We start from the raw sequence: 69885 nt of genomic DNA on the forward strand, positions 1-69885 counted from the left end.
AGGGCAATCTACCTGGAGACCCTGGATGCCCCGAGCATCGGCGAGGCTGGAGCGGTGATGGCGATTGATTCGGAGCCGTCTTGGATGGACCCGCTCGTCGCCTACCTCGCCGAAGGGATCCTCCCTGAAGACGAAGATCAAGCTCGGCGACTTGTCAGGAAGTCCGCCCACTACGTACTCTATGAAGGGAGGCTATATCGGACCTCGTTTACCGCCCCCCTCTTAAGGTGCCTCCGCCCCTCGGAGGCGGCCTACGTCCTCGGCGAAGTCCATGAGGGCGTCTGCGGATCGCACTCGGGGGCTAGGTCCTTGGCGCACAAGATCATGAGGCAAGGCTATTATTGGCCTACCTTGTTGGAGGACTCAAAGGATCACGTACGGAAATGCGACGCCTGCCAGCGCCACGCCAACGTCCAGAGAGCCCCTTCTGTCCCCTTGGCACCAATCACCGCACCCTGGCCCTTCGCACAGTGGGGAATGGATATCCTCGGACCATTCTCCATCGCTTCCGCCCAGCGAAAATTCTTGATTGTTGCAATCGACTACTTCACCAAGTGGGTGGAGGCAGAGCCGCTGGCCACTATCACGGAGGCGCAAGTCCGGAAGTTCGTGAGGAAAAATATCATTGTCCGATTTGGGGTACCCCGGGTCCTCATCTCGGATAATGGTCGACAGTTCGACAACAAGCATTTCCGTGACTTCTGCGAGGAATTCGGGATCGAGCATCGGTTCACATCTGTGTCGCATCCCCAAACCAACGGTGAGGCCGAGGTGACAAACCGGACAATCCTCCAAGGAATTAAGGCGCGAATCGGTCGGACGGGGCAAGCTTGGGTCGAAGAACTCGAGAACGTCCTTTGGGCGTATCCTACCACGCATCGGACCCCTACCGGGGAGACGCCTTTCAGCCTAACCTATGGCACGGAAGCGGTTGTCCCCGTGGAGCTCGGACTCCCCTCGCCCCGAGTGGCTACGCACCGACCCGAGGCCAATTCGGAGCAACTCCGAGGAAACTTGGACCTCTTGGAAGAAGCGAGGGAAATGGCGCAGGTTCGGATGGCGATGTATCAGCGGAGGGTGGCCCGATATTATAACTCCAAGGTCCGACCAAAACTTTTCAGAATCGGAGATCTGGTGCTAAGGCGAGCCAAAGCATCTCAACCCGCGGAAGGTGGGAAGCTGGCGCCAAATTGGGAAGGCCCGTATAGGGTTCGCTGGGTAAACCGACCTGGCTCCTACCAGTTGGAGGCCCTAGATGGTCGAGAAATTCCAAGGAGCTGGAATTCCGCTAACCTACGGGTGTATTACCAGTAGAAAGACAAAGCCAGAAAGACAGTTCAAAAAATGTATAGTCCTTTTCATCTCAATAATTCCTGGTTACAATGGCGTGTTCGTGTGATTACAAAGAATTCCCAGAGGGGAATTGGAGAGTAAAGAAAGTAAGGAAGAGGTGGGGACTCCGTTAAGCTGAGGATCTGGGATCCCGAGCCCTCCATCCGAAGCAGCTGCAATCCCACCGGGCGTGGGTGCTTCCCCCCGGAGGCGCCATCGACGCCTCACGTAAAAGACGAAGAGCCGGCGCGGACGAAGAAGAAGTTCGCACTGCTTCTAGAGGAACGCCACCTCCAAGGGATATTCCGGTCCTCCCCAGGAGAAGGGGAGGAAAGGAATACAAGGGAGAAGAGCGCGAGGAGGCGCGATCCCGGATGAAGCGTCTAGCGCAGAGCTCAATCGGGAGGTGGGACTGAAAAGAGGGGGGATGTGATCCCGGATGAAACGCCTAGAGCGGAGTTCCGCCGGGGAGAATCTCCTTGTTGATCCCAGATGAAACGGCTAGTTGGCAGAAGTCGCGAGGGGCGCGCCTCCCATTCCTCCGGCAGGGGTTTCCCAGCCACGCACCGGAGAGGAGGTCCACGATCCATGGCAACCTGAACAGCTCCGGCTTGGCAGGCTCCACCGCACCTGCACTTATATTTATAGCCAAACTGTGGCCCCCCGGTCGTTCCGATGCGGGTGGCTCCAATAAATGCGGGCGCATCGAATCCGGAGCCGTTCCGGCTCTCGAGGCATATCCTCCCACGACCTCCTAAGCGTCGTTCTCCTTAATTGCATTCTTCATGCAGGACACTCCGGGCGGCGTGTATCCCACGGCCCACGTATCTCCGCACGCGCCCAGGCCGCATCCGCCTCGAAGAACGCGCGTATCGCGGCTGCTTAACTGGCACTCCTCGCAAGCAGCAACTGGCCGATCCGATTTCCCAGGTAACGCCTCAATTAGCATTTAATAGCCTTCTGGTGTTCCCCAGGCGACGCTTCGAGAGGAGGAGAAATACGATCGCAGCTGGCCACGGAGAAATCCCGTCGAGCGGCAAGTGATAGGCGCGCGACCAACGAGCGGAATTCCCCGAGGCTCGGCCCTCGGATGCCAGGCTAACCCGATGATCATCCCGGGAGCAGACTAGCCTGAAGCCCCGACCGGTCGCCTCGGCTTGCGCCAGCCTTGGCCGACCAACGAGCGGAATTCCCCGAGGCTCGGCCCTCGGATGCCAGGCTAACCCGATGATCATTCCGGGAGCAGACTAGCCTGAAGCCCCGACCGGTCGCCTCGGCTTGCGCCAGCCTTGGCCGACCAACGAGCGGAATTCTCCGAGGCTCGGCCCTCGGATGCCAGGCTAACCCGATGATCATCCCGGGAGCAGACTAGCCTGAAGCCCCGACCGGTCGCCTCGGCTTGCGCCAGCCTTGGCCGACCAACGAGCGGAATTCCCCGAGGCTCGGTCCTCGGATGCCAGGCTAACCCGATGATCATCCCGGGAGCAGACTAGCCTGAAGCCCCGACCGGTCGCCTCGGCTTGCGCCAGCCTTGACCGACCAACGAGCGGAATTCCCCGAGGCTCGGCCCTTGGATGCCAGGCTAACCCGATGATCATCCCGGGAGCAGACTAGCCTGAAGCCCCGACCGGTCGCCTCGGCTTGCGCCAGCCTTGGCCGACCAACGAGCGGAATTCCCCGAGGCTCGGTCCTCGGATGCCAGGCTAACCCGATGATCATCCCGGGAGCAGACTAGCCTGAAGCCCCGACCGGTCGCCTCGGCTTGCGCCAGCCTTGACCGACCAACGAGCGGAATTCCCCGAGGCTCAGTCCTCGGATGCCAGGCTAACCCGATGATCATCCCGGGAGCAGACTAGCCTGAAGCCCCGACCGGTCGCCTCGGCTTGCGCCAGCCTTGGCCGACCAATGAGCGGAATTTCCTGAGGCCTAACCCTCGGATGCCTGGCCTAGCGCCGGAAGAATTTCCTGAGGCCTAACCCTCGGATGCCTGGCCTAGCGCCGGAAGAATTTCCTGAGGCCTAACCCTCGGATGCCTGGCCTAGCGCCGGAAGAATTTCCTGAGGCCTAACCCTCGGATGCCTGGCCTAGCGCTGGAAGAATTTCCTGAGGCCTAACCCTCGGATGCCTGGCCTAGCGCCGGAAGAATTTTCTGAGGCCTAACCCTCAGATGCCTGGCCTAGCGCCGGAAGAATTTCCTGAGGCCTAACCCTCGGATGCCTGGCCTAGTGCCGGAGGAACTTCAAGAGTCAGGAGTCGGCGAGACGCTACCAAGAGTTAAAAAGAGGAAGGACGAAAGTGAAATAGGGAAACACTTTGTTTGCATTAACTTTCGTTGCATCAGGGCCGAGACCCATACAACATGGCAAAACGCCAACATACAAAGAAAAGAACAAAGAAAAAGTACAGAGGGTCAGCTTGGAGGAACCCCTGGATCGGGAACGGCGAGCACGTCCGCGAAGGGTAGGGAGACGGTTGGAGAACCGGCAGGCAATGGCATCGGAGGGGAGTCGAGGAGGGAGACCCCACTCAGGTCAATTCCGGGGTATTTAGTGGACACCCTTGCCAGGCCTTCATCGAAGCCTAAGGCAAAGGAGTCGGACCCCGCATCCGACATGTCACGGATGAACTCAGCGGACTGACGATAGGCCTGTACCGCCTGACGCCCGATCTCTGCGCTCTTCTCGGCCAGCGCCGCCTCCGCTCACTCCGTAATCTGAGCTTTCGCTTCCATGACCTTCGCCACAATCCGGTCGTCCGCCTCGGAGGAGACCCTCAGCAGATCGGCCCGAGCCTCCGTGTGCTTCGCCTCGGCAGCGACGCGAGCAGCCTCAGCCTCCTCCAGGCGCGAATGAAGCTCCTGGTTGCTCGCACGAGTCCCCTCCAAGGCCGACTCCAATTCGGCCATCTTGGCTTCAAGAGATCGGGTTCGGTTGCGGGCGTTGTCGACCGACTGCTGGGCCTTCTCCCACCTTTCCCGGAAGTCAGCAGCCTTCCGGGACTGCTTTTCGGCTCGCTCCTCCGCCTTCCTGATCTCGCTTTCGAGACCAGAGGCAATCTTGAGTTGCTCCTGAGCCTCCAACAGTTGCCTCTCGAGGGCGGCGAAGCCGAGTGCCCGCTCTTCGGCCACCTGGAGCCTCGTCTCGAGGTCCCTGGTCGTTCTCCCAGCCGCAGCCTGGCCTCCCTCCTCTACAGCTTTCAGTCGGCTCTCGGCCTTCGCCAGGAGCCTCGCCTGTTCCTCGTGGCTCTCCTCCAGACGGATCATGTACTGGGCGAGCTAAGAGACAGGAAAAATGAGAGCGTCAGACGGGGATCAATAGAGCCTATAAATGACGAAAGCGACCAAAAGAACACTCACCGACATGAGACAGACGCAGCTGGCAGCTCCAACTTCAGGGATCCTCATCTGCCGGACCTGCCTACGGTCACCCTCCAGCAGCACCGTCTCGATGAGGTTTCGGGCGCCGGCGAAAGTGAAGGCCGACCCCGACTTCGCCCCGGAGCCGGACGGTGGTTCTGCGGCCTTACCCTTACCCATTGCTTGAGGGAGAGTCATGCCGACCGTGCTCGGGGCGGGGGCCGCGCCAGAAATCGACAGGGTCCCGCTCGGCCGGGGCCTCGGCGCGCCCCTCCTTCTCGTATCATCCGAGGCCGACCGAGTCGAAGGCCGGGCTGGGGACCGACCGCGTCCGACCTGGCCGTCTCGGGCGTGCCCGGATGACACCTCCGGAAAAGCGGTAGTCTCATCACCGGAGGGCTGATACGGCGTCAACTGTCGGTCCGAGCCCACGGCGTCCCCCTGATCGGTGGGCCCGGACCCGTCTGTCGGCGTCGGAGTCGCCTGCTGGCGGGGCTTCTTCGCCGGTGGGACCCCGCTCGGAGGAGTCCGTTTCTTCCTCCGGACCGCTTCCAGTAGGGACGCCCTACTAACAGTCATTGCCCTATCCGACTGCATGACGTCGTCGATTTCTGCAAAAAGAACGAGATGGTTAGAAACTGAGAAACTGATGGAAAGAAGAAACGAAAGAGGAGAAAAGAGCTAAAAAAGAAGGAGTGATGGCGGGCTCACGGTCGGCGGGGACCGAGCTCAGACCGACGTTCACCAAGGCATCCTCGAAAATAAGGCGAGCCACCGGGGGGAGCCGGCCCTCGGCAACCAACCCCCTCAAAACGGCGACGCCATCGGACTCCTCCCTTGACAACCTCGATAGGCCGATCGGGGACTTCATCGGCGTCTCCCAGGTTGTCCCGATTCCCCAAGAGGGATCTACGTCGATGAAAAAGAAACGCTCCTTCCAGCCATGAATGGAGGAAGGAGCCTCCTTGACGAGGCCGCACCCTCGCCGCGCCGCAAAGCACCACCACCCTCTGTCCCGGGGGTGGCCGTTCAGGCCGTAGCATTCCCAAAAGACATTCAGGGTGGCGGGAACCTCGTGCATGCGGCAGAGAACCTGGAAGGCCGTCAGGGTACGCCATGAGTTCGGCACCAGTTGCGTCGGCGCCACTCTTAAACCTCGAAGCACCTGCACGACTAAGTCCGAGGGGGGAAAGCGGAACCCAGCCCGAAGGATGTCCTCATTGATGGCGACCTTTCCTGGAGGAGGATGGGACATCCTCTCCTCAGGCCCCGGGAGCGTAACGTTGCAGGCTTCGGGAAGGTGGTACCGGGCCACGAACCTATCTAGGTCTTCGGGGACCAGCTCCGACTGAATGCGGTCCGCTCTTACTTCGTCCATCCCTAATGGCCAGGAAATCTACGGTCAGGACGGGGTCAAGAGGGGAGAAGGGACCGGAACGACAGGGGTACACTAATACGAAAGGAGAAAGTACGGAGAGCCCTAAATTGAAGAATGGGGCAACTCACCGGAAGGGAAGGAAGAACGGCTCCGAGAGCGTCAAAAGAGGAGCAAACGAACAGTCCGACAGCAACGGCAGCAGCACAAGGGAGAAACTCGAGGATGCCTGTGGAGAGAAAGGCGGACGGGGAGGGCCTCCGGTTAAATAGGCGGAAAGGCGGGTGACGCCTCGGTGACGCCAGAGGACGCCTGGCTGTCGAAGGATCGTTCGCGCCCCAAAGGCGAATCGACGCCATTAAGGAAGGATGTCCGCCGAAATCCGCAGACTGCCAGATCAGCGACAATCGCCATACGCCATAAAGAAGGTGGGGAGCTCGGAGCGCGCGCGCCTTTCCGAGGGATGGCGGCAATCTCGAAGCGTCACTCCCTTCACCCGTTCCCCTCCTGGTTCCAGGCTCGGAAGTGGGGGGCTACTGTTACGGGGGAACTTAGCCACCATGCCCCACGTGACCGGCACGCGCGCCCAGGAAGACTACGGCTGCCCCTTGATCCAGCAATCCGACCTCGGGTCGGATATCTTCGGCTCCGCAGCCCGACCCCGAGTCGGCTGCCCCTTGATCCAGCAATCCGACCTCGTGTCGGATATCTTCGGCTCCGCAGCCCGACCCCGAGTCGGCTGCCCCTTGATCCAGCAATCCGACCTCGGGTCGGATATCTTCGGCTCCGCAGCCCGACCCCGAGTCGGCTGCCCCTTGATCCAGCAATCCGACCTCGGGTCGGCAATCTCTTGACAACAACAGACTGTTCCCCTGAGGCACGCCGCGGCCCCCTGCTCCACTACTCCCTGCAACGGCCGAATCCGGCGCTGCCCCACGATCCCCTGTAACAGCCGTACAAAGCGGAGCTCCACTACGCCCTGCCATGGCCGTACCCAGCGCTGCCCCACGACGTCCTGTAACGGCCACGTCAGTGGCAACCCCATCGTGCCACACGATGACCAATCCCCAGAAAAACCCCCCAGCCTGATATATATGGGGCTGGAGGGGAAGGGGGAGGGTAAGAAAGATTTTCCAGAGTATCATCTTACCTGCTACCTCTCCTTCTCCTTCTCCTTCGATCTCTCCTGACTTGATCGTCGGAGGGCCCCCACTACCCTGGTGGTGGTGCGAGGCTTGCTTGCAGGTTTCACGGCGGAGGGCGGAGCGCAACCAAAGCAACTCAAAGGGAACCCCGTTCACACCGCTGTGCCAATCATTCTCGGTTTGGACCCCCAGCAACAGTTCCCTATATATAGGGCCAAATAAACACAATTAACATAAAACTTCCTTTCACAAAAATAACTCCTAATAAGCCCACAAATAATACAAATAAGCCCTAAAATGCAAACACGCCTAGAAATAAAAATAAAATAAATATGCAAATAAACGGGTCTGACTCAATCCGGGGGCTCAGGATCATCTGGATGAAGGGCTCTGATGTCCCCATCAACTCCTTCCGGGTGAGAAAAACTCGACCCCGTCGAGTACAGGTCTAGCCGGCTGTCGTACTGCTCCAGAAGATCGGGGTCAAGGTGCTGCAACTGTGCTCTGGAAATCTACGTCACATCAGATTTTGGTCGATCTTTCCACCGAACAAGGTAACGTTGGTAACCACCGTTCCTAGTTGAAATAACCTGCTCATCCAATATATGTTCTATTTGTTCTCTGCGTGCATGAAATTTGAGAGGTGGTGGCTCAACAGTAGGTAATAGGTCAGGGTGTCCAACATGGGCAGGTATATCAATAAAGGGGTCAGAAGGCATGAATATTATCTTTTTGTATTGGACTAAATCTTTAATATTAAATGTCGCACTAATCCCATAGTCATCAGGAAGATCCACAATATATGCATTCGAACTGATTTTTTTTAAGATTTTGAACGGTTCTGCACTACAAGTTTGCAATTTCTTAAACGTATCTGAAGAAAATCGTTCCAGCCTAATTTTTATCATGACGTAATCTTTTTCACTTAACTCTTTATAACATCTGTATAAATCAGCAAAGAATTTATATTTTAAGTTATTAAAGTGACTACAATTGCTGATTTCTTGGTGCAATGGATGTGGATGTGATGCAATTGATTGTGCAGACTCAAAGACTCTATACTGATGAGACATGAAAAACAGGTCTATGGGTTGCCTAGGTTTGTAATCATGCACCAATTCGAATGGACTCATACCTTTGGACTTGTTAACCGAACTATTACATACAAACTCAACTGTCGGTAACATTAAATTCCAGGTCCTAGCATATGCACTCGGGTTGAGCCTATGTTGTTGAAGGTTGGGCAAAGATGCCCTGAAAACTATATCAATCGCGTGTTGGATATCACGCATCGGAAGAAGGCCATCTAGAAGATCATCAAGGACTACATCATTAAACTTCTCTAGAAGGAAAACTACTACCGGGGAATGTTCAAGGTTGGACTCCACATGGATATCTTTAGCTACAAGTGCCAATTCAGGTGACTGGCTCGCAATATCTGTTACTACCTCTTCCACAGTAGTGATGTGAAGTGGCTTGGTTGTACTTAGATTAATAGTCTCCCTTTGGGAATCATTTTGGACAAAATCTAATTCTATAGGTTCGTCTTCAAAGTCTTCTTCATAGTTTTCTATATTTGGTTCAAAGACTTCTTCGATATATTCGACCTCTTGGCTTCTAACTTCTAGTTCAGTAACCAGGTAGGTTCTAATGGAACATTGGGATGCTATGTGGTCGAATTGTTGACACCTTGAGCATTGGGTTTGGTGCCCAAGAAAATGGGGAAGGATTACTGGTAATGCAACCAAACCGATTTTAGGTTGGGCTGCAATAGGGGTTGGCGGTGTAGGGGGCCTAGAATTTTGCATGAGCTCATGGATCTCTTGTGTGAATTCCTTGTATCCAGCCCGCATGGCAATGATCTGTTCTAGGAGAGACCTCAAAATATCGGAATTCATGGTAGCTACAGAGGTTTTAGGTTGATTAAGATAGTGCTCCATATCACTACAAGTTGGCTTGCAATGATGACACTGGGTGATGATGTGAAATGCAGTGTCACTAATGAACCCTTATAAGTATGATGCAGGACCAGATTTGATGCAGGACAACCTACTAATGCAATCTATTATAATTTCAGGGATCAGCAAGTCTTCACAAGAATAACTTAAAGTTTAAATGTTGCTGATTTTTACTTCGGTTATTCAGAATTAAGGATTAAGATTATTCAATTTAAGAAATTAGCTGCAATCAAGTAGTTCAGTTGTTTTGATCCTAAAGTAATTTGAGCAAATAATGTTGAGAAACGTCCTGTTGCTAGGGTGTGCTAATTTAATATCAAGATTTAATGGGTAATAGGACGGGTTCGGAAGTGAAAGGTTTAATGTTCTAAATTTTGACAGCAATATAAGTTTTCAAAATATGGCTATCATGCAAGAGAACTAAAACATAATTAAATGAACAAGCCCAAGAAAGTGGAAATCTATCACCTGTCGTGAAGTAGTCGACCAGAATCGTGTGCTCGTGGACAGGGGCGACGACCGGTGTGCAGCGAGTCGGCTCGTCAGATGGCATGAAGCTGATCGAATCACAGCAATTCAGTGGACCTGATATCAGCACAACTTGGGGGTCTGATCAAAGAAATTCGGTGGGTCTGATGATGGGCCTTTGAAGCAGTGGGCAGCCTGAAGGGCGCTGGGCCACAAGTGGACTGCTGCAGATGGGCCTGTTGGGCCGATGCCCTGGGGAGCCCAAAAATGGAAGGGAGATGGAGAGGAGAGGTGGCGGATGGTGGAAAGGGGGAAAGGGGATCGGCGGCCACAACTGGAAGAAGGGGAAGCTCGGAATGGTGGCGGGCAGTGGAGGAGTTGAGGGGAGGGGAGTTGGGATCCGGTGCCAAGAAGGGGACACAGAAGGGAAGAAGATGAGGGAAGAAAGGAGTGGAGATGAAAGTGGGTTTCGAATCCCTCTGGATTTGGAGAGGGAGAGGGGCGAGATGGAGGCACCGATAGTGAAGAGCGGTCGGCGAAGGGAGGCGAGCGGCGGTGCTTAGGCGGGGCGAGGACGGCGGGCGTGCCTCGGGTGAGATGCGGCCGGAGGAAGGTCGTGGGCGTCGACGAAGGCGAAGCGGCGTGGAGGCGGTACGATGCGGCGGCGAGGCGGAGGCGGCGGAGGCGGCGTTGCAGAGACGGTGGTGCGTTGAGGTGGGGCGGTGTTGTGCGCGAGCGAAGGCGGAAACAGCAAGGCGGCGAGGGCGGTGCAGCACGAGAGGTAGAGTGGCGACGGATCTCGACGGCGGCAGGGGCGGCGAGGCCGGAGGAGCGATGGCTGCAGCGACAAGGGTGGAGCGGCGCGTCACGGGCGGTGGCGGCGGCGGGCGAACAGAGGAAGAAGATGAACAGAGGTAAGGTTTTTTTTTTGGCACGTGCGGTCACGTGCGTACCCCTTTTTTTTCTTTTTTTTTTTAACTCGGATCCATTGGGATCCGGGTTATCGGGTTTGACCCGACCCTATACCCGTTACGGGTTTGTCACGTGAAATTACGTGTGTTTTTTTTTTTTGGACCCGGGTTACCGGGTTATGGGTAACGGGTTTAGAACTTACCCATTACCTTAACTCTTCTTCAACTTCCCGATGGTTTCGCGAGAGGGCTCCGATCTTCACGGCGATGGCGGTGGCCGATCACGGGATCCGGCTGGTGGCGCTTCTTGTGGCGCGATGCAGCGGTGGTGGAGCGTGGAAGTGGTCGCTACAGGCTTGGCGGCCGGTGGAACGGGGTGGAGGTCGCAGCCGCGGCGGCGGAGCTTGCGGCGACAGAAGGCGGCTGACCACGGCAGCCACGGGTGGCATCGATAGGCACGGGAACCCCGGGCGGCGACGTTTTCGTGGGGATATGGCTCCTCCGACGGCGGGTTCGGGCCTTCACTGATAGCGGCGGCGGCGAGAACGTCCGACGGTGGCTCGACGCTACTGGCGGTGACTGGTGGCGGCGGTGGGCGCAGGTGTGACGACGGGTGGGGTGGACCTGGCGAATCCCCTGTTCCTTGTGTGAGAACCGAGAGAGGGAAGCAAGGATTTCTTTCTCTTTTTTTGTCTCGAATGAGAACCGAGAGGGAGGGAGGGACCTTCTCTCTTTCTCTTTTGTGTGTGTGTGTGTGTTCTTCTGGTGAGCACCGAGGGGAAGAGACAGAGATGATGTCTTGGGTGGGATTTTGGTGGAGTGAATGAATAGGGCCAGTGGACCGTAGGAGGTTGAGGGAGAAAATGCTCGATCGTGGCTTTGGCAATGGGGGCAAAGCCAGGGCTCTGATACCAAGTTGATACAGCACAAGTGTGGGGAAAGAGGAGAAGAAGGAAGAACAAGAGAGGGAGAAGGAAGAAGAAGTTCTAGGGACGCAAGAAGAAGAGAAGGGGAGGAGGAGGAAGAAGAAGAATAAGATGTGGGAAAAAGAAAGTTCTTAATCATTCATTAAAATCCTAATCATGAAAATAGTCCCCTATATATAGGGCCAAATAAACACAATTAACATAAAACTCCCTTACACAAAAATAACTTCTAATAAGCCCACAAATAACACAAATAAGCCCTAAAATGCAAACAAGCCCAGAAATAAAAATAAAATAAATATGCAAATAAACAGGTCTGACTCAATCCGGAGGCTCAGGATCATCTGGATGAAGGGTTCTGATGTCCCCATCAGCTCCCAACCAGGAACTATGTTTCCTTTGTTTACTAATTCACAAATGATTCAAATTATGTCGCTTAAAAATTTATTAGTTGACGTTATAACAGAATCAGTCAATATACATTTATTAGATTATATAGTGCAATATAAACTGACTAGTATGATCAAAGCTACATGTTGATCCTTAATTTCAGTAGGCACGCTATTACTTTGAAAGGCAGATCCAAAATAGCCTTAGCGATCCTGCAAGGGAAAGATAACTAGAAAGAATAATTTGCAAATTAGAACAAAATAGGCTGCAGATTCAGTTAAACATGTACCTACTAGAACAAGTTGGCAGAGAACAATTTATTTAATGTAGAAGTTTGAATGTGCAAATTTTACAAGAAAAATGGGAGCTCGACTTTAGGCTGAACCGCTTTATATCTACAACGAGAAGACATAATCGTTGAAAGGACATTCTTTCCTACTATATGCATATATAGATACATAGATTTATGTGCCTATAAAAGTACCGACCTACCTCTCTCTCTCTCTCTCTCTCTCTCTCTCTCTCTATATATATATATATATATATGTATAGGGGATTGATAACTTACTTTCTGTTATGGTAGGTTATCAATCTACCTATTTTTCGGTAAACAAAAAATACTTTTATTTTTTATAACTTTTAAGAGTATTTTATGTATTTTTTACAATTCCATATTAACTCATCCTCTCAACCCTCAATTAATAATCTCTTCCTCTCTCTCTTCGGTATATATATATATATATATATATATATATATATATATATATATATATATATGTTATGGGGGAATTGAGCCGCCATGCCCCACGTGATCGGCACGCGTATCCAGGAAAGCTACAGCTGCCCTATGATCCAGCACTCCGACCCCGAGTCGGACCTCCTCGGCTCCGCAGCCCGACCCCGGGTCGGCTGCCCTATGATCCAGCACTCCGACCCCGAGTCGGACCTCCTCGGCTCCGCAGCCCGACCCCGGGTCGGCTGCCCTATGATCCAGCATTCCGACCCCGAATCGGAGATCTTTTGATAACGACAGGCTATTCTCCAGAGGCACGCCGCGGCCTCCTGCTCCACTACTCCCTGCAACGGCTGTACCCGATGCTGCCCACGATCTCCTGTATCGACCGTACAAAGCGGAGCTCCACTACGCCCTGCCATGACCGTACCCGGCGCTGCTCCACGACGCCCCGTAACGGCCATGTCAGTGGCCATTCTATCGTGCCCCACGACGACAAACCCCCTGAGAGACCTCCCAGCCAGGCATATATGCGGCTGGGGGGAGAAGGGGGGGGGTAAGCAATACCTCCCAGAGCACTCTCTCCCACTTGTGATTATCATCTCTCCTCCCCCAATCTCCTCTGACTTGACCGTCGGAGGGCCATCACCACCCTGGTGGTGGTGCAAGGCTTGTTTGCAGGTTCCTTGGCGGAAGGTGGAGCGCAACCAGCACCAACCAAGACAACTCAGGCGGAACCCCGTTCACAACGTCGTGTCAATCGTTCTCGGTTTGGACCACCAGCAACAGTTGGCGCTAGAAGGAGGGCCGAATCTCAGAACGATCGTAATGGCACGGCGAGGTGGTCGCGGAGCTTCCAATGCTTCCGGTCGTGGAGCCTCTCGCGCCTCTGGCCGGGAGGCTGCTGCGTCCCCAACACACTCTCAGCAGCATTCCACCGCTTCTCCTCCCATTCAGACGGTCGAACCTGCTCAGTTCGACCAGCTAGCCCAGCAGGTTCGCACCCTCGCGGAGGCAGTGCAGAATCTGCAGGGTGTGATCTCTCGGGTGCCGCAGCGGGCTCAGGAGCCGCTGCTCCCCGAGCACTCGCCTCTTCCTCACAACCCGCGCTCCTTCCTCTCCCATGGAGAGGAGCGCCGGCGCGGGGAGGATTCTCGAGTGCGGTCCATTCTGCCAGGACCTTCTCATCGGAGCTGCGCGGGGTACGAGAGGCGGACCCGGGCGCGTTCTCAGACACCCCAGTCCTCGAGGGGCCCGCACTCCAGTCGGTCCCCCTCGCGCCGCTCCTTGTCTCCCCCCCACCGGTCGCGCTCCCTGGACCGGCGGGTGGACGATCTCCACAGACAGCTCCAGGTCCTGAAGGGCCACTCCAAAGATCCCTTCGCCGACTTGGAAATCTCCTCCCAGCCGGCGCTTGCCTCAAGGATCCTGCGAACCCTAAACCCGCCGGGGTTCAAAATGCCGGCGATCGAACCCTACGACGGGGCGGCGGACCCACGGGACCACGTGGAGAGTTTCAGGACTCTTATGCTCCTCCATGGAGCATCGGATCCTCTCCTCTGCAAGGCCTTCCCGGCGACCCTCCGCGGCCCGGCAAGGGCGTGGTTCGCCGGCCTGGAGGCTAATTCCATCCAGTCCTTCCACCAGTTCACCCGTCTCTTCATCAGCCATTTCGCCGTCAGTAGCCGGCGAAGACTGGTCTCCGACTCCCTCTTCGATGTCCGGCAGAACGAGGGAGAGAGCCTGCGGGATTATCTCACCCGCTTCAACAAGGCAACACTGGAGGTCCGGAATTTGAGCCAGGAGATGGCTCTCTCAGCCCTGAAGCGAGGCTTCCGGAAGGGCAGACTCACCTTCTCCCTGGACAAACGTCTGCCGCGGAGCTTCCCGGAGCTGTTGTCTCGGGCAAACCAGTATGCAGACGCCGAGGAGGCAGCCTCCCACCGGAACAAGGAGGCCGCCGAAGCCCCTCTAAAGCCCGGGAAGAAAAGGCGAAAAGAGGCACCCCAGAGGAGGAGCCCGACGCCTCAACGCCGGCGCAGAAGCCCGTCACCAGCAAGGAACCACGGCGCCACACGCCCTCGTTCTCCGCACCGACGCTTCAACCGGTACACCCCACTCCTGGCCCCCCGGGCCCAGATCCTCATGGAGGTCAAGGGGCGGGAGGACCTCCCGGTTCCGAGGCAGATGAAGAAGATCCCTGGGAGGAAGCCTTCTCGGGCGTACTGTGAGTACCACCGAGACCACGGCCACGATACCGAAGACTGCTTCCAGCTTCGGGACGAGATCGAGGCTCTCATTCGCCGAGGACGTCTCGGTCGATATGTAAACGACCGACGTCCCCCCGCAGACCCGCGTCCAGCCGACCCGGCCCCTCAGGAGCCTCGGGAGCAGAATCGACCCGTTGCGGGAGTGATCCACACCATCACTGGGGGCTGCTCTCGGCCCGTGAGGAACGCAGGGGGCTCGGCGGAAGTATCAGGAGTGGCCGTCGCGAAGAGGCAGCGGGTCGGAAATGTAATCACTTTTTGTGATGAAGATGTAAAGGGGGTTCAGACTCCCCACGATGACGCCATGGTGATCTCTCTCACTATGGCGGACTATGATGTAAGGCGTGTTCTTGTGGATAGTGGAAGCTCAGCTGATATTTTGTATTACGAGGCCTTCCAAAAGATGGGCTTTTCCCGACAATTGTTGCACAAAACATCCACCCCCCTCATAGGATTCACTGGAGACGCTATCTCGGCCGAAGGTGTCATCGAGCTGCCTGTGACTGCGGGCATTGCACCCGCAGAAGCCACGGTGCGGCTCGGGTTCTTGGTCGTCCGTGTCCCCTCGGCCTACAACGCTATCCTCGGACGACCCGGACTGAACGCCCTTCGCGCGGTGGTTTCTACCTACCATTTGCTCATGCGGTTCCCCACAGCGGCCGGGATTGGAGAGGTCCGAGGTGACCAGCCGACCGCACGGCAGTGTTTCCTAGCAACTCTCAAAGGGAAGAAGCCCATGGAGGCCCTAAGCGTCGAGTCACTTGACGCCAGAGACGAAGTGGCCTTGCGGCACGGGGAGCCGGCCGAGGGCGTAATCGAAGTTCCCCTCGAAGAAGGCCGCCCGGACCGCACGGTCCGGGTCGGTGCCAATCTCGACTTGGAAGCTCGGCTCCGGTTAGTGGAATTCCTCCGAGCCAATGCAGATGTGTTTGCCTGGTCGGCGGCCGATGTACCTGGGATCGACCCGGAGGTCGTTTCTCACGCCCTCAACGTCGACCCGACCCACCGACCGGTAAAGCAAAAGAAGAGACACTGTGCCCCGGATCGGATCCGGGTGGTCGACCAGGAGGTAGACAAACTCTTGGAGGCAGGTTTCATAAGAGAGGTGAGCTACCCCGAGTGGCTGGCAAACGTCGTACTTGTCCGGAAGGCGAGTGGGAAGTGGAGGATGTGCGTCGACTACACCGACCTGAACAAGGCGTGCCCCAAGGATAGCTTTCCGCTTCCACGGATAGACCAACTGGTCGACGCGACTTCCGGATATCAGCTACTGTCTTTTATGGACGCCTTCTCCGGCTACAACCAAATAATGATGGCTCCACAGGACGAGGAGAAAACTGCCTTCATAACAGACCGGGGGCTGTACTGTTACAAGGTAATGCCCTTCGGTCTGAAGAACGCTGGCGCCACTTACCAGCGCCTCGTCAATAAAATCTTCAAGGAGCAGATCGGCCGGAATATGGAGGTGTACATGGACGATATGCTGGTAAAAAGCCGCCATGCAGACCAGCACATTGCAGATCTGGAGGAGACTTTCACCACCTTGCGAAAGTTTCGCATGAAGCTAAACCCAGCGAAGTGCGCTTTTGGTGCTTCGGCCGGGAGGTTCCTCGGTTTCATTGTCAACCAGCGCGGGATCGAGGCCAACCCGGACAAGATCAAAGCCATCCAAGATATGTCCCCTCCGACCAAAGTGAAGGAGGTTCAGGAGCTCGCTGGAAGGGTCGCCGCGCTCGGACGATTTGTGGCAAAGTCGGCCGAACGCTGCCAACCATTCTTCAAGGTGTTGAAGCGCCCAAAAGACTTCCTCTGGACGGCCGAATGCCATGCGGCGTTCGACCAGCTCAAGGAGTACATGGCGTCTCCTCCCCTGCTGTCCAAGCCGCAAGAGGGGGAGATGCTCTACCTTTACCTGGCGGTCTCCCCAACCGCAGTCAACGCAGTACTGGTTCGGGAAGAGGCAAGACTTCAGAAGCCTGTATACTACATCAGCCGAGTCCTCCGGGATGCCGAGACGCGGTACACGAAGGCTGAGAAAATCGCCTTCGCGCTGCTGACTGCGACCAGGAGGCTTCGCCCCTATTTCCAGGCTCATTCTGTCACCCTTTTGACCGATCAACCACTGCGGCAGATTCTCAGCAATCCAGAGAATGCGGGACGGCTGGTGAAGTGGGCAGTAGAACTTGGTGAGTTCGACATCCGCTACCAGCCCCGACCAGCCATCAAGGCCCAGGTACTCGCGGACTTTCTCGCTGAGTGCACTGTGCAGGAGGCGGAACCTAAGCCGCCGGAGACACCCAGCCTCGATCTCCCGATCTGGACGCTCCACATTGACGGGTCGTCGAACCCTGAAGGTGGAGGGGCTGGGCTGGTCCTCACCAATCCCGATGGAGTGATAGCCGAGTATGCCTTGAGGTTCGGATTTCCAGTGACCAACAATGAGGCGGAGTACGAGGCCCTAGTCGCGGGACTCAAACTCGCCAAGGAGCTCGGCATCCGGCGTCTGAAAGTCTTCACCGACTCCCAGCTGGTGGTCGGGCAGGTTCGAGGGGAGTTCGAGGCGCGGAGCCCGACCATGCAGAGCTACGTCCGGAAGGTGCAAACACTCATTCCCGGCCTCGGCAGTGTTGACATTCAGCAGGTCCCGAGGAGCGAAAATGCCAGGGCCGACAGGTTGTCCCGCCTAGTGGACGCAGACGCGCACAACTTGTCGAGGGCAATCTACCTGGAGACCCTGGATGCCCCGAGCATTGACGGGGCTGGAGCGGTGATGGCAATTGATCCGGAGCCGTCTTGGATGGACCCGCTCGTCGCCTACCTCGCCGAAGGAATCCTCCCTGAAGACGAAGATCAGGCCCGGCGGCTTGTAAAGAAGTCCGCCCACTACGTACTTTATGAAGGGAGGCTGTATCGGACCTCGTTTACCGCCCCCCTCTTAAGGTGCCTCTGCCCCGCGGAAGCGGCCTACGCCCTCGGCGAAGTCCACGAAGGCATCTGCGGATCGCACTTGGGGGCTAGGTCCTTGGCGCATAAGATCATGAGGCAAGGCTACTATTGGCCGACCTTGATGGAGGACTCGAAGGACCACGTGCGGAAATGCGACGCCTGCCAGCGCCACGCCAACGTCCAGAGAGTCCCCTCTGTCCCCTTGGCGCCAATCACCGCGCCCTGGCCCTTCGCACAATGGGGAATGGATATCCTCGGACCATTCCCCGTCGCTTCGGCCCAGCGGAAATTTTTGATTGTCGCCATCGACTACTTCACCAAGTGGGTGGAGGCAGAGCCACTGGCCACCATCACGGAGGCACAAGTCCGGAAGTTCGTGAAGAAGAACATCATTGTCCGATTTGGAGTACCTCGGGTCCTCATCTCGGATAACGGTCGACAGTTTGATAACAAGCACTTCCGGGACTTCTGCGAGGAATTTGGGATCGAGCATCGGTTCACATCCGTGTCGCATCCCCAAACCAACGGCGAGGCCGAGGTCACAAATCGGACAATCCTCCAAGGTATCAAAGCGCGGATCGGCCGGACGGGGCAAGCTTGGGTCGAGGAACTCGAGAATGTCCTTTGGGCGTATCGGACCACACAACGGACTCCTACTGGAGAGACGCCTTTCAGCCTAACCTATGGCACGGAAGCCGTTGCCCCCGTGGAGCTCGGACTCCCCTCGCCTCGGGTGGCCGCGCACCGACCCGAGGCCAATTCAGAGCAACTCCGAGGGAACTTGGATCTCTTGGAAGAGGCAAGAGAAATGGCTCAGGTACGGATGGCAATGTATCAGCAGAGGGTGGCCCGATATTACAACTCCAAAGTCCGACCGAAGCTTTTCAGAATTGGAGATCTGGTGCTGAGGCGAGCTAAGGCATCTCAACCTACGGAAGGTGGGAAGCTAGCGCCAAATTGGGAAGGCCCGTATAAAGTTCGTTGGGTAAACCGACCTGGCTCCTACCAGTTGGAAGCCCTAGATGGCCGAGAAATTCCAAGGGGCTGGAATTCCGCTAACCTGCGGATGTATTACCAGTAGAACAACAAGGCCAGAAAGACAATTTAAAAAGGTGCAATACTTTTCATTTCAATAATTTCTGGTTACAGTGGCGTGCTCGTGTGATTACAAGGAATTCCCAGAGGGAAATTAGGGAGTAAAGAAAGTAAAGAAGAGGTGGGGACCCAAACCCTCAACCCAGGGCGGCTGCAGTCCCACCAGAAGTGGGTGCTTCTAACCGGAGGCGCCATCCAGCACCTCACCAAAAAGAGGAGGAGCCGCCGCAGAAGAAGCTCTCGCTGCCCCCAGGGGAACGCCGCCTCCAAAGGATATTCCCATCTTCCCCAGTGGTAGGAAAGAGAAGGGATTCGAGGGGGAAGAGTATATGGAGGCGCGGTCCCGGATTGAGCGTCCGGCGCAGAGCTCAACCGGGAGGCTGAACTTCAAGGAGGGGAGATGTGATCCCGGATGAAACGCCTAGAGCGGAGTTCCGCCGGGGAGACCCTCCTTGTTGATCCCAGATGAAACGGCTAGTTGGCTGAAGTTGTAAGGGGAGCGCCTCCCCTTTCCTTCGACAGGAGTCTCTCAGTCATATGCCAAGGAGGAGGTCCGCGATCCATGGCAACCTGCAGCTCCGGCTTAGCAAATTCCATCGTACCTGCACCTGTATTTATAGCCAAGCTGCGGCCCCCTGGTAGTTCCGATACGGGTGGCTCCAATAAATGCAGGCGCACTGAATCCGGAGCCGTTCCGGCTCCCGAGGCGTATCTCCCCGCGATTTTCTAAGCGTCATTCTCCTTAAATCGCATTCTTTGTGCAGGACGATCCGGGTGACGTATACCCCTAGGTCCACGTGTCTCCGCTCGCGCCCAGGCCGCATCCTCCTCGAAGAACCCGCGTATCGCGGCCGCTCAACTAACACTCCTCACCAGCAGCAACTGGCGATCCGATTTCCCAGGTAACGCATTAATTAGCGTTTAATACCCTTCTCGTGTTCCCCCCAGGCAACGCTTGGAGGAGAGGAGAAACACGGTCGCGGCTGGGCACAGAGAAACCCCGATGGGCGGCGAGCGACAAGTGGCCGACCAACGAGTGGAATGTCCCGAGGCTCGGCCCTCGGATGCCTGGCTAACCCGATGATCATCCCGGGAGCAGACTAGCCGGAAGCCCCGACCGGTCGCCTCGGCTTGCGCCAGCCTAGGCCGACCAACGAGCGGAATCTCCCGAGGCTTGACAACCCTCAGATGCCTGGCTAACCCGATGATCATCCCGGGAGCAGACTAGCCGGAAGCCCCGACCGGTCGCCTCGGCTTGCGCCAGCCTTGGCCGACCAACGAGCGGAATTTCCCTGAGGCTTGACAACCCTCAGATGCCTGGCTAACCCGATGATCATCCCGGGAGCAGACTAGCCGGAAGCCCCGACCGGTCGCCTCGGCTTGTGCCAGCCTTGGCCGACCAACGAGCGGAATTTCCCTGAGGCTTGACAACCCTCAGATGCCTGGCTAACCCGATGATCATCCCGGGAGCAGACTAGCCGGAAGCCCCGACCGGTCGCCTCGGCTTGCGCCAGCCTTGGCCGACCAACGAGCGGAATTTCCCTGAGGCTTGACAACCCTCAGATGCCTGGCTAACCCGATGATCATCCCGGGAGCAGACTAGCCGGAAGCCCCGACCGGTCGCCTCGGCTTGCGCCAGCCTTGGCCGACCAACGAGCGGAATTTCCCTGAGGCTTGACAACCCTCAGATGCCTGGCTAACCCGATGATCATCCCGGGAGCAGACTAGCCGGAAGCCCCGACCGGTCGCCTCGGCTTGCGCCAGCCTTGGCCGACCAACGAGCGGAATTTCCCTGAGGCTTGACAACCCTCAGATGCCTGGCTAACCCGATGATCATCCCGGGAGCAGACTAGCCGGAAGCCCCGACCGGTCGCCTCGGCTTGCGCCAGCCTTGGCCGACCAACGAGTGGAATCTCCCGAGGCTCGGGCCTCGGATGCCTGGCTAACCCGATGATCATCCCGAGAGCAGACTAGCCGGAAGCCCCGACCGGTCGCTTCGGCTTGCGCCAGCCTTGGTCGACCAGCGAGCGGAAGAATTTCCTGAGGCCTAACCCTCGGATGCCTGGCCTAGCGCCGGAAGAATTCCCTGAGGACTAACCCTCGGATGCCTGGCCTAGCGCCGGAAGAGTTGCCTGAGGCCTAACCCTCGGATGCCTGGCCTAGCGCCGGAAGAATTCCCTGAGGACTAACCCTCGGATGCCTGGCCTAGCGCCGGAAGAGTTGCCTGAGGCCTAACCCTCGGATGCCTGGCTCAGCGCCGGAAGAGTTTCCTGAGGCCTAACCCTCGGATGCCTGGCCTAGCGCCGGAAGAATTCCCTGAGGACTAACCCTCGGATGCCTGGCCTAGCGCCGGAAGAGTTGCCTGAGGCCTAACCCTCGGATGCCTGGCTCAGCGCCGGAAGAGTTTCCTGAGGCCTAACCCTCGGATGCCTGGCTTAGCGCCGGAAGAATTTCCTGAGGCCTAACCCTCGGATGCCTGGCTTAGCGCCGGAAGAGTTTCCTGAGGCCTAACCCTCGGATGCCTGGCCTAGCGCCGGAAGAGTTTCCTGAGGCCTAACCCTCGGATGCCTGGCTCAGCGCCGGAAGAGTTTCCTGAGGCCTAACCCTCGGATGCCTGGCTCAGCGCCGGAAGAGTTTCCTGAGGCCTAACCCTCGGATGCCTGGCTTAGCGCCGGAAGAATTTCCTGAGGCCTAACCCTCGGATGCCTGGCTTAGCGCCGGAAGAATTTCCTGAGGCCTAACCCTCGGATGCCTGGCTTAGCGCCGGAAGAATTTCCTGAGGCCTAACCCTCGGATGCCTGGCTTAGCGCCGGAAGAGTTTCCTGAGGTTTAACCCTCGGATGCCTGGCCTAGTGCCGGAAGAACTTCGGGAATCAAAAGTCAGCAAGAAGCAACCAAGAGCTAAAAAAAAAAAAAAAGAGGACGAGGGCGAGATGAAGAAATATTCAACGTGCATTAATTTTCAGGGCCGAGGCCCATACAATTGGGCAAAACGCCGACATACAAAAATAAAAAAGACAATGGAAGGTACAAGAGGTCAGCTTGGAGGAACTCCCGAGTCGGGAACGCCGGGCTCGTCCGCGGGAGGTAGGGAAGCAGCAGGAGAACCAGCAGGCGATGGCGCCGGAGAGGAGTCCAGGAGGGAGATCTCGCTCAGGTCAACTTCGGGATACTTAGCCGACACCCTTGCCAGGCCCTCCTCGAAGCCCAAGGTGAAGGCTTCGGCCCCCGCGTCCGACGCGTCATGGACAAACTCGTCAGACTGGCGATAGGTCCGCACTGCCTCCGACATATCATGGGCGAACTCGGCGGACTGGCGATAAGCCTCTACCGCCTGACGCCCGATTTCCGCCCTCTTCTCGGCCAGCTCCGCCTCAGCTCGCTCCATAATCTGAGCCTTGGCCTCCAAGACCTTCGCCACAATCCGGCCTTCGGCCTCAGAGGAGACCCTCAGCAGATCAGCCTGAGCCTCTTTATGCTTCGCCTCGGTAGCAACCCGAGCGGCCTCGGCTTCCTTCAGGCGCGAACGGAGCTCTTGGACGTCCGTGCATGACTTCTCCAGGGCCGACTCCAGTTCGCCTAGTTTGGCTTCAAAAGAGCGGATTCGGTCGCAGGCGTTGTCGGCAGACCGCTGGGCCTTCTCCCACCGCTCTCGATAGTCCGCGATCTTCCAGGACTGCTTTTCAGCCCGTTCCTCCGCCTTCTTGACCCTGCTTTCGAGGCCCGAGGCGGCTTTGAGTTGCTCCCGAGCCTCTGACAGTTGCTCCTCCAGGGCGGCGAAGCCGAGTGCCCGCTCTTCGGCCTCCCGGAGCCTCGCCTCGAGGTCCCCGGTCGTCCTGCCTGCCGCAGCCCGGCCTCCCTCTTCCATTGCTTTCAGCCGGTCCTCGGCCTTCGCCAAAAGCCCCGCCTGTTCCTTGTAGCACTCCTCCAGACGGATCATGTACTGGGCGAGCTAAGAAATAGGAAAAATAAGGGAGTCAGGCGGAGAACAACAGAGCCAATAAATGGTGAAAGACGGCCAGAAGAACACTCACCGACATGAGACAGACGCAGCTGGCGGCCCCGACGTCAGAGACATCCAACTCCCGGACCCGCCGACGGTCCTTCTCCAGCAACACTGTTTCGATGAGATTTCGGGCGCCATCGGTAGTGAAGGCAGACCCCGATTTCTCCCCGGAGCCGGATGGTGGTTCTGCAGCCTTACCCTTATCCATCGCCTGGGGAAGAGTCCGGCTGATCACACTCGCGGCGGGGGTCGCCCCAGGAATTGATAGGGTCCCGCTCGGCCGGGGCCTCGGCGCGTCCCTCCTCGAGTCATCAGGAGCCGACCGAGTCGAAGGCCGGGTTGGGGACCGATCACGTCCGACCCGTCCGTCTTGAGCAGGCTCAGGTGGCACCTCCGGAGTAGCGGCAACCTTACCACCGGAGGGCTGATACAGCGTCAGCTGCCGGTCGGTGCCCACGACATCTCCCTGACCGGTGGGCCCGGACTCGTCGGTCGGCATCGGAGGTATCTCCTTACGGGACTTCTTCGCCGGTGGGGCCCCGCTCGGAAGAGCTCGTTTCCTCCTCCGGACTGCTTCCAGCAGGGACGCCCTACCAACAGCCTTCGACTTCACCGACCGCATGACGTCGTCGACCTCTGCAAGAAGGACGGGATGGTCAGGGACTGAGAAACCGAAAGGAAGAAGGAACGAAAGAGAAGAAAAGAGCTAAAGAAACGATGGCGGACTCACGGTCGGTGGGGACCGAGCTCAAACCGACGTTCACCAAGGTATCCTCAGAAATGAGGCGGCCCACCGGGGGAAGCTGGCCCTCGGCGACCAACCCCTTCAAGGCGGCGACGCCCTCGGATTCCTCCCTCGACAACTTCGACAGGCCAATTGGGGACTTCACCGGCGTCCCCCAGATTGCCCTGATTTCCCAGGAGGGGTCTGCATCAACGAAAAAGAAGCGCTCCTTCCAGTGGTGAATGGAGGTAGGACCCTCCTTGACAAGGCCGCACCCTCGCCGCGCTGCGAAGCACCACCACCCTTTGTCCTGGGGGTGGCCGCTCAGGCCGTAGAGCTCCCAGAAAACATTCAAGGTGGCGGGAATCGCATGCAAGCGACAGAGAACCTGGAAGACCGTCAGAGCACGCCACGAGTTCGGCACCAGTTGCGTCGGTGCCATTCCTAAACCCCGGAGCACCTGTAAGACTAGGTCTGAAGGGGGAAAGCGGAACCCGGCTTGGAGGATGCCCTCATTGATGGCGATCTTCCCTCGGGGAGGATGAGACATCCTCTCCTCAGGCCCTGGGAGCGTGACATTGCAGGCCTCGGGAAGGTGGTACCGAGCCACAAATCCGTCTAAGTCCTCGGCGACCAGTTTTGACTTGATGCTATCTGCTCCCACTTCGCCCATCCCTAATGGCCAATCTACGGTCAGGACGGGGTCAAGAAGGAGGGAAAGGCCGGAACGACTGGGGTGCACTAGTACAAAAAGAAAAAGTATGAAGAGCTCAAAGTAGAAGAGTGGGAAACTCACTTGAAGAGGAGGAAGAACGGCTCCGAGAGCGTCAAAGGAAAAGCAAGCGAACGTTTCGGCGGCAACAATGGTAGCGCAAAGGAGAAACTCGAAAATGTCCGTAAAGAAGAAGACGGACGGGGGAGGGCCCCCGATTAAATAGGCGAAAGGGCAAGTGACACCTCGATGACGCCAGAAGACGCCTGGCCGCCGAAGGGTCGCTCGCACCCCAAAGGCGAATCGACACCATTAAGGAAGGATGTCCGCCGAAATCCTCAGGTTGCCAGGTCAGCAGCAACCGCCATACGCCATAAAGAAGGCGGGAAGCTTGAAGCGCGCGCGCCTCTCCGAAGGATGGCGGCAATCTCGAAACATCACTCCCTTCACCTGTTCCCCTTCTGGTTCCAGGCTCGGAAGTGGGGGGCTACTGTTATGGGGGAATTGAGCCGCCATGCCCCACGTGATCGGCACGCGTATCCAGGAAAGCTACAGCTGCCCTATGATCCAGCACTCCGACCCCGAGTCGGACCTCCTCGGCTCCGCAGCCCGACCCCGGGTCGGCTGCCCTATGATCCAGCACTCCGACCCCGAGTCGGACCTCCTCGGCTCCGCAGCCCGACCCCGGGTCGGCTGCCCTATGATCCAGCATTCCGACCCCGAATCGGAGATCTTTTGATAACGACAGGCTATTCTCCAGAGGCACGCCGCGGCCTCCTGCTCCACTACTCCCTGCAACGGCTGTACCCGATGCTGCCCACGATCTCCTGTATCGACCGTACAAAGCGGAGCTCCACTACGCCCTGCCATGACCGTACCCGGCGCTGCTCCACGATGCCCCGTAACGGCCATGTCAGTGGCCATTCTATCGTGCCCCACGACGACAAACCCCCTGAGAGACCTCCCAGCCAGGCATATATGCGGCTGGGGGGAGAAGGGGGGGGGTAAGCAATACCTCCCAGAGCACTCTCTCCCACTTGTGATTATCATCTCTCCTCCCCCAATCTCCTCTGACTTGACCGTCGGAGGGCCATCACCACCCTGGTGGTGGTGCAAGGCTTGTTTGCAGGTTCCTTGGCGGAAGGTGGAGCGCAACCAGCACCAACCAAGACAACTCAGGCGGAACCCCGTTCACAACGTCGTGTCAATCGTTCTCGGTTTGGACCACCAGCAACAATATATATATGCATATACGTACGTATATATACATACATATATCTATCTATATATATATACACATACATGCATACATGTATGTATGTATGCATGTATAAGAGAGAGAGTATTAATTGGGGAGTTGATAGAGTGAGTTAATTGTGGGATTGTAAAAGGACATAAAATACTCTTAAGAGTTGTAAGAAATAAAAGTATTTTTTGTCCAATAAAAAATGGATAGATTGATAACCTACCATAACAGAGAGTAGGTTATCAATCCTCTATATATATATACATATATACATGCATATATATATATATATATGCATGTATGTATGTGTGTATGTATATGTATGTATGTATGTGTGTATGTATATGTATGTATGCATGTATGTGTGTATATATATATGTATGTATGTATGTATGTATATATATGTATGTATGTGTTGCTGGTGGTCCAAACCGAGAACGATTGACACGACGGTGTGAACGGGGTTCCGCCTGAGTTGTCTTGGTTGGTGCTGGTTGCGCTCCACCTTCCGCCAAGGAACCTGCAAACAAGCCTTGCACCACCACCAGGGTGGTGATGGCCCTCCGACGGTCAAGTCAGAGGAGATTGGAGGAGGAGAGATGATAATCACAAGTGGGAGAGAGTGCTCTGGGAGGTATTGCTTACCCCCCCCCCTTCTCCCCCCAGCCGCATATATGCCTGGCTGGGAGGTCTCTCAGGGGGGTTTGTCGTCGTGGGGCACGATAGAATGGCCACTGACATGGCCGTTACGGGGCGTCGTGGAGCAGCGCCGGGTACGGTCATGGCAGGGCGTAGTGGAGCTCCGCTTTGTACGGTCGATACAGGAGATCGTGGGCAGCATCGGGTACAGCCGTTGCAGGGAGTAGTGGAGCAGGAGGCCGCGGCGTGCCTCTGGAGAATAGCCTGTCGTTATCAAAAGATCTCCGATTCGGGGTCGGAATGCTGGATCATAGGGCAGCCGACCCGGGGTCGGGCTGCGAAGCCGAGGAGGTCCGACTCGGGGTCGGAGTGCTGGATCATAGGGCAGCCGACCCGGGGTCGGGCTGCGGAGCCGAGGAGGTCCGACTCGGGGTCGGAGTGCTGGATCATAGGGCAGCCGACCCGGGGTCGGGCTGCGGAGCCGAGGAGGTCCGACTCGGGGTCGGAGTGCTGGATCATAGGGCAGCTGTAGCTTTCCTGGATACGCGTGCCGATCACGTGGGGCATGGCGGCTCAATTCCCCCATAACAGTAGCCCCCCACTTCCGAGCCTGGAACCAGAAGGGGAACAGGTGAAGGGAGTGATGTTTCGAGATTGCCGCCATCCTTCGGAGAGGCGCGCGCGCTTCAAGCTTCCCGCCTTCTTTATGGCGTATGGCGGTTGCTGCTGACCTGGCAACCTGAGGATTTCGGCGGACATCCTTCCTTAATAGTGTCGATTCGCCTTTGGGGTGCGAGCGACCCTTCGGCGGCCAGGCGTCTTCTGGCGTCATCGAGGTGTCACTTGCCCTTTCGCCTATTTAATCGGGGGCCCTCCCCCGTCCGTCTTCTTCTTTACGGACATTTTCGAGTTTCTCCTTTGCGCTACCATTGTTGCCGCCGAAACGTTCGCTTGCTTTTCCTTTGACGCTCTCGGAGCCGTTCTTCCTCCTCTTCAAGTGAGTTTCCCACTCTTCTACTTTGAGCTCTTCATACTTTTTCTTTTTGTACTAGTGCACCCCAGTCGTTCCGGCCTTTCCCTCCTTCTTGACCCCGTCCTGACCGTAGATTGGCCATTAGGGATGGGCGAAGTGGGAGCAGATAGCATCAAGTCAAAACTGGTCGCCGAGGACTTAGACGGATTTGTGGCTCGGTACCACCTTCCCGAGGCCTGCAATGTCACGCTCCCAGGGCCTGAGGAGAGGATGTCTCATCCTCCCCGAGGGAAGATCGCCATCAATGAGGGCATCCTCCAAGCCGGGTTCCGCTTTCCCCCTTCAGACCTAGTCTTACAGGTGCTCCGGGGTTTAGGAATGGCACCGACGCAACTGGTGCCGAACTCGTGGCGTGCTCTGACGGTCTTCCAGGTTCTCTGTCGCTTGCATGCGATTCCCGCCACCTTGAACGTTTTCTGGGAGCTCTACGGCCTGAGCGGCCACCCCCAGGACAAAGGGTGGTGGTGCTTCGCAGCGCGGCGAGGGTGCGGCCTTGTCAAGGAGGGTCCTACCTCCATTCACCACTGGAAGGAGCGCTTCTTTTTCGTTGATGCAGACCCCTCCTGGGAAATCAGGGCAATCTGGGGGACGCCGGTGAAGTCCCCAATTGGCCTGTCGAAGTTGTCGAGGGAGGAATCCGAGGGCGTCGCCGCCTTGAAGGGGTTGGTCGCCGAGGGCCAGCTTCCCCCGGTGGGCCGCCTCATTTCTGAGGATACCTTGGTGAACGTCGGTTTGAGCTCGGTCCCCACCGACCGTGAGTCCGCCATCGTTTCTTTAGCTCTTTTCTTCTCTTTCGTTCCTTCTTCCTTTCGGTTTCTCAGTCCCTGACCATCCCGTCCTTCTTGCAGAGGTCGACGACGTCATGCGGTCGGTGAAGTCGAAGGCTGTTGGTAGGGCGTCCCTGCTGGAAGCAGTCCGGAGGAGGAAACGAGCTCTTCCGAGCGGGGCCCCACCGGCGAAGAAGTCCCGTAAGGAGATACCTCCGATGCCGACCGACGAGTCCGGGCCCACCGGTCAGGGAGATGTCGTGGGCACCGACCGGCAGCTGACGCTGTATCAGCCCTCCGGTGGTAAGGTTGCCGCTACTCCGGAGGTGCCACCTGAGCCTGCTCAAGACGGACGGGTCGGACGTGATCGGTCCCCAACCCGGCCTTCGACTCGGTCGGCTCCTGATGACTCGAGGAGGGACGCGCCGAGGCCCCGGCCGAGCGGGACCCTATCAATTCCTGGGGCGACCCCCGCCCCGAGCGTGATCAGCCGGACTCTTCCCCAGGCGATGGATAAGGGTAAGGCTGCAGAACCACCATCCGGCTCCGGGGAGAAATCGGGGTCTGCCTTCACTACCGATGGCGCCCGAAATCTCATCGAAACAGTGTTGCTGGAGAAGGACCGTCGGCGGGTCCGGGAGTTGGATGTCTCTGACGTCGGGGCCGCCAGCTGCGTCTGTCTCATGTCGGTGAGTGTTCTTCTGGCCGTCTTTCACCATTTATTGGCTCTGTTGTTCTCCGCCTGACTCCCTTATTTTTCCTATTTCTTAGCTCGCCCAGTACATGATCCGTCTGGAGGAGTGCTACAAGGAACAGGCGGGGCTTTTGGCGAAGGCCGAGGACCGGCTGAAAGCAATGGAAGAGGGAGGCCGGGCTGCGGCAGGCAGGACGACCGGGGACCTCGAGGCGAGGCTCCGGGAGGCCGAAGAGCGGGCACTCGGCTTCGCCGCCCTGGAGGAGTAACTGTCAGAGGCTCGGGAGCAACTCAAAGCCGCCTCGGGCCTCGAAAGCAGGGTCAAGAAGGCGGAGGAACGGGCTGAAAAGCAGTCCCGGAAGATCGCGGACTATCGAGAGCGGTGGGAGAAGGCCCAGCGGTCTGCCGACAACGCCTGCGACCGAATCCGCTCTTTTGAAGCCAAACTAGGCGAACTGGAGTCGGCCCTGGAGAAGTCATGCACGGACGTCCAAGAGCTCCGTTCGCGCCTGAAGGAAGCCGAGGCCGCTCGGGTTGCTACCGAGGCGAAGCATAAAGAGGCTCAGGCTGATCTGCTGAGGGTCTCCTCTGAGGCCGAAGGCCGGATTGTGGCGAAGGTCTTGGAGGCCAAGGCTCAGATTATGGAGCGAGCTGAGGCGGAGCTGGCCGAGAAGAGGGCGGAAATCGGGCGTCAGGCGGTAGAGGCTTATCGCCAGTCCGCCGAGTACGCCCATGATATGTCGGAGGCAGTGCGGACCTATCGCCAGTCTGACGAGTTTGTCCATGACGCGTCGGACGCGGGGGCCGAAGCCTTCACCTTGGGCTTCGAGGAGGGCCTGGCAAGGGTGTCGGCTAAGTATCCCGAAGTTGACCTGAGCGAGATCTCCCTCCTGGACTCCTCTCCGGCGCCATCGCCTGCTGGTTCTCCTGCTGCTTCCCTACCTCCCGCGGACGAGCCCGGCGTTCCCGACCCGGGAGTTCCTCCAAGCTGACCTCTTGTACCTTCCATTGTCTTTTTTATTTTTGTATGTCGGCGTTTTGCCCAATTGTATGGGCCTCGGCCCTGAAAATTAATGCACGTTGAATATTTCTTCATCTCGCCCTCGTCCTCTTTTTTTTTTTTTTAGCTCTTGGTTGCTTCTTGCTGACTTTTGATTCCCGAAGTTCTTCCGGCGCTAGGCCAGGCATCCGAGGGTTAAACCTCAGGAAACTCTTCCGGCGTTAAGCCAGGCATCCGAGGGTTAGGCCTCAGAAAATTCTTCCGGCGCTAAGCCAGGCATCCGAGGGTTAGGCCTCAGGAAATTCTTCCGGCGCTAAGCCAGGCATCCGAGGGTTAGGCCTCAGGAAACTCTTCCGGCGCTGAGCCAGGCATCCGAGGGTTAGGCCTCAGGAAACTCTTCCGGCGCTAGGCCAGGCATCCGAGGGTTAGGCCTCAGGAAATTCTTCCGGCGCTGAGCCAGGCATCCGAGGGTTAGGCCTCAGGAAATTCTTCCGGCGCTAAGCCAGGCATCCGAGGGTTAGGCCTCAGGAAACTCTTCCGGCGCTGAGCCAGGCATCCGAGGGTTAGGCCTCAGGAAACTCTTCCGGCGCTAGGCCAGGCATCCGAGGGTTAGGCCTCAGGAAACTCTTCCGGCGCTAAGCCAGGCATCCGAGGGTTAGGCCTCAGGAAATTCTTCCGGCGCTAAGCCAGGCATCCGAGGGTTAGGCCTCAGGAAACTCTTCCGGCGCTGAGCCAGGCATCCGAGGGTTAGTCCTCAGGGAATTCTTCCGGCGCTAAGCCAGGCATCCGAGGGTTAGGCCTCAGGAAATTCTTCCGGCGCTAAGCCAGGCATCCGAGGGTTAGGCCTCAGGAAACTCTTCCGGCGCTGAGCCAGGCATCCGAGGGTTAGGCCTCAGGAAACTCTTCCGGCGCTAAGCCAGGCATCCGAGGGTTAGGCCTCAGGAAACTCTTCCGGCGCTGAGCCAGGCATCCGAGGGTTAGGCCTCAGGAAACTCTTCCGGCGCTAAGCCAGGCATCCGAGGGTTAGGCCTCAGGAAACTCTTCCGGCGCTGAGCCAGGCATCCGAGGCCCGAGCCTCGGGAGATTCCACTCGTTGGTCGGCCTAGGCTGGCGCAAGCCGAGGCGACCGGTCGGGGCTTCCGGCTAGTCTGCTCCCGGGATGATCATCGGGTTAGCCAGGCATCTGAGGGTCGTCAAGCCTCAGGAAAATTCCGCTCGTTGGTCGGCCAAGGCTGGCGCAAGCCGAGGCGACCGGTCGGGGCTTCCGGCTAGTCTGCTCCCGGGATGATCATCGGGTTAGCCAGGCATCCGAGGGCCGAGCCTCGGGAGATTCCACTCGTTGGTCGGCCTAGGCTGGCGCAAGCCGAGGCGACCGGTCGGGGCTTCCGGCTAGTCTGCTCCCGGGATGATCATCGGGTTAGCCAGGCATCTGAGGGTTGTCAAGCCTCAGGGAAATTCCGCTCGTTGGTCGGCCAAGGCTGGCGCAAGCCGAGGCGACCGGTCGGGGCTTCCGGCTAGTCTGCTCCCGGGATGATCATCGGGTTAGCCAGGCATCTGAGGGTTGTCAAGCCTCAGGAAAATTCCGCTCGTTGGTCGGCCAAGGCTGGCGCAAGCCAAGGCGACCGGTCGGGGCTTCCGGCTAGTCTGCTCCCGGGATGATCATCGGGTTAGCCAGGCATCTGAGGGTTGTCAAGCCTCAGGGAAATTCCGCTCGTTGGTCGGCCAAGGCTGGCGCAAGCCGAGGCGACCGGTCGGGGCTTCCGGCTAGTCTGCTCCCGGGATGATCATCGGGTTAGCCAGGCATCTGAGGGTTGTCAAGCCTCAGGGAAATTCCGCTCGTTGGTCGGCCAAGGCTGGCGCAAGCCGAGGCGACCGGTCGGGGCTTCCGGCTAGTCTGCTCCCGGGATGATCATCGGGTTAGCCAGGCATCCGAGGGCCGAGCCTCGGGAGATTCCACTCGTTGGTCGGCCTAGGCTGGCGCAAGCCGAGGCGACCGGTCGGGGCTTCCGGCTAGTCTGCTCCCGGGATGATCATCGGGTTAGCCAGGCATCCGAGGGCCGAGCCTCGGGAGATTCCACTCGTTGGTCGGCCTAGGCTGGCGCAAGCCGAGGCGACCGGTCGGGGCTTCCGGCTAGTCTGCTCCCGGGATGATCATCGGGTTAGCCAGGCATCCGAGGGCCGAGCCTCGGGACATTCCACTCGTTGGTCGGCCACTTGTCGCTCGCCGCCCATCGGGGTTTCTCTGTGCCCAGCCGCGACCGTGTTTCTCCTCTCCTCCAAGCGTTGCCTGGGGGGAACACGAGAAGGGTATTAAACGCTAATTAATGCGTTACCTGGGAAATCGGATCGCCAGTTGCTGCTGGTGAGGAGTGTTAGTTGAGCGGCCGCGATACGCGGGTTCTTCGAGGAGGATGCGGCCTGGGCGCGAGCGGAGACACGTGGACCTAGGGGTATACGTCACCCGGATCGTCCTGCACAAAGAATGCGATTCAAGGAGAATGACGCTTAGGAAATCGCGGGGAGATACGCCTCGGGAGCCGGTACGGCTCCGGATTCAGTGCGCCTGCATTTATTGGAGCCACCCGTATCGGAACTACCAGGGGGCCGCAGCTTGGCTACAAATACAGGTGCAGGTACGATGGAATTTGCTAAGCCGGAGCTGCAGGTTGCCATGGATCGCGGACCTCCTCCTTGGCATATGACTGAGAGACTCCTGTCGAAGGAAAGGGGAGGCGCTCCCCTTACAACTTCAGCCAACTAGCCGTTTCATCTGGGATCAACAAGGAGGGTCTCCCCGGCGGAACTCCGCTCTAGGCGTTTCATCCGGGATCACATCTCCCCTCCTTGAAGTTCAGCCTCCCGGTTGAGCTCTGCGCCGGACGCTCAATCCGGGACCGCGCCTCCATATACTCTTCCCCCTCGAATCCCTTCTCTTCCCTACCACTGGGGAAGATGGGAATATCCTTTGGAGGCGGCGTTCCCCTGGGGGCAGCGGGAGCTTCTTCTGCGGCGGCTCCTCCTCTTTTTGGTGAGGTGCTGGATGGCGCCTCCGGTTAGAAGCACCCACTTCTGGTGGGACTGCAGCCGCCCTGGGTTGAGGGTTTGGGTCCCCACCTCTTCTTTACTTTCTTTACTCCCTAATTCCCCTCTGGGAATTCCTTGTAATCACACGAGCACGCCACTGTAACCAGAAATTATTGAAATGAAAAGTATTGCACCTTTTTAAATTGTCTTTCTGGCCTTGTTGTTCTACTGGTAATACATCCGCAGGTTAGCGGAATTCCAGCCCCTTGGAATTTCTCGGCCATCTAGGGCTTCCAACTGGTAGGAGCCAGGTCGGTTTACCCAACGAACTTTATACGGGCCTTCCCAATTTGGCGCTAGCTTCCCACCTTCCGTAGGTTGAGATGCCTTAGCTCGCCTCAGCACCAGATCTCCAATTCTGAAAAGCTTCGGTCGGACTTTGGAGTTGTAATATCGGGCCACCCTCTGCTGATACATTGCCATCCGTACCTGAGCCATTTCCCTTGCCTCTTCCAAGAGATCCAAGTTCCCTCGGAGTTGCTCTGAATTGGCCTCGGGTCGGTGCGCGGCCACCCGAGGCGAGGGGAGTCCGAGCTCCACGGGGGCAACGGCTTCCGTGCCATAGGTTAGGCTGAAAGGCGTCTCTCCAGTAGGAGTCCGTTGTGTGGTCCGATACGCCCAAAGGACATTCTCGAGTTCCTCGACCCAAGCTTGCCCCGTCCGGCCGATCCGCGCTTTGATACCTTGGAGGATTGTCCGATTTGTGACCTCGGCCTCGCCGTTGGTTTGGGGATGCGACACGGATGTGAACCGATGCTCGATCCCAAATTCCTCGCAGAAGTCCCGGAAGTGCTTGTTATCAAACTGTCGACCGTTATCCGAGATGAGGACCCGAGGTACTCCAAATCGGACAATGATGTTCTTCTTCACGAACTTCCGGACTTGTGCCTCCGTGATGGTGGCCAGTGGCTCTGCCTCCACCCACTTGGTGAAGTAGTCGATGGCGACAATCAAAAATTTCCGCTGGGCCGAAGCGACGGGGAATGGTCCGAGGATATCCATTCCCCATTGTGCGAAGGGCCAGGGCGCGGTGATTGGCGCCAAGGGGACAGAGGGGACTCTCTGGACGTTGGCGTGGCGCTGGCAGGCGTCGCATTTCCGCACGTGGTCCTTCGAGTCCTCCATCAAGGTCGGCCAATAGTAGCCTTGCCTCATGATCTTATGCGCCAAGGACCTAGCCCCCAAGTGCGATCCGCAGATGCCTTCGTGGACTTCGCCGAGGGCGTAGGCCGCTTCCGCGGGGCGGAGGCACCTTAAGAGGGGGGCGGTAAACGAGGTCCGATACAGCCTCCCTTCATAAAGTACGTAGTGGGCGGACTTCTTTACAAGCCGCCGGGCCTGATCTTCGTCTTCAGGGAGGATTCCTTCGGCGAGGTAGGCGACGAGCGGGTCCATCCAAGACGGCTCCGGATCAATTGCCATCACCGCTCCAGCCCCGTCAATGCTCGGGGCATCCAGGGTCTCCAGGTAAATTGCCCTCGACAAGTTGTGCGCGTCTGCGTCCACTAGGCGGGACAACCTGTCGGCCCTGGCATTTTCGCTCCTCGGGACCTGCTGAATGTCAACACTGCCGAGGTCGGGAATGAGTGTTTGCACCTTCCGGACGTAGCTCTGCATGGTCGGGCTCCGCGCCTCGAACTCCCCTCGAACCTGCCCGACCACCAGCTGGGAGTCGGTGAAGACTTTCAGACGCCGGATGCCGAGCTCCTTGGCGAGTTTGAGTCCCGCGACTAGGGCCTCGTACTCCGCCTCATTGTTGGTCACTGGAAATCCGAACCTCAAGGCATACTCGGCTATCACTCCATCGGGATTGGTGAGGACTAGCCCAGCCCCTCCACCTTCAGGGTTCGACGACCCGTCAATGTGGAGCGTCCAGATCGGGAGATCGAGGCTGGGTGTCTCCGGCGGCTTAGGTTCCGCCTCCTGCACAGTGCACTCAGCGAGAAAGTCCGCGAGTACCTGGGCCTTGATGGCTGGTCGGGGCTGGTAGCGGATGTCGAACTCACCAAGTTCTACTGCCCACTTCACCAGCCGTCCCGCATTCTCTGGATTGCTGAGAATCTGCCGCAGTGGTTGATCGGTCAAAAGGGTGACAGAATGAGCCTGGAAATAGGGGCGAAGCCTCCTGGTCGCAGTCAGCAGCGCGAAGGCGATCTTCTCAGCCTTCGTGTACCGCGTCTCGGCATCCCGGAGGACTCGGCTGATGTAGTATACAGGCTTCTGAAGTCTTGCCTCTTCCCGAACCAGTACTGCGCTGACTGCGGTTGGGGAGACCGCCAGGTAAAGGTAGAGCATCTCCCCCTCTTGCGGCTTGGACAGCAGGGGAGGAGACGCCATGTACTCCTTGAGCTGGTCGAACGCCGCATGGCATTCGGCCGTCCAGAGGAAGTCTTTTGGGCGCTTCAACACCTTGAAGAATGGTTGGCAGCGTTCGGCCGACTTTGCCACAAATCGTCCGAGCGCGGCGACCCTTCCAGCGAGCTCCTGAACCTCCTTCACTTTGGTCGGAGGGGACATATCCTGGATGGCTTTGATCTTGTCCGGGTTGGCCTCGATCCCGCGCTGGTTGACAATGAAACCGAGGAACCTCCCGGCCGAAGCACCAAAAGCGCACTTCGCTGGGTTTAGCTTCATGCGAAACTTTCGCAAGGTGGTGAAAGTCTCCTCCAGATCTGCAATGTGCTGGTCTGCATGGCGGCTTTTTACCAGCATATCGTCCACGTACACCTCCATATTCCGGCCGATCTGCTCCTTGAAGATTTTATTGACGAGGCGCTGGTAAGTGGCGCCAGCGTTCTTCAGACCGAAGGGCATTACCTTGTAACAGTACAGCCCCCGGTCTGTTATGAAGGCAGTTTTCTCCTCGTCCTGTGGAGCCATCATTATTTGGTTGTAGCCGAAGAAGGCGTCCATAAAAGACAGTAGCTGATATCCGGAAGTCGCGTCGACCAGTTGGTCTATCCGTGGAAGCGGAAAGCTATCCTTGGGGCACGCCTTGTTCAGGTCGGTGTAGTCGACGCACATCCTCCACTTCCCGCTCGCCTTCCGGACAAGTACGACGTTTGCCAGCCACTCGGGGTAGCTCACCTCTCTTATGAAACCTGCCTCCAAGAGTTTGTCTACCTCCTGGTCGACCACCCGGATCCGATCCGGGGCACAGTGTCTCTTCTTTTGCTTTACCGGTCGGTGGGTCGGGTCGACGTTGAGGGCATGAGAAACGACCTCCGGGTCGATCCCAGGTACATCGGCCGCCGACCAGGCAAACACATCTGCATTGGCTCGGAGGAATTCCACTAACCGGAGCCGAGCTTCCAAGTCGAGATTGGCACCGACCCGGACCGTGCGGTCCGGGCGGCCTTCTTCGAGGGGAACTTCGATTACGCCCTCGGCCGGCTCCCCGTGCCGCAAGGCCACTTCATCTCTGGCGTCAAGTGACTCGACGCTTAGGGCCTCCATGGGTTTCTTCCCTTTGAGAGTTGCTAGGAAACACTGCCGTGCGGTCGGCTGGTCACCTCGGACCTCTCCAATCCCGGCCGCTGTGGGGAACCGCATGAGCAAATGGTAGGTAGAAACCACCGCGCGAAGGGCGTTCAGTCCGGGTCGTCCGAGGATAGCGTTGTAGGCCGAGGGGACACGGACGACCAAGAACCCGAGCCGCACCGTGGCTTCTGCGGGTGCAATGCCCGCAGTCACAGGCAGCTCGATGACACCTTCGGCCGAGATAGCGTCTCCAGTGAATCCTATGAGGGGGGTGGATGTTTTGTGCAACAATTGTCGGGGAAAGCCCATCTTTTGGAAGGCCTCATAATACAAAATATCAGCTGAGCTTCCACTATCCACAAGAACACGCCTTACATCATAGTCCGCCATAGTGAGAGAGATCACCATGGCGTCATCGTGGGGAGTCTGAACCCCCTTTACATCTTCATCACAAAAAGTGATTACATTTCCGACCCGCTGCCTCTTCGCGACGGCCACTCCTGATACTTCCGCCGAGCCCCCTGCGTTCCTCACGGGCCGAGAGCAGCCCCCAGTGATGGTGTGGATCACTCCCGCAACGGGTCGATTCTGCTCCCGAGGCTCCTGAGGGGCCGGGTCGGCTGGACGCGGGTCTGCGGGGGGACGTCGGTCGTTTACATATCGACCGAGACGTCCTCGGCGAATGAGAGCCTCGATCTCGTCCCGAAGCTGGAAGCAGTCTTCGGTATCGTGGCCGTGGTCTCGGTGGTACTCACAGTACGCCCGAGAAGGCTTCCTCCCAGGGATCTTCTTCATCTGCCTCGGAACCGGGAGGTCCTCCCGCCCCTTGACCTCCATGAGGATCTGGGCCCGGGGGGCCAGGAGTGGGGTGTACCGGTTGAAGCGTCGGTGCGGAGAACGAGGGCGTGTGGCGCCGTGGTTCCTTGCTGGTGACGGGCTTCTGCGCCGGCGTTGAGGCGTCGGGCTCCTCCTCTGGGGTGCCTCTTTTCGCCTTTTCTTCCCGGGCTTTAGAGGGGCTTCGGCGGCCTCCTTGTTCCGGTGGGAGGCTGCCTCCTCGGCGTCTGCATACTGGTTTGCCCGAGACAACAGCTCCGGGAAGCTCCGCGGCAGACGTTTGTCCAGGGAGAAGGTGAGTCTGCCCTTCCGGAAGCCTCGCTTCAGGGCTGAGAGAGCCACCTCCTGGCTCAAATTCCGGACCTCCAGTGTTGCCTTGTTGAAGCGGGTGAGATAATCCCGCAGGCTCTCTCCCTCGTTCTGCCGGACATCGAAGAGGGAGTCGGAGACCAGTCTTCGCCGGCTACTGACGGCGAAATGGCTGATGAAGAGACGGGTGAACTGGTGGAAGGACTGGATGGAATTAGCCTCCAGGCCGGCGAACCACGCCCTTGCCGGGCCGCGGAGGGTCGCCGGGAAGGCCTTGCAGAGGAGAGGATCCGATGCTCCATGGAGGAGCATAAGAGTCCTGAAACTCTCCACGTGGTCCCGTGGGTCCGCCGCCCCGTCGTAGGGTTCGATCGCCGGCATTTTGAACCCCGGCGGGTTTAGGGTTCGCAGGATCCTTGAGGCAAGCGCCGGCTGGGAGGAGATTTCCAAGTCGGCGAAGGGATCTTTGGAGTGGCCCTTCAGGACCTGGAGCTGTCTGTGGAGATCGTCCACCCGCCGGTCCAGGGAGCGCGACCGGTGGGTGGGAGACAAGGAGCGGCGCGAGGGGGACCGACTGGAGTGCGGGCCCCTCGAGGACTGGGGTGTCTGAGAACGCGCCCGGGTCCGCCTCTCGTACCCCGCGCAGCTCCGATGAGAAGGTCCTGGCAGAATGGACCGCACTCGAGAATCCTCCCCGCGCCGGCGCTCCTCTCCATGGGAGAGGAAGGAGCGCGGGTTGTGAGGAAGAGGCGAGTGCTCGGGGAGCAGCGGCTCCTGAGCCCGCTGCGGCACCCGAGAGATCACACCCTGCAGATTCTGCACTGCCTCCGTGAGGGTGCGAACCTGCTGGGCTAGCTGGTCGAACTGAGCAGGTTCGACCGTCTGAATGGGAGGAGAAGCGGTGGAATGCTGCTGAGAGTGTGTTGGGGACGCAGCAGCCTCCCGGCCAGAGGCGCGAGAGGCTCCGCGACCGGAAGCATTGGAAGCTCCGCGACCACCTCGCCGTGCCATTACGACCGTTCTGAGATTCGTCCCTTCCTCTAGCGCCAACTGTTGCTGGTGGTCCAAACCGAGAACGATTGACACGACGGTGTGAACGGGGTTCCGCCTGAGTTGTCTTGGTTGGTGCTGGTTGCGCTCCACCTTCCGCCAAGGAACCTGCAAACAAGCCTTGCACCACCACCAGGGTGGTGATGGCCCTCCGACGGTCAAGTCAGAGGAGATTGGAGGAGGAGAGATGATAATCACAAGTGGGAGAGAGTGCTCTGGGAGGTATTGCTTACCCCCCCCCTTCTCCCCCCAGCCGCATATATGCCTGGCTGGGAGGTCTCTCAGGGGGGTTTGTCGTCGTGGGGCACGATAGAATGGCCACTGACATGGCCGTTACGGGGCGTCGTGGAGCAGCGCCGGGTACGGTCATGGCAGGGCGTAGTGGAGCTCCGCTTTGTACGGTCGATACAGGAGATCGTGGGCAGCATCGGGTACAGCCGTTGCAGGGAGTAGTGGAGCAGGAGGCCGCGGCGTGCCTCTGGAGAATAGCCTGTCGTTATCAAAAGATCTCCGATTCGGGGTCGGAATGCTGGATCATAGGGCAGCCGACCCGGGGTCGGGCTGCGGAGCCGAGGAGGTCCGACTCGGGGTCGGAGTGCTGGATCATAGGGCAGCCGACCCGGGGTCGGGCTGCGGAGCCGAGGAGGTCCGACTCGGGGTCGGAGTGCTGGATCATAGGGCAGCCGACCCGGGGTCGGGCTGCGGAGCCGAGGAGGTCCGACTCGGGGTCGGAGTGCTGGATCATAGGGCAGCTGTAGCTTTCCTGGATACGCGTGCCGATCACGTGGGGCATGGCGGCTCAATTCCCCCATAACAGTATGTATGTATGTATGTATATGTATGTATGTATGTATGTATGTATGTATCTATATATATATCTATATATATATATATATATATATATATATATATATATATATATATATATATATGCATGTACGTATGTATATATATGTCATGTTTTAGCTTGTGAATGGCAATCCATATTAAGATGGTTAATCTAAATACCACTTACCCAATCATCCAATTTTACAAAATTTAATTTTATGCTTACCAAACAATATTTATAAATAAAAATGCAAAATTCAAGATAAACGAGTGTCACATTCCATGTAGAATTGAAATCATCAATGCTTGATGTATAAATACATAAATGAGACGTATATCATGCAAGGGAATCCTTACTTCTACTAGCAACAAAATCCAAATAAAGTGCCTATCAGCCCAAGAATACACCTAAAATATCTAGCTAATTTAAATTCAATATTTGACATAATTAGAAAACTAACTGACCTATGATCAACAACAAGCTACATTAATTTAATTAATTATTTATGAAATTTTCTAATTTCTAATTTTTGATACTCAAACTACATCTAAGCATAGGTTTTCCCCCATCCTAACTTAATCCATACTAATTGCAAAAAGTAAGTAAATACAAAGATTAACATTTTACCTCGATTTAAAGATTAGAGTGTAAAACCCTTGCTGGACTTCTTCTAATCCAAATATTTATAACTCTACACAAAATCAAAACAAACAATTAGAGTATGCTTGGGGGGGGGGGGAGTGGGGGGTGTTGGGGAATAAAGGTAATGGTTGGAAAATTATGAAGAAGAGGTGGAGGAAGGACAAGGCTGGCCAAGCGGCAATATCCGATGGCTCAAATTGATGTTATATTGATAATAACCACTAGATCGTGAAATGAGAGTCTGATCAGGATAAAGAAAGCATGATAGGATTGTTAGTAAGAGGTCCAATAATGCTATGAGATGGACAGAGTGGAGGTCAAAATGATGGGCAGTCACAAGATTGGTTCAAGTCCTCTATTAGGGTCAAGGAACGTAAAGGGGAGGAGAGAGGAAAGAGAAAGGGATCCTCTATTAAGGCCTATCCAGTTACATAGAAAGAGAGAGATAGAGAAAGAGAAAAGGAGAAAAAGAGAGGGAAAATAGGGGAAGAATCCATGATTTGGGCTAATGGACAGAGAGTAAGAGGGAGAAGTGGGATGGTAGAGGGCTCCAAGGATCGGTGGTGGCAATAATAGGCAACAATTGAAGGACGAGCGATGGATAAAATGGCTATGATGGGCGGCCTAACGATTAGAAAGAAAGAGGAACAAAGAGGGTTGGGCCAAAATAGGAAATTGGTGGATGGCTCGACAATAAGTCAAGTCTTAGCCCACTCTTTGACGATTAAAAGTAAGCTAAGGCTCCTATGTTGATCACTGAAGGGTAGTCGAGGAGGGGCTTGGGTGTTGTCCTGGCGAAATTCAATACATCATTAATGAGATTTAGGCTAGCATCACTAAGTTAATGTAGGGGCTAGAAGAAGAGAGAGAGCTGGTGAGGTGGTTCCTCGGCTCCAACATAATTGAGGAGTAGAAAAATGGCAAGAATATTGGCTATGTCGCAAGGAGGAATTATCCTGAGCCAGAAGAGAGAGAGAGAGAGAGAGAGAGAGAGAGAGAGAGAGGGATGCTCGGTGTCAGTGATTCATTTGATGGTAAAGGGTGGTTTAATAAAGGTGGTGGCTAAGGTTTTCTAGGCTCCGTGGAGTAGGGAAGGTCATAGAGTTAGTCTCTTTCTTTGACTCAAATAAGAAACCTATGAGGGATTGACCAAAAACAAGGGACCCAGCTCCCTCGCTAGCAACTGAGGCTCTGGTATCAATCATGAAGGGTCCTTAAGAAGGGAATTGGCCAAAGAGGCCCTCAACTTAATATACGGATGGAACAGAGTAGATACCAGAACCGAAGAGGGAGTTGGCGAGTGATATTCGAGCATCATCGGTTAAATTTAGGTGGGCAGTGATGACCGAATGGCCCGACACAGGGATGATAAGGAGAGGAGTCAGTAAGGTGTGAGTGGTACCTCAGTATAAGAAGGAATTATGTCAAAAGAGAAGAGAGAGGTGTGGGGTACTTGGCAACGGTGGTGATTCACTAGGAAAAGAGGGGTGGTTGAATAGAGGCAGAGTCTCGGATTTCCAAAATAGAGCTAATGTCCTTCTCTAACTCAAATAGAGAAATGATGTTGAACTAGTCAGCTTGATTGTGAAGCTGAGCAAAGTGGACAAAGCCTCATAGCTAAGAATCGTATTGCAAGATCGTTAATTATACCTCACAAAGCTTCATTAATATAGTACAATAATTCAAATATGATAAATAACTAACAAGAAAATGTTCATTAAAAAAAAAGGATAATGTAGAGTCATGTTATGCATGCATTTACTAATTTTTAATTTAATTTTTTATATTAAATTTATAAATAGTGATATGATAAATTTTATCATTACTTTATAATTACTAATATTCTTTTACTATCATCAAATAATCTAGTACAAATATAAATGTTTTGTTTATATGGAAGAATATCAAATGTGAGAAATATTGATAAAAGATGATTGTTTTTAAGAACATTTTCTTTACGAGTTCACGGGAAAATACCTAATCATGCATAAAATGCTTATTGAATTAAATTAAGTGTACTCCCATCCGATGCGTCTTTTAAATTCACTTTTCATAAATTATTATAAAAAAATATTTTTTATCAGTCAAAGATACATAAAGTAAAGTAAATTATTTATTTAAAATTATGATGTTAAATATAAATAATAGTGCAATGGAGACCACTGCCTAGCTAGTTGGGATCATGTCTATCACCCAAAGCATCTTAAAGGTGTTAGGGTAATCAATTTAAAATGTTTAATCAACGCCTCTTTCTTAAAGATAGTGGAGGTTTTATTAAACCAAACTGTCGTGACTCATTTGGTTCGCGGGATGAAGAGGAGGAAAAGTGTGGTCAACGAAAAAAATAAAAAAATAACTTATATTTGATTGAAGTTTTCAAAGAAGAGAGATAGAAAAGTAGCTTTCTCATTAGAATAAGTTTTTCATATTTTATGAGAAAGAAAAATTTAAATAAAACATAGAAAAGCCACTTTCCTACATAATGAAGATTATGGTGTTTTTTTTCAAAAATAGTGACTCAACTATTTATAAAGAATTTTAGTAATTTTAATAACTATTTATAACTATTAGAATAACTATTAACTGAAAACTCAACTCCATAAAAAATTTTAATGGCCATTTTTAAATATTTAAATATTTTAAATTTAAAAATATTTAAACATAGATATTAAAATTATATTATGAATTGTAGTAATTTTAAAAGTTAAAAATATTTAAAAATAGCTATTAAAAATATATTCCGATTATTTTGGGGTTGAACCTTCAAACCCACCAAACTTTGGTGTTCTAAATATCTGATTCTAAAAATTATGCATGTGATGTTATTTTCTTTGTAGTCTCTTTATTAAGGGCATAATATGTATTTTACATAACTTTTCTAGAAAATTAGATGCTTTACCAAATATAAATCACTTTTGAAAACTATGTTTTTTATGCTACTTTTCTATGGTCAACCAAATATGCAAAAACCATTTTCTATGGTATCATATACCTAGGCATCAGCTTTTCAGGAGTAAGGTAAAATTCTTTCCATGAAGCAAATGAAGGGAGGTAGCTAATTCAAAAGATCTGCAACTCAAATAAACTCCCGTTCCCAAGTGACTGTGAACCGGCTCCGTTTTGGATCACACATTTGGCGAAATGTAGTGAAAGTTCGCAATCTCTGTAACTCAAGTTTAGAAAAATTCAGTGTGGGAGACAGTAGCCTCATCTCTCTCAGGCATGACGCATGGATATGCAAGGATCCCCTTAAACGGAATCTGCCAAACCTCATTGTTCTATCCAAAGAACCTGCCATCAAGGTGGCATGCTTCATTAATCTTCGGCTATCCAAAGATACATTCCACGACCCACTTAACTTCATGGCAGAAGAGGAATCCCAGCAACTCTGCGCTCTCATCGAACAGGCGACCACACCTCACCGAACCCGGACACAGTAAGATAGAAATGGATAGCGGAGGAAAATTCTTAGTCAAAAGTAGTTTTGCGCTCTTCAGCTACAACAAGATAGCCTTTCTTAGTTTGCAAAATATAACTAGAAGATTCCTCTTCCAGAAAAACTGAAGATCTTCACGAAATCCAGACTCTAAAGAACTTGAAGACAAAATGCTTCCCAGTTGGACCACCTTGTTTTTGCTACAGATGCCAGATAACCTCTTATTCTTGTTCTATCAGAGTTCTTGGCAGAGTTCTCCAACACAATCCTCATAGCCACCTTGAAATCCCTCTGGTAAGTGCATCTTTCAGTGGAACAGAGCACTCTCATCCATGCTGACTCTCGCAAATGCTTAACCCCACTTGGTTGCCGTTTATGTTTTGAAGACACACTACCACTTAACCCCAAGCAATTTTAAAGCAGTGGCACCACATCCCTCCACGTAAAGAACATTTTAAAGCACTCTCATTGGCTCTGAATCTCTGCGGCCTCACTGATAAATAAAGCCAAGGCCAGTAAGCCCATAGATCAATGCCGAACAAACTCCATGCTCTTTTAAGATCATACTCTATCGGCACCACAACCACAACTTCTCAATGGAGATTAAATCCCAGAGATGATAGATTAGTCAGTAGTGGTTTCAGCAGGAAAGCTGAAGGAAAACCTTTACAAAGCCAAATAAGAAAACTCTAATCCATTCATTCGAATTTTGTTTGCACTAACATGTTGCTGAGTCATCTTCAATGAGAAACTACTCCCATCTCTGATGAAGAGCATAACTCCACCTAGTATACAACAAATCTGGACTAATACTGTATCAGTTCAGGTATGAGCTTGAGCAAGAATGAGAGCTCTCGCTGTGAAAATTTAGGCCTTGTGCCCTCCTTAATCTGCTCCTCTCTTCCCTCGGTGGCTGATCTGGTGAAATCTGAAACAGCCTCTGTGATCTCTTTAACCAGGTCAACAATTACACCGTTGATTCCCATCAGATGCTGCATGTAAACAGCTTCAGGAACATTGCTGCACATGAATTGACAACACATCAGTAACACCGAAGTTGGATAGAACAAAGCATGAGCCCCACTGTAACAAGCTAAGAACTCCAACATAATTTGAAAAGGAAGAGAAGGAGGCTTACTTGAGCTGGCCATATGTCAGAAGGGAAAGATTGGATTCTTTGATTCTGGCTATTGTCGATGGATTTCTGAAGACTCCTCTGACTTCTGAAACAATGCCTTGCAAGCCACATGCCAAGCATAATTTGATGGCCTCATCCAATGAGTTTCTTCTCACATCTTCAAAGATTTCAGTCCCTGCGTCAGTGAGGAAATACACCTGGTCGAAGAATCAAAAACACTGTTATAACGAGATCATATCGCTTTGAATATAGTTTTGCTTATCCCCATACACCTCTTTTTACCCCATTTTGGCTGTTCCTGGTTACTTATTATTACTCTCAAAACACAAAAATCAAAATTTGCCATGCTAGTTGGTACTAATGCATACTGACCACATCGTACCATATCAATACCAAACCAGAATACAGTATAGAGGGTGCAGCAGCTCGGTATGCCAAACCAGCCTCCATACTGGGCAATACCAATACTGAATAAAATAGTACTAGTAGATAGAGAACCAAGACAAAAATAGTTACTTCTTACTAATATGTGATGATGATAGATACTTCCCATCCATCTTTCTTAAAAAGAGATTAAGATGCACAAGAAGAGGAAATACAAGATCTACTTACAGGATAAATACTCTGCAGTTTCCTAATTAGCTGTGCCGCGTCAGGCTGGAAGGTTGAGAAGATGATGGGCCGATCATTGGCATAATCGAAAACAACCTGACCAACATAATTCAGGAAACGATTAGAAACATCCATCAAAAAATTTTGACATGTTGAGCATTAAGCTTTCTGACAATAGATTTATGACTAGAACATGAAGTGAACTACAGAAACCGTACCTGTAAGATGGCTTGAAGAGCATGAGCAAGCTCTTCTTCTCGGTAAACAATGTAGTCATCAAATTTTAGCTCAATGTTGAAACCAAGATTGGAATTAACCCTCTGAAATGCCTCTTGCAGTGTGCAAAAAGAATCATCATCCTCCACAATCCAACTCAAAACTCTCCCATCTTTCGCCTTTCTAAACAATGATTTCCCCACCTGAAGGCCCATTCATTCCCCAAAAACAAATCAAGAATTACATCATATATCGACTTTCTTTAATCTAAACAGAGGATTATTACAGAAGAAATAGTGAGAATTACCTTCCCATTCTCTCTTTGAGGCCCATAGGACAGGAATTCCTCCAAGAAGAGATCTGTGACTCGTTTCTCAGACATATTTCCCTACACGGTGTATGTATCAAGTGAATGGATTGGAAAAACAGTTTGGCTTAAAATGAACCAAGAGCTCAAAAGCAAGACACAAACTTACATCTTCTTCTGTAAGGATCGTGTTATCATGAAAGATGATCGGGCAGCCATCTCTGGTCACCTACAAAATGACATCCATGGTTCTCCTCTAAGGTTCTTCACTCAACAATTTATTTTTTTTCAAAAAAAAAGAAGAAAAGATAGAACAAAAAACAAAAAGATAGATAAATCAGTTCTGTGAATATAAGATGATGAAAATTGTGGGGATTGAGAGCAAGGAAAATGGCAGTTTGGTTCTACAACTTTGACAAGCTTCCTCGTATGAAGAATGAAAACTATTGAAGGGTATTAATGTCACACCCCGAGCTCGAGGCGCGGCAGACGCCGCATCTCAAGCTCGAGGCGTGAAGTTTAGTGGCATCAAAGCTAAGCGAAAATCAAAAATAATGCTATTGGATTTCGGGTTTCGGATTTTGGATTTGAACTGGGCCAAGTTGGGCCCACAAAGGGTATAGCCCAAATAGGGCTCCAATATGGCTGATCTGGGCCCAAGTTGGGCCATTGTGGGCCCAACTTGGCCCAAAGTCCTGCTCACGGCCCACAAATGGCCTCCCTTCTTCTCGATTCATCCAAGAACAGGAGAAGAAGGGAACAAGGAGGAAGGAGCAGGGAGCCGGCGAGGTGGCCGGCCTGGGTGGCGGAGGCTGATGCCCAGTCGACGGCCAGCCGACCGCAGTGGCGGCCGGCGGCCGCTGCGGCGACCGACGTGAAGAAGCAACCGTGAAGGTCTCGGTTTATGGGCCGAAACAGCAAAAATATGACATGACTAATCTCGGAATCAAAGGCTGGAGGAAGCTTACTGACGGTGGCAGAGGCGGTGGAAGGAAGATCACGGCCGCGACTGCTCGATCCGGCGGTCAAGCGGCAGCAGCGACGCTTCCGGCAAAGAGAGAGGATGGATCTCAGAACAGGGGAAGCGGAGGAAACCAAAAATCCAAAGAAAGAAGATGACCCAAGGTGGAGAAGCTCGGTTGGGGTGGCGCACGCGGTCACCGAAGGAGGAAGAAGAGGAAGGAGAGGGTCTGTGGTGGAGCAATCACAGAGGAGGAGGAATGGGAGGTTTTTAATAGGCCCCCAATTTGAACGGTGGACCGCCGTGATTCTCGCGGCGGGCGTGATCAGCAGCCTCTCGTGCGGACGCGGAGCAGCCACAAAACGGCCGCAGGGCTGCCGCGGATTGTCCGCGGCACCTCCGCTCCCGTTGTGGCCGGAGAAGGTGGAGGGGGATCGCGTTTGCGATCCCCTGCTCTGCCCCTTCCAAAAAGGGACGTTGGGCTAAAGTCGGCTAGAGCTGCCGGCTTCAGCCCAGTATCTCACATTCTCTCCTCCTTAAGAAAATTTCGTCCTCAAAATTTAAGGGATCTAGGCCTTTCAAATTTAAAAATGCTCAGCCCATTGAGTAATATAAATCCAAAATCTCATTCTTCTTGTTCAAAATCAGTGTGATAGATAGTTTTGGATCAACTATCAAAAATTTCATAAGTGACTAACTAAAATCTCATATTGAAATTATCATCTTGATGCATGTTCACTCGAGAACGAATCAGGATCGATTCACAACAAGATTGATCCATTTTCAGCAGTCCTTGGACATGTTGGAACTCTTGATGGCAGTACCGCTCAGAAATTTTATAATTGAATAATTATTCTTTTTCCTCTTTGGATCATAACCAAATCAAAAGAATGCGCTTATCATCTTTCAAATAGATCCCATACGCTTATCATGATTGTGTGCTGATCGCTCAAAAGATAATGACCATCCTTAGAGTCAAATCATTATATGGCTAAGAATGTAATTCACAAAATGAACATGTACTGATGAACATCCAAGCATATGTTTTCAGAGAGGCAAATGGGACCGTGGATTAGGTGATTTCGTATGTGGCCAGTCACTCTAGGGGCATCTTATGGGTTGGAGAAAGAGAGTTGCCCAGAGCGCCCCAAAACTCTTTTTCTTTTGACCTTGATGTATCCGTATTAGAACTGTATGAATCATCCGTTTCAGCAAAAAAAAAAAAAGAAAACATATTAAGGCCAAACAAATGGACCATATTCCATGTATGTATTGATCTTAAATACTAAAGGACTTGTTTTCCCTTCTTCATTATATATTAATGCATAAGCAGAATGCCCGATAACAACAAAATAGATAAAATCCACTGCCATGCCAATGCAGGTGATGGGTTTGGAGCGTGATAACCACTTTAAATTCATATTGTTTCTTACCTTGTAGATTTAATGTTACTTTATCTTCAAATCATCTTTCCTCCTTTCATCAAGAGGATTATAAAAAGTATCTTTGTCTTCTTGAAAAGATTATAAATCTACCATTCATGATTTACCAAAATATATATCATCTATTTGTACTGCAAATTAGCCAATCTCTCATCAGACCCAAATAAGGCCATGCACCAGCACCACCATACAGATGCGCTTTATGATGCGAGCTAAGAACATCATGGCAGCTCGCATCATAAAGCATGAGCTGCATGGCTAGTGATACTTCTCAGAGGCCCACCAAGAGGATTGACCGCGGGGTCCACCATCGGAGAAGATCCCGTGGTCCCCAGCACCATCACATGCTCCCTCCTTGTATCTGACGGCAGAAATTGCGACACGATGCACTCCAGAGATCCTCCGGTCTGAAATCACGTGACAAGCCCTTTTTTGTTATTTATTTATTAATCTAATTACTTTTATTCTCCGAACGGCGAGGAGAAACCAATTTGCTCGGCCGACGCAACGGACAAGTTAAAGCCGAAAAGAACGGAAAGAACTCGGCTACGAGAAAGAAGCCCAACAACGGTCGGGAAAAGAAAACAAGAGCAAGAGGCAAACGTCGGAGAGATCATGGAAAAGGCCAACGGCGTCGTACCTGGACGTCGAACTCGACCAAGTCGATGGGGAAGCGGGCGGCGCGGTTGAAGGAGAGGAGGGAGTTCTCCTTGACCGCCGTCATCCGCCGGTCCGGCGACTCAAGCGCGTTCATGCCGCTCCCCCGGTGGCCCACCACGGTGAACGCTGCCGCCTTCCACGGCGGTCGCACCACCTCCGCCCCTGTAATCCCCCAAACCCACCACCATCCAACGGTTCAGATATCCTGATCAGTTTAGATCCAAGAAACTGAAGAAAGATAGAGAGAGAGAGAGAGAGAGAGAGAGAGAGAGAGAGAGAGAGAGAGAGAGAGAGAGAGAGAAATGGCACCTTTCGGGAGGCGGGCGGAGGAGAGGGCGACAGAGGGGCTCTCAGGGACCTGGTCAAGATTGGGGACGTCGGAGACATGGACGGCCTTGAGAGCCATGGCAGACTATATCAACAAAATCGGGGACAATGAGGGGAGAATTACGGTTAGGGTTAGAGTTTTGGGGGGAGCTCTTGGAGGTCTCTCGCCGGGGGAGGAGCTCGGACGAGGGGTTTTTAAAGGACGAAGGAGACGGAGTAGTTGACGGTGGGGTTTATGCCGTGGGATATTCTCTTGGGCGCCAGCTCGCGCCCCTCGGGGTTCCACCTTGCCTGGTGGCAAGAATATTCCGTTACAATAAACGGCAGGAAGGCTCCTTAATTGCCCCCATCCCGTTTAGGAGGGAAGCCGTGGGGCTTTTGATGCGGTGCGTCCGCATAAAGATCAATGATGCGATTACCAGATTATCAAACTTGGACGGCAGATATAGTGATAGCATAGAGTTTGCTATGCGAGTGTTGGTAAGAAACTGGAAAATTGATGGTCGGGACTTCGGATATCCTTCGGAATATTTATTGTGATATCCGTTGGGAATTTGTTCGTCCTCTCCCACCTTGTGGTTCCAACGTCGTATGACCTGTGCCACGTCATAGAGGGCTGTATTTATTTGCTCCATAATTATATAGTTGGAGTCGGATTAGGGACCTCCGAGAATTTTTGGCTCACGTGACTCTGCTTTGATAAGTGTGCAGAAGTAGTCAAATTTGTGTGGCGTCAACTCGTGTTCGTTGACCATGGGTAAGCTCCACGTAATCACTTGACAAATACGACCGAATTTATCTGGTCTAATAATAGGACCATCCAGCTCATAACCAAGTCAGGCATCGACGAGGTGATGAGGTGTTTGGTGAGACTAAATAGTTGTTGCAACTTTGTAGGAAGAGCGGAAATGGGCATTTAATCATGCACACATGCACACTTATATGCATGCATGTATATATAAATATTAAATTAATATGACTCAGCATAGACAATGACACTATTTCTTGAATGAATATATATACATATAGATATATAAATGGATATGTGCATACGATGGCCAAACATTTTATACACGTTAGGAGTATCAAATAGTCAAACATCTTGTACAAATCATATGGTCAACTTATGGATGTGGTCATAGTGACAAGCATGCATGTACATGCATGCATGATCAGACATAAAAATATATAGTCGACTAAGACACAAATGGTCAAAGATCTTGTACAAGGTATAGCTCAAGCAGAAAAATATTCACCATCAGTGACAGAGAATGATGACATACGTCCAGCGGTTATCATTATGAGCAATAAGAATATCTCAATAATTCATTTACAAAAAAAAAATTCAGAAAAGCAAGAAAAAAATTTCTTGCATTTATGGTTCAGCATTATAATCTGTCAAGAACCATTTTGGTTGCATGAGAGTTATCCTGCAAGACAATAGAGGTTCATAAAGTTCTTTTGCTTCACAAGTGAAACTTGCAAAATTCAGCTGTTGCAGTCAACAGCAGACTGGATCAACAAGGGAGAGGTTCTGAGTTCAACTTGCGGATTGAGGCCTGTCAGAAACTTCAGAAGTAATGCTAATATTTAGTTAGTTATGCATGTAGATGCCAAAGAAAATTGCCACTACGAAGTGATCCTCTACATCTAATAAGCAATCAACTTATGTGCATGTATATATATGTATGTATGTTTGTATGTCAAGGTTGTATGTATATAGACCGGACTAGGATGATTCTTGTACTTTAGAACTCATAATATCTCCACCACTAATCGCACTATAGTTTCAAGGTTGCAACCATCTACAACCAAGGTTGCTTCTTTACTAGAACAGGAATCCAGATGTGGGAGTCTATTCTTTAAGCCATGACGACATGACACTTCTTTAATAAATATGCTCCTTGTGTCATCTTGTTCTTTCTTTTTCTCTTCTTCTTGTGATTTCAAGAAAGAGGTCTAGACCTCGTTCTACATTGAGACCATGTAACATATGGGTTGGGGTCATTAAACTTTACGCAAAACCATCGCAAAAAAAGGAATAGATAAGAAAAGAAGTCTTGGTTAGCTTTCGTAATGTGCACGCCAGGCACCCTAGCTCAAAGGCATCCCTGGTCTCTATGATTTTGTTCTTCATGCCATGCCGTCCACAATATTTTGTTTATGTCGAACCTTGTAAGAAAGTTCTGCTGATATCAACCTATGTAAGTGAGGAACGGCCACTTCCTTTAGGCAGGCCTTAAAATAAGTTGGTTCGCTAGCAATGTGCATGCCAGCTGTGTGAAGAGAATAACGCTACCTTTTTTTTCTTTTAGCAGTTAGAACGCCATACACGTTCCGATGGCATAATGGATCATGGCTATTGGCCTATTACTTTCCCAGTCCCAACAAGACTTCCAGTTTATAATCAAGCTTTTTAATCCATCCTTTATGTCATCCAATCTTTCAAGCATGATGAACTCCCTTCTCGGACTAGTTGGGACTCATCTTGATCGAGACACTTTCAAATCTAGTATGGTACTCCAGATATCAAGGTCATTAGGTTAGCGCCTAATTCTGGAACAGGTTCAAGTTTTGTATCTTTCACGCAAAAGAATAATTGATATTCCTTCATAACATCAACCATTGGATTATACTTTGCGTAGATCTCAAAGCAGCCCAAATTTTTTCTTTTTTTTTTTTGGTACAACAGCAGCTCACATACGACAGGAGTGAGTACAGCCGATAAAATCAGAAAAGAGAAGATAATATAGAGGATAAGGCATCGACACGTGGTCTACCCAGATAAAGCCTCCAGAATGGAAAACCGCGAAGGAGACCATCCAGTCAGCAGCGTTATTCGCCTCTTTGTAGACATGTGTGGCCCAAGAGAGACCACACTCATCTAAGAGCCTACGGATGTCATGGAGCAACAGTCTAAAACCAGCCCACGTCTCCGACCCTGTATCCACTCGATCACCATAGCCGAGTCTTCCTCAAGAAGGATGTGGTCCGCCCTCAAAACACGCCTCGCATAGATGATCCCTTCCATGCAACTCTGAGCTCGGCATAGACTACATAAGTGTCAAAGATCTACCGGCCCTCAGCCACTATTAGTCTGGCATCATGATCTCTGATGACGAATTCCAAACCTCCAGTGCTCCCTCCCTCGCCAACACTAGGGGGTGAGGTCTCTCAAGAGACCAGCATATTCTTAGGCGCTGCAAGAGCAAAAGGGGGCCCTAGATTTTCCTAGCCATCTCGAGGGACGACGGTGTGGTGGTGCGGATGACCTCCGCCACATGAAGAAGAGCCTTGTCCGCCACTAATCTTGGATGCGCTCTGCTGTCCTCAAAAATCCGAGCATTTCTATCTAGCCAATAGTGATAGGCCAGGTTGGCAACCCTGATCCCTAGTTCCTTACAGACAGGCCTCCGCGAGGAGCTCTCTAGGGAGTGCAAAAAGTTCTCGATTGATGTCCACCCCTTTCAAGGGTCGTGGGGGCTCGAGGCATACCCTCAGATTTGGGCAGCCCTCGAGCATCCGATAAGGATATGAAAGATAGTCTCCTCCACCTTCCGACAATCCACACACTCTGGAGAAATGCTCATCCCTCGTCGAGCCAGCATGCCTCTGGTTGGCAAGCAGCCCCATGCCACCTTCCAGATAAATAAGGCAACTTGTGGGTAAATGCGAAACTTTTATATCTAACCCCCATCAATCTACTATGCCGTAGACCTCCTGACCACCTGGAGTAAGTCCAAGGCCTTCACCTCTGACCTCCTTGTCATGCTCCAAACCCTTCTGTCCATAGCCTTCCCAGCAGAAATCAACAAAGACATAACACGCTCAGCCAACCGCTCCCCAAAAGCCCGTCGGACGAGGTCCTCGTCCCATGCCTGCCCCCTAGAAGCAAACAAATCGCAGACTCTACACCCCTCCAGGAGTCCAACGTCGATCAAGATAGGCCAATCGTGCAGTGGCATCTCAGAGAGCCAACTATCCTCCAAAACGTAGATGACCTGTTCGTCTTCAATCTTCCATCTAATCTCCAGTAGAACCACCAAGGCGCGGGCACAAATCTCTCTTTAAATGAAGGAATTGCGATGGCCAGTATGAACGACAGTCAGATCGATCGGATCCCCATTCTTGGCCCTCATCAAAGCGTACCAAACACTCCGGCTTCAAAGGAAACCTGGCTGCCAACCTGGTCGTGAGGATCTTCCGTTGCTCGATCAATGAGTGGATCCCCATCCCCTACTGCTGGTCGGCTGACAGATGGTATCCCACGTCAGTAGATTCTTTCGCACGAAAGATACAACCTGAATCCGCCTAATACATGACAAGTTGGTTTTGGGTTAGCCATACATGTACCAGACTAGGGGTTGAGGCCCATGTGTATGTTTCGCCCATTCCAGGATTTATGGGATTACATCTTTGTATTGTTTTGAGGGCTCTTTATTGTAGGGTTTTTTCTTAGAGTTTACGCCCCTCTTTACCTTTTCCAATATTAGCTAATAGTCCCTACCCATGAAAATTGGTTATAGTTTGTGTAAGTCTTGACTCGCGCGGCCTGAGTCGATCTAAGCTAGGGAGGCTGGGAGAAGCCTGTGAAGATCGACCTGTTGGAAAAATTTAAATGCGCATGCGGCCCGAGATTCGGCCGCATGCGCGTTTGAATTTCGTGAAAGCTCGTTGGGGTGTTCGCGAAATCACCGCGGGCGTGTCCGCAAAAGACGCGAACGCATCCACAAAAAGACTAAAATACCCCTGCTCAAATATCCCTATAAATACCCCCTATTTCATCCTATTCTGGATACGAAAAATTAGAAAAAATATCAAAAAAATTCTGGAGAAAAGTTCTTCCTCTTAGCCACTTTTAGTTTTTATTTTTGCAATTATATTTATTTTATTTTATTCTTTTTATTTTATTCTTTGCTGGATTTGCAAGTCCGATGGGGTTCGATTTGGCTTCTTCCGAGATGTACCGAAAAAGAAGTTTAGGGTCGTCGTATCTCTGAGAAGAATTGCCGGGAGACCCGTACGCGGGGGCAAACACTTCTTTGGGACAGTGTCTACGCACTTCGACCTACCTTCATTCAGGCTATTTTCTCTTACTTTTGTTTTAAATTTAATATTAGTGGATCAGTAGGATTTATAATTTTATGATTTGAATTTATTAAATGAATAGATTTATTTTGTGCTAGAATAGATTTCTTTTGTGATAAAATAGATTTATTTATTTCTTTTAAGAATTTCTATTAATTGCAATTATTAGATTTATTTGCTTAATTAGGTGATATATTGCTAACAATCCAAAGAAATGTTTGGTTTATTTTTTTTGTTAGTAATATATAATTCAGTAAATCATTCTAAAATGGTAATAATTTGTTTAACATCCAAGAGGTTTATCATACCTCCAATCGGACTCCTCAAGAAGTAATTTCTAAATCTCATTCAAATGAAAAATTTGAAAATTGGTTAATACATAATAATTAATTCATTGAATTGACTTATTAAATCTCAATCAATTATTCTAATAAGGTAATAAATCATATAATTCATTGAATTGATATTTTAAATCTCAATTACAATAATTGATTTGCTACCACAAAATTAGTAATTAATTATTCTAATAAGGTAATAAATCTTATAATTCATTGAATTGACATTTTAGATCTCAATTACGATAATTGATTTGCTGGCACAAAATTAGTAATCAATTAGTCTAATAAGGTAATAAATTTTATAATTCATTGAATTGATATTTTAGATCTCAATTACAATAGTTGATTTGCTGACACAAAATTAGTAATCAATTATTCTAATAAGGCAATAAATCAATTCTAATATATAGTTCATCGAATTGACATATTAGATTTTAATTACAATAATTGTCTAGCTAGCACTAATTAATAATCAATTATTACTAATTCGGAAAACTCAAACAGAAAATTTAGAAATTGATTAATCCATAATAACAAATTTAAGTTTGCACTTAGGCTTTTATAAAAATTGAAGTTGTGTGATTTCTAGTGATTATATCCACTAACTAATAGTGTCAAAGAAAAGCTTGTCAAAAAGGTATATGTGCCTAAGAAAGGCTGGTATTTAAGTGAGCCTACTGCTCCACCACCGATCTGGAGCTGATCTGGTTATTATTTTTTAGATATATCAACTAGAAATTCAAAATTCAATATAAATTTTAGTGCAATCTTTTGACAGTTCTTAATCAAAAATTTGCCATGAAAGATCTCGGCACACTTCACCACTTTCTTGGAATGAAGGCCACTCCTACTTCAAAAGGTCTTCACTTATCACAAACTCACTATGCCTTCACAATTTTAGACAAATCAGGAATGTTGGATTGTAAACCCATGGGAACACCAATGGAGACCAAAACCAGTGGTCTCAAGGATGGCACTCCACTTGAAGACCCGAGCTTCTTTCGCGGCTTAGTTGGATCTCTTCAATATCTCACACTCACTCGACCAGATTTAGGGTTTAGTGTTAATTTTGTGTCACAAGTTATGCATGCTCCTTGCTACTCTCACTTAAAAATGGTCCGACATATTTTGCGATATATGAAAGGAACATTAGATCTCGGTTTAAATTTTCGCTCACACTCTACACTTGATCTTTTTGCCTTCTCTGATGCAGATTGGGTAGGTTGTCCTACCACTAGGCGGTCCACCACTGGGTATTGCACCTTTCTTGGCCATAATCTCATCTCCTGGTGTGCCAAGAAGCAGAATACTGTGTCACGATGCAGCATCGAAGCAGAATATAGATCCATGGCTCATACCACTGCAGAACTTACATGGCTCATCTTCATCCTGCGCGACTTGTGTGTGCCTCAACGTACTCTACCAATTCTTTTTTGTGACAATTTGAGTGCTCTCTAAATGATAGTCAATCCTGTTTTTCATACTAGAAGCAAACACATTGAGCTAGATTATCACTTTATTCGGGAACGGGTTGCTCTTGGTCAGCTTGTCACTCGCCATGTCGCCTTTACGGAATAATTTGCTGATATCTTCATCAAACCGCTCTCCAAAGCAACCCTTCGCATCTATGCAGCAAGTTGTGCCTCACGCCCTGACACAACTTGAGGGAGGGTATTAGCGAAACAATATCACAAACTCAACAACATTAGTTTGCAAGCCACGCTACATGGAGTGATAAGGAGAGGCTTGCGAACTGTAAACATCAATATATCCAAAGAGTGGCAAGGCGTGTGATGAGTTTGAATCAAGGCAATCTCGTTTCCAACAAAGCTGAAACTCCGGCCAGTGAAGAAACAGTTTTGGCCAGCAAAGAGATGGCTGTGAATCATTTGAATTCAAAAGAGAGTAAGGTTGTTGCAACCACTAAAATAGATGGTCACCCAATGATCATGAAAAAATAAACTATATCTTGTAAAGATATAAAGTAACTTGTACTCATTAAACACTCATGAAAAGACATCTCTGGTGCTCACATTTTCTGAGTACATAAATTCATAAACATACAAGTCATTTTTTTAGTTATTACTTCATCAAGAGGCGGTCTAGCGAGAGAGGTTCTACACTTGAACCTTTGAATCATAAGTAAAGATCTAATCTTCTTAATTATTTTAATTTAGGTAATTAATTGGGAAGAATTTAGAGATTAGGGTTAGTTTTATGGATTTTGATGAGAATAATTAGTTTATCTGATTTGTCAAATTGATTGGATGTGTTAGGGATGCCAGTGGATTGGTAGGTACCTTGAGAATCCCCTTTGCATGCTTTTTGTTTGTTAATTTTAATATATTTATGTGTGATTCAGATGTGCGCATGTATGATATAGGAAATAATGAATTCAAGATTATGCATAAAAATTGATAATATTTTTCATTATAATGTAAACATTTTAATTTTGACTAATAAAATAAGACTTTCATAACTAAATGATTTGGTGGGGTTCTTCAGACTAGTCATATTATTATTGATTATCTCGTCACGCTTAGAAAATGTGGCATTATAAATTGCCCGTCCGTGAGTAAAATATGTGATACTATCAATTGCCCCGTCATGAACAGAAAGCATGACCATGATTCTATCCAAACCAAAAATAATTTAATATAATTAATATGCATATTTGAAATGAATTGGTGGGTTTGAGCTCTAGATTGGCCGGTTAATTATGTATTGTCCACCATGTGCCGAAGCATAACATTGTAGATAGCCTCGCAACATGTAAGAACACAGTATTATCGTTTGCCTCATCATGGGCGGAAAACATGACACTATTGATTGCCTTGTAATAGACAAGTAACATGACATTATTAATTGCCCCATCACAAGCGGAAAATATGATCGTGATCAATCTAAAGCTGAAAATACAATATTGGAGATGTGCATATAAACTTATTTCATGAGTTTAGACTCACAGCTAATTTTGTTATTATAGATTGCTTCATTACAGGCTAGAAATGTGGCATTAATGATTGGTCCATCATTAACAGAAAATATGACACTGTCGATTGTCTCATCATGACAAAAAAATATGACTAGGATTGGCCTAAAGTCAGAAAAATAACCAATTTCAGATTCGAATCATTGGTTTGAAAATGACAGATAAGTTATTTGAAAATATTATTGGATAAATGATTGAATTGATGGTATATGACATATTATGAATGGAATGGTTATTTTGACATGTGGTGTATATATATGTTTTCGGATTTATTTGAGTACGTTTATGGTGATACATGAAATATTATAGAATGGTTATTATGATATATATATATATATATATATATATATATATATATATATATATATATATATATATATATATATTCACTTTCCAGTTTATTTGAGTTGTGTTGGATTCTTGATATGGGATTTTGTGCTAGCTGTATATACTTCGGTATTGCGTATGTTTGGAGATTCTTACTGGGTTGGTTGCTGATATCATTTCTTTTCTTGTTTTCAGAGCCACAGGGTGCATAGTGCTGGGGTATGGGGTTTGCTAGAGAAAGTTGGAGAAGATTTAGAGCAATTTTGATACCCATGGGTGTTGGACCTCGTGATTGTACCTTTCAAAAAGAAAACAAATAATGGACTATTTTATTTTGGAAATGGTGATTAAAATGGTTGACATTTTGATCTCTCTATAGGCTTTGTATGTTTCATAGGATTATGCCTTATGGAATGTACAACCATGTCATATGCCAGCCTTCATGGCATGTTTGGGACATGGCAGTTTGTTTCTTCTTTTTCTGTTTGTTTGTGGTCTCTAGATCTATTCTCCTCGGGTAATGGTAAATATGACGTGCTCTATATAACAAATTTCACGCAAAACATCAAGCATGTCAATAGATTGAGATGTGATGTGCCCCATATACAATGATCTTTGGAAGTTTCATCTACTTTGCTATTGAAAGCTAACTCAAGACTGGTGCATGAAGCTTTGCTTGAAAGTAGATGTCACGCCCCGGATCCGGATCCGTGACACGGCCGTGCTATTGTCGACTACCGCCCACAATAGCACGCAGCCTCATACCTGGGTAACAGGGTAGTCAAACCAACCGAATCTTTTCATATGAAAGCATTCTTAGTACAACATGCTGGTCAGTACCCAAATACAGAGCTTCTATGTAGTTTATGTACACAAAAGTATACTTGCTTTACCCCAAAAGAAAGAAGCCCTGATACCAAATTAACGTGTCTCTGGCAGCTATCAGTGGTAAGGATCTGAAAGAAAAAGTAAATGAACGGATATGAGCTACACGGCTCAGTAAGTAATCATACATAATCTTACCGGATCGAACATAACGGTAACCATATTTATGCAGGGTTTGAGAAGCTGACATGCATATTTATCTAATCATCATCATGGCATAATATGTATGCAATTTAAAGGAGATAGCGGTTATAGCAAAATACAACATTTCATAAGGATATATTCAAAAAACCCGTTGTAAAACAATGTATGCTTTGGCCATGCACGTTCATAGATGTCACGGCCCGCCTGCGCAGGGCACGTGACTATCGGGCCCACATGAGGGGGAAACACGGGGCTCCCCTGCCAGATATTGGCCGGTTCCGGGGCTTCACGCAAGCGTCCTTCACCCCTCACCGATTATGCTTCTCCCCAAAAACACATCTGCAGGATTTGGAAGCACCCGTCTCATATACCCAGGCTCTGAAATGAGCCTCATGATCATGCTTCAAATATCATTTTCATAAAGTATGCATATGAAACCGTGCCCCCGGCATGCCGTGGTCGTGCTCTTAAATGCTACTGCGAAGTCATTCTTGGCCACTGGCGAGACCGGCTCAGTTATTAGGCGGCCACTGGCGGGGCTGGCTCAGTCATTCTCGGCCACTAGCAAGGCCGGCTCAGTTACATTGGGTCAGTAGCTCTTAAGAGTAAATAATGCTTCGTATAGGTAGTACCTCATAGATGCTACGGCGAATTCATTATTGGTCACTGGCGGGGCCTGCTCAGTTATTAGTCGGCCACTGGCGGGGCTGGCTCAGTCATTATCGGCCACTGGCAAGGCCGGCTCAGTTGCATTCGGCCCGTAGCAATAGGAGTTCCTAGGTACCCCTTTACAAGCAATATGCCGCTAGAGCAAATCATTATCATTCTTTACACTCATGCTAATAAAAATCATAATATGGAATTCAATTCATTTTGCATGTATCACAAGAGCTATGAAAACATAATATGTGCACAACTATGAATTATGTGACTGACATGTACCACCCATGTTCATATTTCATAACTCATATCTTAGCATGTAATGTAATCCCAGTATTTTGTAGGCATAACGGAATATAAAGCATATATCATCATATCTTGTGTAACTAGAGCATGTCAGATACACATATCATTCTTAGCCTACAGTACATGCATAACATGTTAAATTTCATGTATGATCCATAAAGATTAGGGCAGGCTACTTACATATATGATTCACAACAAGATTAAAACAAGTTACTTACTTTCTTCACAAATCATGTATACAATTCAAATTGTATGAAAAACACTGGTTCATCTTATAAAACATAATACAAGATCTACGATAAGATTAAGGTAGATTACTTACATCAATTCGCTTTCCAAATTGCTCAAGTCCAGGTGACAAATCCTTAATCACCTAAAGCAACATCATAGGGTTTACATTATTCCCCATTTATTTATTATAAAATCTCTTAGTTCATCATACTATGAACTTACTTGCTTGGGTCCTATCCAAGGATTTAGCCCAAATCCAATTTGAAGCCTTTGGGGTTCGATTTAAAACCAAATTGGGTCCACATGGGTTGATTGGGTTTTTAATTAAAGGATTGGGCCTCGTTTATAATTGGGTCCAACCTTTTCTAGCCAATTGGGTCCTCTGATTTGGTCAATGTGGCTCATTTGGGCCTGAGTCGAGGTTAGCCCAAGGTCAATTCGACCTTCTGTCAGTTGAATTGGGCATGAATTGGGCCTGATTCACAATCAATTAGGTCTGCTGAGACCAACTCAGCTTAATTGGGTTCGGACCTGGTTTAAATCGGGCTTGTCCAGACTTAGCCCAATTTGATTGGGCTCGGGTTCAGCTTCAATTGGCTAAACCAATTTCTTATTATTGGGCTTAACGGGTTTCGGATCCGAACCCGATTCCGGCCCGTTAACCCACTCTTTTCTTTTCTCTTCTCTTTTTCTTTCTTTTCTTTTCTTTTTCTTTTCTTTTCTTTTTGTTTCTCTTTTTCTTTCTTTTTCTTCACCGTTTCTTCTTTTTTTTTTCTTCTCCTTCCCGAAGCTTCCTTTCATCCCGATCTCCCATTCCTCCTCTCCTCTCCTCTCCTCTCCGGCGAAGGGAGGTCGATGGTCTCCTCCTCACGGGGAGGGGGTCGGACCGCGATCGGCGACGCCCGCAGCCGAGCTCTCGGCTTCTTCGGTCGAGCCCGCGGCCGAGCTCTCGGCTTCCCCGGCCGAGCCCGCACCGGCGACGCTCACGGCCGTACACGGGCAAGTCCCCTCCTCCTCTCCTTTTTCTCTCTCTCCTTGGTTCCGATCGGAAGCCCTAGCCATTTCGGCCGGTCCTCCGGCCTTCTTCTTCTCCTCCGGCCGGATCTACGGCCTCTTCCTCCTCTCTCTTTCTTTCTTCTTCCCTTCTTCCTTTTCTTTTCTTTGATCCTTCCCTCCGGCACCACCGCCTCTTGCCGGAGAGGAGGCAGTGGTCCGGCCGGGGCTGGCGGCCTTGTGGCCACGCCGGTTGCCGGCTCAACCTGACCGGCGGCCCGGGGCTGCCCCCCGAGCCCTAGAGTAGCCGCAGCCGAGGCTGCGGTGCCCTGCAGGCGGCTCGGCCCGAGTGGTCATCGGGCCTGGCCTTGGGCCGCGGCCGTTCTCAGGCCGGTCCGGGGTCTATGGGTCCGGCCCGTGACCCTTCTCCCTTCTGCCGGTCTCCTCCTCTTTGTCCCATAGTTGAAACAGAGGGGAGAATACCCCACAGAGGATTTCCCCACTCCCTAAAATTTTATTAAAAGGGGCCACTTACCTGGATTTTTGCTGGTTACCGTTGGGCAGTTCTCCCCCTGGTAGTCCCTCCTTCCTCTTGGAGCTTCAGGGCTCCTTTGCCTTCGGCTCCAAGGCTTCGGCTCTCTCACTCTCTCGTTCAGTATTCTAGGGGGTCTGTCCCTTGGGGTTGCCGGCAGAGGCTTAAATAATTTGTTTAGAGGATGAGACCCCCCCCTCTGAGAGGTCCCATCCTCTCCATTCCTCCCTGCTCCGGGACTGGCCGCCGCCCCCCCTGTCTCCGGCGCGCCGGCATCGGCTGCCAGCAGGGGGTCAGGTAACCCTTCCCTGTCGGTCTTATCCCTTCGTTTTTTTTTAACCATTATAATAACCATTATAATAATACTGCCCACAGTGAAATTTGGGCCCAAACCCTTAACTGGGCCTACTTCTTATTGGGCCTAGTAGGTTGTGGGCCCGGACATTACAGTAGACCTGTCTCACACATGCATTATCTATTATATTCTTAAAAATGAACCTCTTGAGCAACTTTGTTTATGAGAATCTTGACTTCAATTTTCAATTTCCAAATATCTATTATCTTTCTTTCTGCATTGTGCATTTCTCAATCCCATAAGGTGCTGGCACAATTGATTAGAGCATATGACCTGAAACCATATGATGGAGGGTTCAGATTATTCCTCTAAAGTTTATTATTATTTTTTATTTTTTTAACTACATGCACATCTGCCATATTCTACTCGCTATATATGAAGGTTAGTCGAGACATATAATAAAAACACATCATTTGCAAGCAAGTGGCAAAAGCAACTCTAGACTAGGGATGCAATATTGTTGGAAGTCCATTTTTTGTCCTAGTTGTACTAGGATTTTATTTCTAGTTTATCTTTGTTTTTCTATTCCAGTACTAGTCGAAATAGTTTGATTTTTAGTACTAGTCCTACTTAAGTTAGGTTGAGCCTTAAGTTTAATATATTCGAGTTTGTTTTTTTAGTTGGAGTGGGATAATAATATTTTGGTCTTTTAGTAGGAGATCTTAATGTTTTTGTCTTGTGGTGAGAGAGAGTCTGTGGTTTTATAAATAGGGAGAGAGAGTTACATGAAGAGTCAGAAAGAATTCTTTTTTCATATGGAGCTCTTTAGTGAGGCATCTTAGTGAAAAGAGTCGAACTCTTTGTTTCTGCTTTTATTTTTTTTAAATAAATTTATTTTTCTCTCCTTAATTTTTTTCTTCCACTACTATTGCTTAATTTATTTGGTATTTGTTCTAGATCCCAAGCTAATACGATCGATCTAATCTAGGTAGCGTGCCTCTCTACATAGTATCAAAGCAAGGTTGAAATATGAACAAATGGGGTATAGTTTCGATCAGATTTATTAGGAGCATAATTTTTGGAGCGACAACTTGATTTGTTGGAGGTTTCTATGTTTGTAGCTCGACGTAGTTGAAGAACTTCCAGTAATTCGTATACGGTGCTGCAAGAATGTGGACTCTTATTTTAGTGATCCAAAGGTGAATCATCATAGTTGATGCTCCACCATCTCTCTCAATGGGTTCAACATGCCTAACCCCACGAATATTCATATGGTTGCTTTTGTTACCACTGCTTCTCTCCATTAGTTGAACAATACATGTTATCCAATTTGGAAGTCTATTGTCAAGTCTTATTTAATCGGATAAAATTTATGGGATATCTTAGATGAGTTAGGGAAGATACCAAAAAAATATTCTCAATAATGAAGTTGCAAGAAGAAAGTAGAATTTGAAATCAAGTAAAGTGATGCGGATTATTCAAATTTCAGTTAATAGAGAAAATTATCTCCATATTCAGTCCACTCAAGTTCTAGCAAAGTTAGATATTACAAACAAAAAGTATCTGAAAAGGTTCCCAACTTTCCTCAAAATCTAAAAGAAGAGCAAAATTAGTTCAAAGATGAAGATTTGAAGTAGGAAGACCTAAATGCTAGATCAAATTCAGAAGTCTCAAAGGCCGAGATGGCACGGCATGCGGTCAAGTAGTGGGCAGCTGAGGCCGAGCAGAGAGCCCTCCAAGCTCGAGAGGAGTACAAGGCCTTGGAGGCATGTCAACAAGATATCACCATAACCATAGCTAACTCCTTTCTACAGAGCTTCTATGACTGCAGGCATCAGGCGGTGAGGCTCATGCCTAAGGTCGATTTCAGTTGCCTCAGCCCTTCCGTAGAGGATGGCAATGGTGATGCTGAAGAGGTAGAAGGGGACAAGGTCGAGGAATGGCAAGACGGGTGCTGAAGGAATGGGGTATCGGGAAGAGATTGCCACCTACCTCCCTCCTCCTATGGCCGATCTCCCCTAGGCTACTGCAACCAAGGCCCCTCCATCGGATCTTAAGGATTAGGCCTTGGTGTAGGTCTTCTTTTCTTTGCTTCTTTGTGCGACTATAGAGGAGTGAGATGAGGTGGAGGGTGACTTCTTGAGCCTGGTGACCTTGCTAGAATCATCGACTTTATAGAATTAGAGCACCGCAAGCATGACCTTCTTCGGAGCCATCAACCATATAGGACTTAGTATGGCTAGCTTGTTTTTTTTTTTATGTTTTTATACCGATTTTGTAAGGCTGATAGACCACCAAGCTAGTTTTATCCTATAATTGGACTCAATCAATAAAAGTAATTTCTTTTCATTCATACCTTGTTCTTGTCTCATTGAATCAATGCTTTTTGCCGAAATAACTGAGGTCATCTCATGGACATTCGAGTCGGCCGAGCTTAAGCCAGAATGCCTTTTGAAGTAGCCTAAGGAGTAATTACTTTGATAGTTATTTAGGTTGGCTCTTCCTAAGGCTGAGGTGAGGGACTCCTTCCTATAAATCATCAGAGTTCTACCACCCCCCACGCTCTCAGCATTGCTAGATTGAGGTCGACCACTTTGATCTCTTGCAAGCATAGGCATGTTGATCGGGAGTACCCTAAGATTTTGCTCCCTACATCAAGACCCGTAGGTTGTAGATTTGTTGGCCGAGGTGATGAGCTTTAATACTTCCTAGCAAGATAGAGCATTTGGGGTTGGCTTAAACCTTAGTCTTCCTTGTTTGTCATCACTTTTACGTCGACAAATCATGCCCGCTTTGTCATCGCTTTCAAGTTGGTGGGTCATGCCCACTCTGTTGTTGCTTTTAAGTTGGTGGATTGTGCCTGCTCAATCGTCACTTTTGAGGTTGGCTTCTCACCTTGGATCTCTGTGCCCAACCTAAAGAGGCTAGGTTATTTAGAGTTCAACTCGCAAGGTCTTCTGCTAGTTGGATTCTTTGGATAGCTATCATTTAGCCGATCAAGTTGAGTATGCCCCATCCGAGCTTAATTTTTACTAGATCTTTTCAACAACTCTTAGCTAGTAGAACGGAGGTCCCAGTTATTTCTAGGTTGTCTCCTTAGCCTCTTAGACTTGCAGGCCGGTGGCCTCTTGGAAAGAGATGGCATCACAAGAAAATGAAGATAATTACATCACAAAAAAATGATATGTTATTCTATCTAAGTGATGTTATAGCAAAGACAACAACAATAATGACTATCAAGTATCAAATTATAGAGATTTTATAAAACTATGCCAATTATTAATTATTAAATAATTGATCATATATCAAGATATATGAGTAATATCTTTTATCAATAATTTTGATCACCAAGAGCATTACTACATGTTAACACCATATAAATAATTTCTTTATTATTGCATGGTGGCAAGCCGTCCCAAAATTAATGAGGAAACATACAACATAGAGTCAAGCATAATAAACTGGTATAATTGTGAAAGAAAATCAAACACCAATAGACACAATCCCTAGACTAGGAAAATCTATATACAACATGCATGATGATGATTGATTCTTTTCAAGTATTACTAGACTAGGTATTACCAAAGTATTATAAAATGGAAAGATAAGGAAATAAACACCTAAATAATGAATAACTATGCATTGGCTTCCTTATCCTACTCTTCTATTTCTTAATTGTTATTTGCACTGCTTAATTTAATAGCAATAAATTATTATTATGACTTTTCATAAAATGGTATTTGAAAATTATTAACAAAAATGGTCCTAAATATTTAATAAAATAGCTATATATCTTCTCAGATAAATCAACGCCACAGAGGCTTATAGGTCAAAAAATGTCACCAGCATCGATCCTAGTGTAATTTTATTTAAATTTTCAAGATAAAATATATTTTTGAAAAATATAATTTAGTTTTTATGAATGGATTTGTGAGAGTATCTCTATCGTAGACCAAATAGTATTCTGAGATCATCTCTACATGGAGTTGTTTCGCATATCCAGAGTTAGGTTTAAAAGTCTATTAGTTAGTATTTAAAGTTAAGGATATGAAATCAGTCCTTTACTGATATAATTTATCTATATAATAATTCTTAATTGATATAGTTGATTTGGTATATCATAAAATAATAATATGAATGATGCAATTCATATAATATAATTTATAAATATAATATGATATATAACTCATACTCTAGAGGATCAAAATATATATATGCTTTCGTATACAAATATTTTAGACCTTCTAGACCAAATCCAATAACTCATATCTTTATTTTTCAACCACTAAAATTAAATTTGATAGTGGGTTTAAAGTTCTTTGTTTAGGTGTTGTGTGCATAATAACAATTTTTTTTTTCCATCAATTTCTTCGAGAAACAAGTGAGTAGGGTTCTCCATGGGGATGGGTCAGGTTCCTCAAGCCCAACCTAGCCTGACACAAACATTTTGGGCCCGGTACAAGGCCTTGTAGGCCATTACAGCTATTTTGGGCCCTACAATTACAAGTGGGGTTTTTAGGGTTTTATGGCGAGCAATCTAATGATCTAACCCTAGGGTTTGCCGAGAAGAGTTGAGATGGAGAACTCCGCCGAGCTGCAGCGATTCCTCGAGGTTAGATCCACTGCTTTCTTCTTCTATTCTCCTAAAATAATCCGGTGTCCCTAGCACGATTACTTTTCCCTGCGGCTGAACATTCCTGAATTTTACTGAATTATATTCAAAAATTCCATTTTTGATGCAATTTTCGAGTGCTGCGCTTTTGCTAAATCTCTCTCTTTAGTGAAATTCAGGTAGGTTTTTTCATAGAAAAATTCTTTTTAGGTGGCTGTTTTCAGTACATCTGGGGACTTGGAATTGTGGATTTGGGAACAACGATGGCCTTGTGTTGGAGTTCTTAAGATTCCAGTTTCTTACCTCGCTGCGATTCAGTGCTTTCAGAGTTAGCTTTTCCCACGGAAAGGGGTAATGTTAGTTTCTTTTTCGGTCTAAAGCATGTCTGAAAAGCCTATCGTTTTGCCCTCCCTTTGTGCTTGCTTATTCCAATTTCCCATTTGTTCGTGATCGGTAGAAGTCTTGGACCTTACAGCACCGGCCTTAATGACAAAGACCAAGAGGAAAGAAAGTGATCGTAGTTCACTTTAAAGACTTAGCAGTCTTTCTACACTGATCCAGTCCTTGTTTGCTCTGCCTCAACTAGAAAGAGCAAGTAACAGAAAACACTAGATCAAGACTGAAACTCTAGCAACGAAAAGCGAATCGGGCTCTTCTGAACCGCTTACTGGGGATTTGACCCTCGGAAATGGTAGGTTGACTGCATGAATGAGTCGAGATGGCAAGCACAGTTCCTAAGCTTAGTAAAGAACCTTTGGTATGCGGAGATTTTTCCCACTCAGGCTCATTCATAGGAGGTGTAAGGTGGAAGGAAGAATAGTCTTTGGGCTTGGATATAGGTCTACGAGAGATTTTTCCTGCATTTTTTTGAAGCTAGAAAAAAGATATAAGGTGTCTATAGCCCTAATGGAAGGCTCTCTCTAACAGATGTGAGCATTACATCACAAACTTGTCCAAAACCCACTTTTGTTGTCAAGGTGATTCGCTTGACATTTTAAAAAGTCTTCTTCATATTTGAATCTAGACCTAAGGGCTCAATGGGCAGAACGATAATGGAGGTCAGAAAAGCTTTAGCAGGAAACAGTTTTCATTGCAAAGGCAGCTGTTCAAGGAGGCATGTTGTCGAGAAATTGCAAGGAAAACTCGATTGGAATGATGAAAGGAAGATAAACGGATTGAGGACTTGAAATAAGTTAGACTAGAGAAGGATACAGCTTTAGGAGATATATAAGTGGATAGAATATGTGGTTAAGGACCTGAGGTCAATGGAGATTAGTTTTTTTTTGCAAAAGGTTCTTTGTGCATTGGATTTAATGTTGGAAGGAGAAGAGAAATGTTTGGATGATTTTGAGTAGGATTATAGAATGGTGGATGAAGTGAGATGTGCATATGATAGCCAATGGCCTAGATTTATGTTGTGTGTTGGAATGCTGGTCTATGTCATACAAGAATGAGGATGTTTTAAGTAGATACATAGTAATGCTCAGAAGGGTAGGTGAGAAATGGCCATAATGGAGAAGATTTTAACTTTTTAAGCATTTTTAGCATTGGATTGAATGGAAATGTTTAGACATGGTGATATAGTAGGCCATAAACAGTGTCAGTGAGAAGGTCTTGAATTCATATTATTAAGTTAGTAAAGAGATAGGAAACCCAAAGAAAACTTGGATGGATGAGTACAAACAGATTTTAGATATTTTCTAGTTTGAGGGGTTTCGGATTTCAATAGGAAGTTAGGAATTAACTAAAGGCAAAGAAGGATCCTTAAAGTTGATTCCTAATTGAAAAATTTATGAAGTTTTCATATTTCAAGTGTTGCACTATTTGTACATCATTCATGGAAGGTTAGCATGATCTATGGAGGGTTGGGCTATTCATCAGGCACCATACCGAAAGGGAGTGGCTTCATGAATGTAGTGCTATGCATAGATTTTCCTTGTAAAAAGCCTGTCCATGGCTAAAGAATTTTATTGTAACATATATTGGGAGTTTTGGTAACCATTTGAAGATCTGTCTCATAGGCACGCATTGTATATATGACCCTTAATGAATATTAGAATATGTTTCTCTTTTATAGCTCTGAATCGTGTCTGAAACAATGTGATTCATATGAAATTATTAGGTTTTGTGATCTCAAGAGGAGAAAAATAGGTGTTTATTTGGGATGTTTCGTTTCACTCTTTTTCAGATGACATCATATTGATTTTGTAAATAATGGAGGATCTCATGTGCAGTAAAATTTCATCCAGTATGTTTTAAACTAAATATCTGAATCCATATCTATAGGAAGCATCAACAATAAGCATTTTATTATTGTATAGGAAGTTAGGAACATCCTTATGTCAAAGCTGCATTATCTGATCTTCTTATTGATCTCTTAATTGGAGCTTACAAATTCCTTATACTTTATCCACATGATTATAAATGCGCTCAAAACCAGTCATCTGCTTGTCCACATCTCCCATGTAAGTCAGACAATACCCATTCTGTCCTCTTTTATCCTTATTTTGTGTTTGTTTAATTTATCAAGTGTCTGCTCCAATTTGAAGAAGTACATGATAAGATCTGCAAGGGAGAAATAATGAGAAACGTTATTGTAGGAAGAGGCCTTATCCATGTTCAGAGGAAAAAGGCTGATGATTTGAGGGGGTTCATAGAGTTAATGGTCCCTGAAGATATCCATCCTCTCAAATACCCTCTCTCATGAATCTCTGGCTGAATTTCAACATACATTTGATTCATCAATGTCTGTATTGCAGATCTCTTCCCCCTTCATCTAGTCCATTCACCACTGTGAGAGGTCTAGTTGGCGCTGACAAATCAGATCCAGATTCCATTTGGATTCCACAATATTCCCCTGCTTGCTTAATCAGAACAGCCTGTTCATTTAATTCAGGGTCTTTAACATACATTTGATTTATAAATTTCCATATTAGAGATGTGTTCCCCTTTCGTCTAGTCCATTCACCATTCTGAGTGGTCTACCTAGCACTGACAGATTGGATCATATGCCATTTGGATTCCATAATATCAGGTCTTTAACAGGCAATTCTCCAATTCCTTCTCTCTCTCCCTCCCTCCCTCACCCCCCCCCCTCTTTCCCTCCCTGCTTTCTAATGACGACTTGCCAACCCAACAAATATGTGCCTTAACAATATCTTGATTCTTCCATATAAACCTTCTCGCTATGATCTCAATTTCAGTGGGGGCACTAGCTTGATTATGAATTAGGACTGCCATCAATATTTCACCAAGCCACTCGGACATCACCAAGTCTTTCTTTTCCCATATGCTTATTTAAGATGCTAGGACCAATGTAAAGTGCTCAAAACTTTCTCAATAATGAAAGATGACCCAGATCTTTGCTTGCACCTTGCTTACATCAGGTTATTCGTTATTCTTGTGGTTTTTATACTTTCTTCATCAGCCG

At 50.1% G+C, this 69885-nt stretch overlaps 4 protein-coding genes and 1 long non-coding RNA gene across 6 annotated transcripts in view; 2 read left to right on the forward strand and 3 right to left on the reverse strand.

Annotated features, from left to right (window-relative positions):
* Positions 1–21838: 21838 nt before the first annotated feature.
* Positions 21839–25007, reverse strand: LOC149751543 (uncharacterized). The gene is made up of 3 exons (XM_089926751.1): positions 23641–25007; positions 22939–23546; positions 21839–22856 (listed from the first exon to the last, which is right to left on the reverse strand). The coding sequence occupies exons 1-3, from the start codon at positions 24305–24307 to the stop codon at positions 21942–21944; spliced, it is 2190 nt and encodes a 729-aa protein (XP_089782877.1). The 5' UTR covers positions 24308–25007; the 3' UTR covers positions 21839–21941.
* A 1001-nt stretch (positions 25008–26008) lies between these two features.
* On the forward strand, positions 26009–29820 carry LOC149751544 (uncharacterized). The gene is made up of 3 exons (XM_089926804.1): positions 26009–28018; positions 28113–28720; positions 28803–29820. Exons 1-3 carry the CDS (start codon positions 27352–27354, stop codon positions 28992–28994), a joined length of 1467 nt encoding a protein of 488 aa, XP_089782930.1. The 5' UTR covers positions 26009–27351; the 3' UTR covers positions 28995–29820.
* A 14248-nt stretch (positions 29821–44068) lies between these two features.
* Positions 44069–49268, reverse strand: LOC120111853 (glycerophosphodiester phosphodiesterase GDPD1, chloroplastic-like). The gene is made up of 8 exons (XM_039129894.3): positions 49035–49268; positions 48706–48887; positions 45832–45891; positions 45663–45743; positions 45358–45558; positions 45140–45235; positions 44528–44724; positions 44069–44409 (listed from the first exon to the last, which is right to left on the reverse strand). Exons 1-8 carry the CDS (start codon positions 49129–49131, stop codon positions 44196–44198), a joined length of 1128 nt encoding a protein of 375 aa, XP_038985822.3. The 5' UTR covers positions 49132–49268; the 3' UTR covers positions 44069–44195.
* A 9310-nt stretch (positions 49269–58578) lies between these two features.
* Positions 58579–60251, reverse strand: LOC149751545 (uncharacterized). The gene is made up of 2 exons (XR_016398147.1): positions 59459–60251; positions 58579–59387 (listed from the first exon to the last, which is right to left on the reverse strand). It is a non-coding gene; the product is annotated as an uncharacterized LOC149751545 (long non-coding RNA).
* Positions 60252–66302: 6051 nt separating this feature from the next.
* LOC103723912 (mitochondrial import inner membrane translocase subunit TIM8) overlaps positions 66303–69885 on the forward strand; it is a 4976-nt gene continuing 1393 nt past the window's right edge. Inside the window, exon 1 of one of the 2 annotated variants that reach the window (XM_008815004.5) lies at positions 66303–66455. In XM_008815004.5, the coding sequence (XP_008813226.1) occupies positions 66420–66455 (36 nt within the window). In that variant the 5' untranslated portion in view covers positions 66303–66419. The remainder of the gene's footprint in view (positions 66456–69885) is intronic. The other variant, XM_089926672.1, reaches the window with a different exon arrangement.

This window comes from Phoenix dactylifera, chromosome 12, assembly GCF_051530095.1.
Source record: "Phoenix dactylifera cultivar Ajwa chromosome 12, Ajwa_hap1_PhDact_Kaust_v1.1, whole genome shotgun sequence".
NCBI classification, from domain to species: domain Eukaryota; kingdom Viridiplantae; phylum Streptophyta; class Magnoliopsida; order Arecales; family Arecaceae; genus Phoenix; species Phoenix dactylifera.

Bases quoted from the DNA above. Each gene is read 5' to 3' on its own strand.
- LOC149751543 (XM_089926751.1), bottom strand. From the start codon at position 24,307: ATGGGCGAAGTGGGAGCAGATAGCATCAAGTCAAAACTGGTCGCCGAG. The intron at 23,547-23,640 runs GTGAGTCCGCCA...TCCTTCTTGCAG, and splicing joins GAGCTCGGTCCCCACCGACC to AGGTCGACGACGTCATGCGG. The intron at 22,857-22,938 runs GTGAGTGTTCTT...CCTATTTCTTAG, and splicing joins GCTGCGTCTGTCTCATGTCG to CTCGCCCAGTACATGATCCG.
- LOC149751544 (XM_089926804.1), top strand. From the start codon at position 27,352: ATGGGCGAAGTGGGAGCAGATAGCATCAAGTCAAAACTGGTCGCCGAG. The intron at 28,019-28,112 runs GTGAGTCCGCCA...TCCTTCTTGCAG, and splicing joins GAGCTCGGTCCCCACCGACC to AGGTCGACGACGTCATGCGG. The intron at 28,721-28,802 runs GTGAGTGTTCTT...CCTATTTCTTAG, and splicing joins GCTGCGTCTGTCTCATGTCG to CTCGCCCAGTACATGATCCG.
- LOC120111853 (XM_039129894.3), bottom strand. From the start codon at position 49,131: ATGGCTCTCAAGGCCGTCCATGTCTCCGACGTCCCCAATCTTGACCAG. The intron at 45,559-45,662 runs GTAATTCTCACT...ATGGGCCTTCAG, and splicing joins CTCAAAGAGAGAATGGGAAG to GTGGGGAAATCATTGTTTAG. The intron at 45,236-45,357 runs GTACGGTTTCTG...TATGTTGGTCAG, and splicing joins CTCTTCAAGCCATCTTACAG to GTTGTTTTCGATTATGCCAA.